At 37.3% G+C, this 72089-nt stretch overlaps 1 protein-coding gene across 1 annotated transcript; it reads right to left on the bottom strand.

The window, feature by feature from the left end:
• Positions 1 to 39110: 39110 nt before the first annotated feature.
• On the bottom strand, positions 39111 to 66366 carry LOC108288675 (hyaluronidase-4). Its single transcript, XM_017507658.2, has 5 exons — positions 65934 to 66366; positions 63763 to 63832; positions 47262 to 48266; positions 41785 to 41874; positions 39111 to 39827 (listed from the first exon to the last, which is right to left on the bottom strand). Exons 3-5 carry the CDS (start codon positions 48213 to 48215, stop codon positions 39429 to 39431), a joined length of 1443 nt encoding a protein of 480 aa, XP_017363147.1. The 5' UTR covers positions 48216 to 48266; positions 63763 to 63832; positions 65934 to 66366; the 3' UTR covers positions 39111 to 39428.
• Positions 66367 to 72089: the final 5723 nt, after the last annotated feature.

Here is a 72089-nt window from a genome sequence, read left to right as displayed (position 1 = left end):
TCTCTGCTTGGTATCAGGTCAATCCTTCATTTGTATAGGGTGTAACCAATTGGAGGCCTCTAAAGGGTACCTAGGGGTGTTACCAAATTATTTTAGTTTAATTAAAAACCTTGAAGATCATTGCAATCAGGCTCTTGAGCCACTTGCTCAAGCTTGCTCCTAGTCTGTGCAGGCTATGTTCACTTCAATAAATCTGTGCTGTTGTTGCTTGTTCTTTTGTTGCTTTGATTGTGCATTTTGCTCAATTCCTTGTTTAATACCCCAAGAACCTGGACAACTCACAGTCAAGATTTTCCATCTGGTAACAATAAGTGATTCTAGAACTACCTTTATGGCACAAAATTTTGCCAAATCACCAAGTGTTTTGGCTGGTTCACAGGCCACTCTTACACAACCTGGGTGGGGTAGCTTAGCTGTTCTCCTGATTAGGCTACTTAACACCAGAAATTTTATATAAATAGATCAAAAATCTGGATTAACTTGGTCAGGTAACAAAATCAAGCCTTTTAGTTACCAAAGCCAGATTGCAGGTCTCTTATGTCAAGTATTTCATAATTTTCTGCTTTTACAAACTGACAGAAGCACATGAAAATGAAGGTGTGGAGATGTGAATATGACCAATAACAAAAGTTGTGAAACACACTAGATGTGGAGAATTGCAGGTTCCACTTTTTGTTCATGAACAACACTGGTCATTTTATCTTGTGTGGTTGGTGAAAAATGCTGCCTCTGTGGATCAGTTGGGACAAATGTTGTCAGATTTATACCTTTGAATGAAAAAGATTAACATTCTAAGATAATGAGGCTCGACCATTTTATTAGACTGAACTATTCCCAGAGTTGAGAGATTGGTTTAATGGGATATGAAAAAATGTGCTTAGATTTGCACTGTTCTGCTTATTTATTCTCATTCTAATCTATATATTCTTCTTTTGAAGATCTATCACTCAGCTACTAAACTGATTCTTCTCTCCACAGCCACTAATTCAGATTTTATTATGAGAAACTTATGGTAAAGTTTCAGATGGGGGAAATGAAGTAATTCAGAACATGCTACCCCGAAATACAGTATGCTACTTTGGTGTGTTGATTATTTTTATTTTGCTTATTTATTTATTTATTTATTTAAGATGGAATCTCACTCTGTTTCCCAGGCTGGATTGCAGTGGCACAATCTCAGCTCATCACAACCTCTGCCTTCCAGGTTCAAGCAGTTCTCCTGCCTCAGCCCACGAGTAGCTGGGATTACAGGCATGCACCACTGTGCCCAGCTAATTTTTGTATTTTTAGAAGAGATGGGGCTTTGCCATGTTGGCCAGGCTGGTCTTGAACATCTGACATCAGGTGATCCACCCACCTTGGCCTCCCCAAATGCTGGGATTACATGCATGAGCAACTGCACTTGACCTGGCATGTTGATTATTTTGGGCTGAAGGTAATTGAGCAACAGCAGAAGCAGGAAGGGCTCTCTGTCTTATTTCTGCCTCAGGAAGACATAAAATTTTCCATGTGAAAGAGGCTTTCCCTGTTTTAGGAAGAGAACATTCTTATCACTGGACTGGGGGTCACACTGAAATGGATTGGTACAAACAAAACTACTAAAATAATCTTTATCTTCCATTAGGTTTTCTCATGTATTTTCTAGTCACTTTCCCACAAATTACTGCTCCTAGAAGCTTAAACCCTTTCTCCTTTGTCTTATCATTTCTCCACAATTTATCATTCTTTAAAACGTATGTAAGCTCTTGGCCCTCGATGTTTCTTTGTGTCTTCATTTTTCTTACAAAGCTTCTATGTGCAGTAAAAATGTTAAATATATATATGCTTTTCTCCTCTTAATCTGTCTTTTATCAGTTCAATTCATGGGCTCCAGCCCCAGATCTTAAGAGAATAAGTTTTTGTCCTTCACACCTGGCAAAAAGAAGGTACTCCGTAAATGTAAGCTGTTCCTGTTATTATTAGTAGTAATATTGTCCCTTGTGACCACCCACTCCTGTATGAATGGCAGTAAAAAGCATCAAAAAAGAGGGGCCAAGCCTAGGACCATTTAATAATTCACAAAACTGCTAACATTAAAACTTTCCTAAGAAGTTAAGAGACAAAAAGTAGTCAAAATATGTGCGCTATTAAGGAATTGTTCAGGTGGAAATTGAGTACTCAGCACATTAGTGGAGCCAGATCTGATGATGGTGCTGTGCCTCAGTGATGGTGAGTATCACTACACAGTGTGCTTCTGAGATGGAAGACATGAGTATCACTACACAGTGTGCTTCTGAGATGGAAGACATGAGTATAACTACACAGTGTGCTTCTGAGATGGAACATACTCAAGGAAGTCTTTATGGATCATGACTGTCAGCATATCAGACTGACTCAAGCCTTAGTGTACACTGCATTAATTTGACTACCTCTTTGCAACTTTGTGAGGGAGTCCATTAAAAATACAACCTATTCAAACTCAGACTTCAAGTTTCCTTCCCTCAACCCAGTTGAAATAATTTTCTGACTTATAAAGTGTGACTTATCTGGAAAGTTTTCAGTCTTTTAAATTGGATTTGTGGAATAACTATATAATATTTAAGTAAGTGACATTTAAAACAAATAGTGGCAAAATACGCTGTTAATGTAGAATCCAGATATTTTTGCAGTGTTTGGTAGTTATACATTAGTCTGAGAAACAGGCTGGTTGTACTTTCATTGCACAAAAGGAGAGGAAGAACAATTACCAAAAATCAAGGAAGAAATAGTTAACAAGATTATTTCTTAGTACCAAACTCAAACCAACTTACTTTAGCTATTAGCATGTTTGTTACGTCTACGAGCTATGAGCAACATTAATAACCAATATTGCTTTTATTGCTATTATTAAATAATACATCTAGCATATAACACATATCATAAATGTATGGCACATGCAATTTCAGCCTTTTGTTGACATTATAAAGATGTATTAATATTTGTAGTTCTCTCTTGCCCCTTACACCAGCCCATGATAACATAAGCACATTTACACTTATGAACGAGAAGACCAGGTAATTGTGTTTGCCTCCTCACAAAGAACACAGGAAAACAGGAGTGCTCTATGATCCTCACCTGAGACAAGAGAAACAGGAACTCAATTCTAAAGCTATAGGCGACTGATCATCTGGCTAGTTGATGACAAGTTGGGAGTGTCCCTGAGACTCACCCACTAGGAAAAGGCACAGGAAAAGAAGGAACTCTGAGGGAAATCAGCTAGAAACAATACCCAATAAGCCCAGGTGTAGTGGTGGCTCAAATCCCAGCACTTTGGGAAGCTGAGGCAGGAGGATCACTTCTGGTCAGTAGTAGCTCAAGACCAGCCTGGCCAACATGGTGAAACCCGCTCTTCATTACAAATGCAAAAATTATCCAGGCATGGTAGCATGTTCCTGTAATCACAGCTACTCAGGAAGCTGAGGCAGGAGAATCTCTTGAACCTGGGAGTTATAGGTTGCAGTAAGCCAAGATTGCACCACTGCACTCCAGCCCAGGCAACAGAGCAAGACTCTATCTCAAAAAAACAAATGGAATATTTATTAGGATTGGGGGCTGTTCCACTTCAGAATTTTTGAAGAGTTTGGACCAAACATGAGGTTGGGAGATGGAGACAAGTTCTTTATAAAATCTACTCTTTTGCTTAAAAACAAAAGAACCAGAGAAATAGCAATATAACTTCAGAGGGTTAAACAGAAACTTCAAAAGGCACATGCTCAGTTGTAAAGATAATTACAGAGCAGTGACTCTCCCAAGGTTGCATGTAATTAGTACTTTAGCTACTTAATGAATGTTTATGGTTGACAAAAAAATATTGTTGTTATGCAGTTGTGTGTGGTTTATTTGCTCTTAACATGCAACAGCTACAGTTTCAAAAATCTATGCTGCAAGTTACATTTATTGATGGCCTAAATTGTTTTAACCAAAGATGTGATATTTGTTATAATTTTAAATGTTAAAATAAAAACAGCAAGTCTTTCATTAAAATTTCGTTGAGACAGGTTAACATTAAAGCAATTTCTACCAAATTTCTAAAATCAGCCAATCAACAACTGATTTTGAAGTCATCTGCAGATTTTCCATAGAGTTAAGCAATTAATTATTGATTTAAACATTGCAGCAACACTCTGGGATAAGAATTATCATCCTCATTTGACAAATGAGAAAATAAGCATTAGAAAAAATTTAATAACTTGCCCACAAGTCCAAATCTAAAAAACTCAGTTCTAGCTAATTCTAAGGTTGTTCTTTATCCTGTCCTTTAGTGGACAAATTGCCATCTTATAAAGATAAAAATACGACACAAACACAGACATTTTCTACAGAAGGGAGAAAATATTTTAATTCTCTGGTACAGTGTGTAGATAATGGAAATCTTTCTGCCTGTATAATTAACCATCATATTTTGCTGACAGAGTCAACCTCACTTTTTTAAAAAAGGAATTTAAAGTTCACAATCTAAATATCTTCAAAGTTAAACATTTAGTTAGATCCCAGTATAGTACTCTTTTCTTGAAACCAGTGATCAAGATAACTTTTAAAAAATGGCTGCCTCATTTCTTAATTTTTTTTACTCAACGATTATTTTTTGTTCATTTACCCTAAGTAATTAGAGGTGTCAGCCTGGCAATTATGTTTCATGTTTTGACTTAATTTACTCAATTTTTGTCAGGAAAATGGAAGCACTATATTATTTACTAACTTCTCACATCATAGGATGGAAGAACTTAGAAGTCCTTTAAACTAAGAAACAAACATTTTATCTAAATTAAAGGCGATGTTGAATTATTTATGAGGTCTTTTATCACCTTGTTATAGTACCTTCTAACCTGGCCAACAGTGATTAACTGAAGGTCAGACTTGTTATACAACTTCCTCAGAAAAACACAGTGAAGAGTGGGTGACGTCTGCCTCCACTCATACTGACCTACAAATTGTTGTGATATAAAGCACAAATGAAGGGGCCAGGCGCTGTGGCTCATGCCTGTAATCCTAGCATTTTGGGAGGCCAAGGTGGGCATATCATGAGATCAGGAGTTCGAGACCAGCCTGGCCAACATGGTGAAACCCCGCTTCTACTAAAAATATAAAAAAATAGCTCGGCATGGCAGCGTGTGCCTGTAATCCCAGCTACCAAGAGACTGAGGCAGGAAAATCATTTGAACCCAGGAGGCAGAGGTTGCAGTGAGCAGAGATTGCATCATTGCATTCCAGCCTGGGCGACAAAGCAAGACTCTATCTCAAAAAAAAAAAAAAAAGCACAAATGAGGAATCAGAACAAAGGGCACTAGCCTGAGTCTAGCCTGAGTCCTAAATCTAAAGAGAGAGTTGAATAGTCACCAACATTTTTACTTTTCTTTCTTTCCTTCCCTCTCTTATTTTTCTCCGTCTCATTCTACGTGTATTGACACATTTAATCCTAATACTACTCCATGAGGTAGACACATGTATTAAACCCACTTAACAGATAACCACTCAACTTTTTACCCCAGACCATGCAAGTTTCAGTCTCATCCCTTGGATTCAGATTTCAGACCTGTATCTACTTCACTGGCAAAGCCCTAAAGGGCCTTAGTTCAGTGGTTCAGGTGGGAAAAATTAACCAGCGGGGTGAGGCCACGTGAGTTCTTCAGTTCAAGAGATATGTTCCATCAAAATGCTGGCTTGAGAGATGTTTCTGGCCATCTTCAAAGATATAAAATTTCAAAATCTGAGGGAGAGAAAATTCTAGAAAGTGCCACAAGGGGTGTAGCTGAAACCAAGGACCCAAACCATAGGTTTGGCTAAAACCAGTCTGTGCTCAGGACCTTCAGTTTCCTATGGTGTCGCCACCCACAGTCAAGGGTAGCCCTGGCTGCCCCTGAGCAATGAAAACAGTGTTACCAGAAGGAACGGAGGTTGTTACCCACCTCAACTCTGTCCGCTTCTATATTCTTAATGGCAACATTGGGTATCTCCATTATTTTTATCATTTTGCCATATGTCCCTTTAAATCTGCCTCTACCTCCATTGCCTCCCTTCCTCATCCAGCAAGAACACCGTGGACTTCCCATCGTCTTTGGTGCGCCTGCGCCACAGGGCTTGCTGGCTTCCAGGCTCCTGCAGCAACCTGCTGCTTCTCAGTGCTTGGACTGTTCTGATGCCTTCACTTCCCTGCTTTTTTACTTCTCTATAGTACATTTGCAAGTACTCTGCCTGCTGTGATTTTGATTTCTGGTTTCTGCTCTGTACTTAAGAATCTTGATGTTAGGAATCCTCTTGACTATAATCTCTACAAACCACATAAGGCTCCTCGCTGAATAGCCAAGGTGCATCCACCCATTAAATTAATTAATCAAATTAATTGTCGTCAATTAATTAAGTTATATCGAATTATTCAATCTTTTCTGGCCCAAAACCACAATTAAAATGTATTTCTCTCTTGCTCCAGTTCCTTAGCTAATTTACTTCTATGCAGATTTTCACACTGTAATAGTTTATATTACATATTTATACTTATATAATCATATAAATATATTGGTATTATATATTACTATAATCATGTTAGTGCATTTTAATTGACTCTGTCTATGTTTTCATTGATTGCCTAAGTGAGAATGTCAGACATCACAGAAGGATATTGAGGAAATGTTCTAGGATCATGAAGCATCTCAGATTATACCATAGGTGCCAACTACTCAATTTATTGATGCAACAATTTAACAAATGTTAATGGAGCATTAACTCCTTACCAAACCCTAGGTGTGAAGGATACTGTAATAAACCACACAGAGCTAGCCCTGTTCTCATGAAGCTTGCATTCTAGCAGGAAGAAACAGACAAACAAATAATAATTTCAGGTGACAGCTGATATTACGGAATTTTTTTTCATGTGCAAAGTGTAATAGATGATGCTGATTCTTAAAGAGAGTGCATCCAGTTAGCACTTCTTTCAGAAATTGAGTACTTACTTTCCCACAGTCAAGAAAACACCGTATTACAATACTTTGTAAAGTCTTTGCCAATCTGAGTAATGTAAAAATGGTATCTCATTGCCATTTTAGTCGTAATTTATTTTCAGAAAATTTGAGTCATACGTATTGTCTTTGCTGATTTTTGGTCATTTTGAATTGGTTGCTTAAGAGCTCTTTACATAATAGAAGAAATTAGGACTTTGTTAAATGTGTTTTTCCAGTTTGTATTTTGATTTGCTTATGAAATCATGTTCATGTAAAAGGCAACTTCCTTTATTTTTTACATATAATTTGTTTCTAAGTATTTGCAGAGTAATTTGGAGTTAGGTCAGTTTCCCCAAGAGCAGATCCTTCAATGAGATTTCATGTGCAAATGATTTATTTAAAAAGTTTTCTCAGGAAAAACCTAAAAGAATGAGAAAAGTAGGACAGAAAAGGAGATGAAGCCAAGAAAGTGTGTAATTTTATGTAACGGCCTCCAGAAGGCAGCTTTAACCTCATCATTCAGGGGATCCAGTTAAGGGCTGAAGAAGGCAAAACCACACTGAATGGGAGGGATGGAAGGAGAAGAGGAAGCATCCTGAATCTGGAGAAAAAGATTTACAGCAAACAATAAAAGGGGACGTAGGGGATCTGTGTGGCCACTAAAGTGTCCCTTAATGAGGGGTGGGTCAAGGGTCAATGTAAGGAAAGAATAGGGAAGTTCAAACCCCACATTTGATTTTCATGTGGAAATCTCTTCTTATTTGTTTGTGCTTAATTATTAAACCAGATAGCAGAAGGAATCCACCCAGTCAGGAAAACTTAGTTCATCCTAACCTAGTCACTCATGATTAGTCATGTATAATTGTTTCCTTCTCTCCCTCAACTCTTTCCAGATATTCATAGTCAGCCTTGAAAGTACCAAAGTAACTGAAAAGTCAGCTTTCTGCAAGTTGAAAACCAAATAAGTAACTATAGATGTAGATCTTGGGGTCCTGTGAAAGGAAGTAACGGATTGAAAAGGGGACGATTGGTTTTGGTTAAAGGAACACAGACTTTAGTCTTGCGCTGTTAATAATAAAGGATATCCTTGCCCTATTTCTGGTGTAACTAGAAAATAATCCCTGATACTGACTCTTTAGCATGTCAGAGTATTATCTTCTTGGACAATACATAGACTCCACTAAATACATTTTTAATTTTATTTTTCCTTATCTTCTTGTGAAGTAAAAATTTTATCTTGTAAGGTAAATGTCGACCTGAAAAATCAATTCAATACGTGTTTTCTAACACTTGAGGAGATAGTGTGCACAGGCTGTGGGTTTGTGGAATATTCTATGAAGGGTACATGGAACTTACCTGCTCTGATACTAGGGCAACTAGAAGCAGTAATTGCTATGGCACTGTGGCTTATATCAGCAGCATAAACATGTCAGGTGACCAATGTCCAATGACAGAGGGTCATTTAGTATGAAAGATAGCTTATTTCAGTGACTTTTCAGTTGTGCTTTTCTTAACTGAAGTTTATGTACGTTCATGTGACTTTCATCTGGCCTTCTTATGGAGAAGCTTTAAGAAATGACTTGGTAAATGCCACTATCTTTCTAAGATAGTGTAATCACATTGAAATTGTTATTCCCCTAGGTTTGAAAAACATAAGTCAAACATATGGTTGAACTATTTGCTCACATCGGTTGGAGTTTAACACCAAATGTTCCCTGACATCATATTTGTCGGACACTTTTAAAAGTCCATGCCAAGTCTATATTACTTTCTAATAAATCACAGCTTAGTAAATAATATACTTGTGCCTGGCACCAGAAAGCAAAATAATATTTTGCGTAGTTCACCAGTGCTTATCAATTCATTTGAATTCAACAAATATCTAGAGGACACTAGATAGGAACATATTGGCAGAAGAATGGCATAATTGATTATATAAAATTATATGTAAAAATGTTATTATAAAACATAGATATTGGTAGACTGATGTTCTAACTGTTGAGCATCAGAAGGTAATGTTCTAAGACTATATATTTCTATGTGTAATTGTCATGGGACTGTCCTGCTATCTGTTCTTTCAGGGATGTCAAGTATATAGAAAATCCAAAATGAACTATCATGTCATATTTGATTATTTAACTTTCATAATAAAAATACAGTCATGTAAAAGTTTAGATACAAACAACGCATGATCTACCATGGATTTTCCCTTCTACTTCCTATAAATCAGTTCCTAAACTTACATTTTAAAAAATTTAATCACCCTTTCACATCTGCACACACTTCTTTTATAGAACTTGTTGTAATAATCTACTTTGAATTACCTCTTTGTCCTCTTTACGTGATGGTAAAATCCTTAACAGAAGACATGAAATCTTATAATCTTTTTAACCTTCACAGTATCAAATATATTCCATATACACAATAAATTCTTCACAATGTTTATTGAATTAAACTGATTGGTCTTTTATTCATTAAACAAATATTTATTAGAGCATTGGTTAAGTGCAAGTCTTTGGGCAGTGGGAAGCAAACAAGATGAATGACATTCTTCACACACTTGAGTATTGTTGGGTTGTTAGAACACATATAAAAAACAACTATGAACAAGACAAAATTACAAAATTTGATTTTTAAATAAAACTATGAAATAAAAGTAAGCAATATACTAAATAAATTCCCAGAATGGAGAAATGGAATACATATCAAACAGTAAATAGAAGCTTCAAGGAAAAGGAAGTTGCAATTTTCATTTCAACAGAGTTGGAAGTGGTATGGGGATTAGGAAGGTGTGGTCCTGGGAAACATTTTATTGGAGTCCAGGAAAATAGTGTAGTATTTGAATAGTGAAAGATAAGGCTGGAAAGATAGCTGAAATCAAATTGTGGAGGTTTTGGACAACAAGATAAAGAGTTTTTACTTTAGCTGGCATTCAAGTGGCATTACAAACCAAAAAATCACACTGATCGAAATTAACCTTTAGGGAAACTAATTTGATACCAGTATGTAGTGTCTTTGGTACAATCAACAGCCAATCCACTCCAACAGTCTGGGGTTCTTATCCCTCAAAGAGAAAGTGGCAGGATTTTTTAAAAAGACAACTTCAGATAATTGAGTAGAAACTAATTTTTATTTCATATATTAAGAGACATTCACTGTTACTGACTGAAATGATAAGGTGAGTTTTGAATTATAAAAATCAAATGCTGATAAGACAATGATGAAAAATTGAAAGAAGCAAATAAATAATGGGATCTGAAGCAGAAAGGAGAAATAGAAAGCTACCTCACCTTTTTATAGAAAGAAGCCACATTGTACTTCTCAGAAGGTCGATCCCAATTTTATGAATAAAATGCTAATGACAAGAAACCCTAAATGATAAAAAAGAGACTCAGCCAAATAGTGAAAAATCTAGCTACAAAACAGTAAAAGTTGTAATCTATAATGACTCCAAGAAGCTACTAGATCTTACTATTGTGTTTTTTTTTCTGTAAGTTTCAAAACATTTTGCATTAAGTGCATTTTTTCACGTTATAATCTTTGTGATGTGGTTATCCATGGGTAACCAGCTAAAAGCAGGCTGTGAGGTAATTTATCATACTGAATACCTAAAGTCAATCTGAGTGTTATCATGATTCTGGGCTGAATTAATAAAGCCTATTTTTGGCAAACTTGGCTCTCAGCCTAACAATTCCTCTTGTGCTCTCCCCACTCCTTATGAAAACGTTTCTTTAGTCTGGCATTATATTTCCACTTGGATGGGCTTCAGGAGGGTCTACTCATACTCTTAAATTACATGAATAGATGTGCATTTTCCTAGGAAGAGTGTGTCATATTTTAGATATGTCTGCAGCAGAAGAATAGTTAAGAATTATTGATGTAAATCCCATCAAAAAGTGGGCGAAAAATATGAACAGACACTTTTCAAAAGAAGACATTTATGCAGCCAATAAACATGAAAAAATGCTCATCATCACTGGTTATTAGAGAAATGCAAATCAAAACCACATGGAGATACCATCTCACTCCAGTTAGAATGGCAATCATTAAAAAATCTGGAGACAAGAGATGCTGGAGAGGATGTGGAGAAATAGGAATGCTGTTACACGGTTAGTGGGAGTGTAAATTAGTTCAACCATTGTGGAAGACAGTGTGGGGATTCCTCAAGGGTATAGACATAGAAATACCATTTGACCCAGCAATCCCATTACTGGATATATACCCAAAGGATTATAAATCGATCTATTATAAAGACACATACACACGTATGTCCATTGTGGCACTATTTACAATAGCAAAGACTTGAAACCAACCCAAATGCCCATTGATGATAGACTGGATAAGGAAAATGTGGCACATATACACCATGGAATACTATGCAGCCATAAAAAAGGATGAGTTCAAATCCTTTGCAGGGACATAGTTGAATCTGGAAACCATCATTCTCAGCAAACTGACACAAGAACAGAAAACCAAACACTGCATGTTCTCACTCATACGTGGGTTTTGAACAATGAGAACACATGGACACAAGGAAGGGAACATCACACACTGGGGCCTGTTGGGGAGTGGGGGACTAGGGGAGGGATAGCAGGGGTTAGGGAGATTGGGGAGGGATAACATTCAGAGAAATACCTAATGTAGGTGATGGGTGGATAGAAGCAGCAAACCACCATGGCATGTATATACCTATGTAACAATCCTGCAAGATCTGCACATGTACCCCAGACCTTAAAGTAAAATAAATAAAATAAATAAATAATAAATTTTTTAAAAAAAGAATTCTTAATGTGGAATTAAGCTGGAAGACAGCGATATCTCACAGCCAACTCCAGTGTTAGATGACTTTAGAAAACTGATTTCCCTAATATTCTGGCATTGGTTTTGAACTTCATTCCTGAACAGACTTGTTTGTCTGAAAAATAAAATACCCCAAGCTGGGCATGGTGGTTCATGCCTGTAAATCCCAGCATTTTTTGAGGCTGAGGCAGGAGGATTTCTTTAGCCCAGGAATTTGAGGCCAGCCTAGGTAACATGGTGAGACCTCATTGCTACTAAAAGTAAATCAAATTAGCTGGGCATGGTGTTGTGCACCTGTAGTCCCAGCTACTGGGGAGGCTGAGGTGGGAGGATGGCTTGAACCCAAGAGGTTGAAGCTGCAGTGAGCCGCAATTGTGCCACTGCACTCCAGCCTGGGTGACAGAGGGAGATTCTGCCAAAACCAACCAAATAAACAAACAAACAGTTAATCTAGGAGTTAAGCCAGATCAAGTTTAGAAAAAATGCAATGCATGTGTTATATTGACTGAAATTGTATAAATGCACAGTGAAGCTGCTGCAATTTTCCTTACTGTAAATTCCTTCTACAGCCGAATTCTGACACTATGCTTTCAATAGTAGGCTAATAAAATGTTGCTTTTAGGGAGACATAGTCAGGAAAACAATCCCAAAATTGACGTTTTTTTAAGCCAACACTCTCTTTATTTCACAGGTGGTAACAGTGACAAAGGTAAAGATCTCAGTTCTCCTATTGGAAGTTGTATCTCGTGAGCAGTCCTGGTACCCTGATGCACAAATGTTTCCAGTTTGAGGAGAAATGGCTGCTCTGTCTGTGGGAATATTTTCTAGACAAGAGGTTCTCAAACTTTAAACTGTCTGCAGATTACCTGAGCTTTTGCAAAATGCAGATTCTGATTCAGAAAGTCTGGACTAGAGCCTAAGATTCTGTATTATTTCTCCTCCTTCTCCTTCTCCTTCTCCTTTTCTCCTTCTCCTTCTACTTCTTCTTCTTCTTTCTTCTTCTTCTTCTTCACCCTCTTCTTCCTCTTCTTTTTTTTTTTGAGACAGACTCTCACTCTGTTGCCCCAGGCTGGAGTACAGTGGCGTGATCTCGACTCACTGCAAATTATAGGCACAGGCCACCATGCCCAGCTAATTTTTGTATTATTAATAGAGACAAGGTTTCACCATGTTGGGCAGCTGCTCTTGAACTCCTGACCTCAAGTGATTCACCTGCCTCAGCCTACCAAAGTGCTGGGATTACAGGCATGAGCCATGGCACCAGGCCAAGAGTCTTTATTTCTAACAGGCTTTCAGTTGATGCTGATACAGTTGTCCCAAGACCACACTCTAAGTAACAAAATTCTAGATTAAACTTTCAGGATGCATTAAACTATTATTTGCTGTTGTTCTATACTCTCTTGTAATCTGTTTAAAGTCATATGGATTGTGCTGCAGTGTAGCCAGTAACTGACACTGTCCAGGAAAATGAAACTATAGACTATTTCTTAACCCTATAACCACTTGGGCAACACAACACAAACAAAAATATACCAGTGTCCTGGCCTCACGTCACATCCACTAAAGCAAGTATTTCTTGAAGTGATATTTAGATTTTTTTTGAGCAGCTATATTAAGATATAAATTGCATATCATACAATTCATTCATTGAAGTGTACAACTCAATGCTTTTCAGTATATTCACAAATTTTTGCAACAATCATTGTAATAGATTTTAGAATATTTTGACTACCTCAAAAAGAAATTCTGTATCTTTTAACTATCACATTCTTACCCCACATATCCCTCAACCCTAAACAATCAATAATCTGTCTCTAGAGATTTGCCCATTTTAGATACCTCCTAAAAAGACAATTGTACACTGTGTGGTCTTTCAATACTTGTTTCTTTCGCTTATTATAATGTCTTCAAGCTCCTTCCATGTTGTAGGAAAGGGGAGTTTAAATTTTTCTCCTGATGGCTTGTTAATTTGAATCTATAGCACATACTGATAATAGAGAGTGGAAAAGCATACAAATATGTTATGTGCCTATGCATGCACTGGTGTCATACAAAGTATAAAAACTCAAAGAAAGTCAGATGGTTGACACCTTCATATCACCTTGAGGTTATGGAAAGAATGGGGGTTCAGGAGCATGGTAAAATAGGTTTGGGATGAAAGGAAATGGAAAGACCTGGCTAGAAAAGGTGGTCTTGTTATTTAGATGAAACCTCATATGTAGGAGACGCTAGAGAAAAATAGAGGGTAGGCAATAGTAAATGTTTCTCCCAGACTTTTTTTTTTTTAAATGGAGATGGGATCTCACTATGTTTCCTACAGTGGTCTCAAACTCCTGGGCTCTACTGATTCTCCTGTGTCAGCCTCCCAAATAACTGGGACTACATGCGTAGGCCACAACATCTGGCTCCATCAGACTTTTACAGGAGTCAGACTGGCAAAGGACGGTAATAGAGCTTAAATGTTGCTCCTCTAAATCTCATGTTGAATTGTAATCTTAGTGCAGATGTTCATGCCATGCTTGTATAGCCTGCAAAACTGTGAGCCAGTTAAACCTCTTTTCTTTATAGATTACCAAGTCTCAGGTATTCCTTTATAGCAGTGCAAAAACAACTTATTATATGGTTTGGATCTGTCCCTACCCAAATCTCATGTTGAATTGTAATCCCAGATGTTGGAAGTGGGGCCTGGTGGTAGGTGATTGGGTTATGAGGGTGCATTCTTCCTTAACGGTTTAACACCATCCCTTGGTTACTGTTCTCATGATGGAGTTCTCATGAGTTCTGGTTGTTTAAAAGTGTGTGGTACTTCCTCATCTTTTTCTCCCTTCTGCTCTGGCCACGTGAGGGCCCCCTTTCACCTTTCACCTTTCACCATGATTGAAGTTTCCTCAGGCTTCTCCAGAAACCAGCATCATGCTTCCTGCACAGCCTGTAGAACTGTGAGCCAATTAAACTACTTTATAAGCTACCTAGTCTCAAGTTTTTATTTATAGCAGTGTGAGAAATGACTAACATAGAAAATTAGTACCAAGGAGTGGGCCATTGCTATAAAGATACCTGAAAATGTGGAAGTGACTTTAGAACTGGGTAATAGGCAGAGGCTGGAACAGTGTGGAGGGCTCAGAAGAAGACAGGAAAATGAGGGAATCTTTGAAACTTCCTAGATTTGTTGAATGGTTTTGACCAAAATGCTGATAGTGATGTGGACAGTGAAGTTTACGCTGAGGAGGTCTCAGATGGAAATGAGGAACTTATTGGAAACTGGAGCAAAGATTACTTTTGTTATGTGTTAGCAAAGAACCTGGTGGCATTGTGCCCCTGTTATAGGGATCTGTGAAACTTTGAACTTGACAGTGATGATTTAGGGAATCTGGCAGAAAAAATTTCTAAACAGCAAAGCATCCAAGTTGTGACCTGGCTGTTTCTAAAAACCTATGCTTCTATCTGTGAGCAAAGAAATAACCTGAAACTGGAACTTATATTTAAAAGAGAAGCAGAGTGTAAAAGTTTGGAAAATTTGCAGCCTGACATTGTGGTAGAAAAGAAAAGCTCATTTTCAGGGGAGAAAGTCAAGTATGCTGTAGAAATTTGCACAACTAAAAGGAGGACAAGTGCTAATTTCCAAGACAATGGGGAGAAGATGTAGAAGGCATCTCAGAGAATTTTGAGATAGCCACTCTCATCACATACCCAGAGGCCTCGGAAGGAAGAATGGTTTTGTGGGCCAAGCCTAAGGCCCTGCTACCGTATGTAGGCTCAGGACACCACTCCCTGCATCCTGGATGCTCCACTATCAGCCATGACTCAAAGGGGCTCAGGTACAGTTTGGGACACTGCTTCAGAGGGTGCAAGCCATAAACCTTGGCAGCTTCCACATGGTGTTAAGTCTATGGTACACAGAGTGCAAGATTTGAGGCTTGGGAGCTTCTGCCTAGATTTCAAAGAATGTATAAAAAAGCCTGAGTGTTCAAGCAGAAGCCTGATGCCGGGGTGGAGCCCTCATAGAGAACCTCTACTAGGATGTGTGGAGGGGAAATGAGGGGTTGGAGCTGTGAGAAGAGGGCCACCACATTCTCAAGACCCCAGAATGGTAGATCCACTGGCAGCTTGCACCCTGTGTCTGGCAAAGCCACAAGCACTAAACACTAACCTTTGAGAACAGCTATGGGGGCTACACCCTGAAAAGCCACTGGGGTAGAGCTGTCCAAGACCTTTGGAGCCCACCTCTTGCATCTGTGTGCCCTGAATGTGGGATGTTGAGTCAAAAGAAATTACTTTGAACCTTTTAGATTTAATGACTGCTGTGCTGAATTTTGTACTTGCCTGGGGCCTGTAGCCCCTTTCTTTTGGCCAATTTTGGAATGAGATTATTTATACCCCCATTGTATCTTGGGAGTAACTCACTTGACTTTTAGTTTACTGGTTCATCACCAGAAGAGACTAGCCTTGCCTCAGATGAGACTTTGAACTTTTGAGTTAATGCTGGAATGAGTTATGACTTTGGGGGATGTTGGGAAGACATGATTGGATTTTACAAAGTGAAAAGGACATAAGATTTGGAAACAACCGAGATGAAATGATATGGCTTGAATCTGTGTGTGAAATTGTAATCTCCAATGTTGGAGGTGGAACGCAAATCTCATGTAAAATTGTAATCCCCAATGTTGGAGGTAGAACCTGGTGGGAAGTGATTATATCATTGGGGTGCATTCTTCATGAATGCATTAGCACCATCCCTTTGGTGCTATTCTCATGATGGAGTTCTCAAGAGATCTGGTTGTTTAAAAGCATGTGGCACCTCCCTATCTTTCTCTTGCTCTGGCTATGTGAAGTGTGGGCTCCCTTTCACCTTTCACCATGATTGTAAGTTTCCCAGAGCCTCCCTAGAAGCCAAGCAGATGCCAGAATCATGTTTCCTGTACAGCCTGTAGAACTGTGAGTCAATTAAACCTATTTTTCTTTATAAATTACCCATTCTCAGGTATTTCTTTATAGCAATGCGAGAATGGATTAATACAGCCTAACACAGAAAATTGGTACTGAGGAGTGGGGAATTGCTATAAACATACCAAAAATATGGAAGCATCTTTGCAACTGGGAAATAAATAGTGGTTGGCCGAGTTTGAAGAGCTCAGAGAGGACAGGCAGATGATGCAAAGTTTGGAACTTCTTATAGACTGGTTAAATGGTTTTGACCAAAATGCTGATACTGACATGGACAGTGAAGTCCAGGCTGATAAGGTCTCAGATGAAAATGAGGAACTTATTGGGAACTGGAGCAAAGGTCAGTTGTGCCATGCCTTAGCAAAAAGCTTTGCTGCATTCTACTCATGCCTAGGGATTTGTAGAAGTTTGAACTTAAGAATAATGACTTATCTGGTGGAAGACATGTCTAAACAGAAAGCATTGAAGATACAAGGAAGATAATGGCTACTTCTAATAACATATGCTCAGATGCAGGAGCAAAGAAATGCCTTAAAGTTTGAATTTATATTTAAAGGGGAAGCAGAGTGTAAAAGTTCAGAAAATTTGCTAGCTGGCCATGTGGCAGATTAAAACAAGAAGAATTATCAGGAGAGGAAATCAAGAAAGCTTTGGAGCAATGAAGTTGCCAGAGATTTGCATGACTAAAAGAAGCCAAGTGTTAACAGACAAGACAATGAGGAAAAGACCTTAAAGGCATTTCAGAGACTTCCTAGGCAGCCCTTCTCATCTCACAGAGGCTTGGGAGGACTGAATGGTTTTGTGGGCTGGGCCTGGAGTACTACCACCCTGCACCACCCCAGCAGGCTGCTTCTTGCATCCAGGCTACTCCAGCAACCTTGGTTCAAAGGGCCCCAGGTACAGCATGTACCACGGCTCTGGAGGATGCAAGCTGTCAGCCTTGGCAGTTTCCACATGTGGTTAAGCCTGCAGAAACTCAGAATACAAGAGTGAAGAAGCATTGGCAGCCTCCACCTAGATTTCAGAGGATGTAAAAAAATAAATAAATAAATAAACCTTGGTTTCCAGGCAAAAGCCTGCTGCAGGGGCATAGCCTCCAAAGAAATACTCTACAAGGATGGTGCCAAGGGAAAAATGGTGTTCCAGCCCCCACACATAGTCCTCAGTGAGGCTTGGCTAGTGGAGCTGTGGGAGGTGGGCTGTCACCTTCCAGATCCATCAACAGCTTGCATCCTGAGCCTAGTAAAGCCAAGGGGTAGAGATGCTCAAGGCCTTGGGAGCCCACCTCTTGCACCACTATGCACTGGATGTGAGACATGGAGTCATAGGAGGCTATTTTTGGAGCTTTAAGATTTAATGATTGCTCTGCTGGGTTTCAGACTTGTGTGGAGCCTGTAGCTCCTTTCTTTTGGCCAATTTCTTCCTTTTAGGATGTTAATGTTTACCCAATGCCCATATCACCATTGTATCTTGAAAGTAAATAACTTGATTTTTTTTATTTACAGATTCATAGGTGGCAGGAACATGACTTGAGTCTTAGATAAGACTTTGGACTTGAGACTTTTGAGTTAATGCCGGGATGAGATAAGACTTTGGGGGACTATTGATAAGAAATGATTATATTTGAAATGTCATAAAGACATGAGATCTGAGTGCCCAGGGCAGAATAATATAGTTTGGATGTTGTCCTTCCTAAATCTCATGTTGAATTATAATCACCAATGTTGGAGGTGGGGCCCTGTGGATCATTGGGGCAGATTTCTCATTATTAGTTCAGCACCATCCAATTGGTTCTATCTTTGCAGTACTCAATGAGTTCTTGTGAGATCTGGATGTTTAAAAAAGTGTGGCATCTTCCCTCTTACTCTCTTGCTCCTTCTCTTGCCCCGTGATATACCTGCTACTGCTTTACCTTCTGTCATGAGTAAAAACTCCCTGAGGCCTCCCCAGAAGCCAAGCAGTTGCCAGTGCCATGTACAGCCTGCAACACTGTTAGCCAAATAAACCTCTTTTCTTTATAAATTTCCCAATCTCAGATATTCCTTTAAAGCAATGCAAAAACACCCTAGCACATGGAAGAAAATATGGAACCAGTTGAAAGAACAAATTGAAGTATATGATCTAAGATCTTGAATCTGTCTCTTAATTCTGAGAACAGTCCATTTTCTTAAACAGTTGTGTCTGATTTTAGATGATGATGTTATAGGTAGGTTTCTATTAAATTTAGGCCTCTATACTGTGAAGACAAACATTTATCAGGTTCAGAGACATTTTTATGGATGCAAAAGATAAACAAAGGTAAATGTCTGCAGTGATTTATAAGCTAGTTTTTGTTGTTGTTGTTGTTTAGTTGTTGTTGCTTTTTGAGCCTGAAGTATTTTTCGTTTAAGCTACTAATCTGGCAGAATTCTTTAAATTGTAGTTTGAATCAGGTGTATCAGTGAAATTCTTTAGTAGTCCATATTATATAGGCATGAAGGCTGTCTACATAGGTTACCAGTGATTTCTCCCAAAGTTCATATTAAGTTGCCCAGCTTTAGTTTGTAGGGCTTTAACAAAAACATATTTTTAAATTTCTAGTGATTTTAGATCAGAAAGGTGGGAGAAAAATTGGAAATGTAGGTCTGGAGCATCACAACCAAATATAGGAAAGAATTAAAAATCTAGAATTTCGACCAGACTGTAGGTAAACAGTAAAAATTTAGAAATGATAGACAGGGCTAGAATCTAATAACAGGTGTATGATAGTTTATGTATGTATGAATGTGTGTATTTATTTAATTTGAGATGGAGTTTTGCTCTTGTCTAGAATCTAACAACAGCTGTACAATAGTTTGTTTATTTATTTATTTAGAGACAGAGTTTAGCTCTTTACCCAGGCTTGAGTACAATGTCAAAATCTCAGCTCACGGCAACCTACCACTCCCCAGTTCAAGAGATTCCCCTGCCTCAGCCTCTCTAATGACTGGTATTACAGGTGCCAGCCACCATGCCCAGATAATTTTTGTAATTTTAGTAGAGACAGGGCTTCACCATGTTGGCTAGGCTGGTCTCAAACTCTTGACCTTAGGTGATCCACCCACCCTGGCCTTATAGTTTTATTTAAAAGATAATTTTTCTTACTCTAGTTTCCCATTTGTACAAAAGATAAATCATAGTAGAACCAATTTATTTGTAAAATAAATTTTAGTCTTATTATACTTGCCTTGATTATTTGCATATAGTAAGAATAAAATTGGATATATTGGCTCTGTGTAGGTTGGCTTTATTGAAACTTTCATAAAAATTCTAAGATTAGACTTTTAAAAGCCTCTGAAGTTTATGAAGCTAAGCCAAGAATTTACCATCAGACCATGCGTATAATACCTGTATCAGTTTAATGAATTCTGCTCTTCTTGAGGGCCCTAAAATATCTTGAGTTTTCTGAGCCTGTCAGAAAACATTCTTTCCTCAGCACAGGTCATGGGCCCTGTAAAGAAACCGTGAATACAAGGTACCCACCCACTAGTTTTCTCTAAGTATATTGGCTTTTTAAAGTCAACCTCAACCTCTGAAAGTGTTCTAGTCATATCTAAAAATATGACCCTCCAGTCAAAGCCTTGGTAAAATAACTAGAGTACCAAGTTGTCCTGTTACAAAATAAAACAGATTTTTATTGAACTTTAGCCAATAGCTATATTTCCACAAAATAAGAATACTCATGAATAGTTTCTGAGTTCTAGAAAAATCAGATAGAAAGTTAAGTGCTTTAATCTTTTTCATGAAAGTATACTTTACCCAGTTGCTGTAAGCTATAAATAGCTTAAGAGAAAAAAAGTTTCCTTGACCCTGGAAAACAAAACAAAAAGAATCAGCATGTTTTAAATAAAAAGAAAACATCAAAATTATTTTAGTCTATTTTCAGTTCATTTTCATGTACTTAATTCTTATTCTGCTAGATGTTGAGTTAGCAATCTTCATGAACCCATCAGTGTTTTTTAAATTTAAGGTTTGGAAGTTTTAAAGTAGTCCAATGGTATGATCGCCAATGTTATCAGAAACCTGTAATCAAAAATACTTGTCAGGATTCTTCTCATAAATTTCCTTGAAGAAAAAGCAAATATTAGACTGTATCTAATTATAAACCACTTTTTTAAGAGGAATCAAAGTAAAATAATTATTTCCTGTGGATTACAAAAGACCTAGTATAGCCATGGTTAAAGATACAATTGCCAAATAAATTTGGTTATTTTTCTGTAACCTACAGTAATTTAACATAGTAATTGTTATTATGACTAATAATATATACCAAGACATATCAGACTTTTAGATCTCTCATACAATTTTAGAGCACATATTAGTAACATCCACTCAAAAAAAGGTTAAACATCTCTTCTTATTTGACAGTGTCTCTCACATACAACAAGTAAATCTAATATGTCTCTCTTGGAGTTTCAGGGTGCATTACTCCATTCTCACACTGCTATAAAGAAATACCAGAGACTGAGTAATTATAAAGGAAAGCGGTTTAGTTGACTTACAGTTCCACATTTCTGGGCAGGCCTCAGGAAACTTATAACCATAGCAGAAGGAAAAGGAGAAGCAGGGACCTTCTTCCCAGTGTGGCCGGATGGAGTGAGTACAAGCAGAGGAAATGCCAGATGATTATAAAACCATCAGATCTCATGAGACTCCCTCATTATCACAACAACAGCATGCAGGAAGCTGCCTCTATGATCTAATTACCTCCACCCTGTCCCTAAGTTGAAACATGGAGATTGTGGGGATTACAATTCAAGGTGAGATTTAGGTGAAGACACAGAGCCAAATCATATCATGAGGTCTCTTCTTTTTGAAATGTTCAAAAGTTGGCTTGAGGTTAAAATGACTTAATTTAGAATTTGAAATTTGAATTTGAGAAGCTTGTCAAATATAAAAAGCTCAATAAGCTTGATGAAAAATAAGATTGTAGATCACTGTAAAATAAATCATTCATTTAGCTAAAGTAATAATTTAAAATTTTCAAAAGACAAAACAAAAAACTTTACCCATTGATAGATTTATTAGTCCATTCTGATGCTGCTAATAAAGACATAATCAATACAGGTAACTTATAAAGAAAAAAGGTTTAATTGATTTACAGTTCAGCATGGCTAGGAAGGCCTCTGGAAACTTACAATCATAGTGGAAAGGGAAGCAAACACGTTCTTTTTCACATGGTTGCAGGAAGGAAAAGTGCCAAGCAAATGAGAAAAAAACCCTTGCAAAGCCATTAGCTCTCATGAGAACTCACTCCCTATCATGAGAATAGCACTGACCTCATGATTCAACTACTTACCACCAGGTCACTCCCAAGACATGCAGGGATCATGGGAACTACAAGTCAAGTTGAGATTTGGGTGGGGACACAGCCAACCATATCAGGAGGAGACTCAGTTTTCCAACAAATCAAAAGAATAAAGACAACACGAGGCAAACTCTCTCCACTTATTGCAGTTTTTGTCTTTATAATCAAAAGGTTTGCAAAAGTATTGTACTATTTTTTAATTAATTTTACATGAAAATCTTATTTAAAAGAGAAAGCCAAATTTTACCTTTTCACTAGTACATTATTAATACTAAAGCTAATTTTAACAAAATCTTACAAACAAATGTATCCCATCTGAATCATCTTTGAATACATGATTTTATACACCTTTTATAATCTTTTACAATTTTTAATTCTTTTTCTTTTACCAATTTATATATATATATATATATTCAGTTTTTTTATTTCTTTGAGTTAAAACAACCCGTAAATAACCTCCAAATGAAAGAAAATGGCTTTTTAAAGAAAAGTCACATTTTTATATCTTTTTCATAACTTTTCTTATCAAAAACATTTTACATTTTTGAATATTTTGTATACAGAACTGTTTTTTCTATAGCTAGCAATTTGAATTACTTATATTAACTTTAATGTTAACTCTTAGGCTAATTTTTAGTGAAAAACCAAGGATGTAAGTAATTTTAATTTTTAAGTATCAAGTGCACAGCTTAGAACAGAGAACAGAGCTTGAAAGACAATGCCTGTAGGATCCAATTCCTCTGAATGTGGCCAGAAGGCACAGCTGGATCAAGAAATATGGGGCCATATTAGGGTTGGCTGTGCCCTGCAGCTAGTGACCCAGGCACTGTAGACACACATGAATTTCTAGGTCTAACTATGGTCTCCTGTTTATACCCCAGAATCTAAAGGCTCAAAATCAAAGACATAAGCTCATAGACAAATTAAGCAAGTATCAAAAATATCTCACAAACAAGTTTTACAACGTTAAAAATCCAGCAGCGACATAATACATTAGTCTGACCAGTAGATCCAGGCAATAATGTCTAAAATTTTTTAAACATTATTATCTATCTTACCAATAATTTAAATACTAGCTTTATATATGAAAGATTACTAAAGCTACATAAACTTGCAAAGCATTTGGGTTTATTTGCTTAATTTACAAGTACTGATTTGTCTATATCGATTTGGTACCACATATAGAAAGACAAATATATAAAGACAGATACATACGCATGTATATATAGAAATAAAGACAGGCAAATGTAAAAACGTTACAGCTTTAATTTTAAATTTTTCGCCATGAAACAAGTAAAACAGAGTAGGTTAAAAGGACCATGAATTTGAACTGTACCTTTGTAAATGGAACCAGTTAAAGTTGACCCATCCTACAGAAATGAAGCCCTTACCAAGTTCTGGACAAAAAAAGAGTGGTACATTTATATCTCAAAGCACACAGAGAGAATTTAAGTTGTTTTTAAGAGGGAATTCGGATGTGTTGGAGACCATTGAAAATGGATGTCAAGGAAGCAAAAATCATAGAAATTTATTACATAATTTTACAAGGAAAATAGATAAACCTACATAAAATTTAGAAACCTTTTCAAAATAACCAGCTGAGTGGCAAGAAAGTCATATTTTGGAGACCAATCTAGTTATATAGGTGAATTTTAAATTTAGCTTCCATTTATTAACTGAATCATTGAGCTCAAGAAGTCCATTAACAAATAAGGCCAACAAAGCATTTGAAATGTTTAGGGCCTAACACTTACAAATGTGAAAAGCAGGTGCAGCTGGAAGGCAGAACACCCAGATCTCCAGAAATCAAGAATTTCATGTTTACACTGAATCCTGGGTCCTCACAAGGAGAAAACACCACGGGACTGGACTGTGTAATGCTTCCCACAGTGCACCTCACTGCAAGACAACCTCATACCAATCAGCACGCATCAACTTATCCCTCATGGGAGTCATAGCTTGATAGCAAGTGTTTCTATAGTCTTCAAGTGTACAAACCTCACTTTCCCATCTAAATGCATAAAGAAATGAGTAGCCAGCTATAGTAATAACCACTCACAACAACCACTGTCAGCCACCTCCAAAACTACAGCCTTGCCAGTGACTTGTCAGTCATCACATACCCAAAATTCAAGTGCTCTCACAATACATATTAGGCCCTGCTATGGGCTCGAAAGCCAAAGAGATGCTCAATGTGAGAGAAAGCAGAGATTTTAGACCTGAGAGAAACCTGCCCATAATGCTTGGAACTCCATGAGGGAGATAGAAGACCCTGAAAAGAGGATGTGTGGTGGCTTTTACTGTGTTCCTCAAGGGTCTCAGGGTCACTCGATGTAACACAAATTTATGTAATATAAATGGTGACAAAAAGGAAGGAATAGAAATAAATGGGAGAGCAAGTCTTAGAAGAGCCAATTTGAGAAGATGTTAAGCTTTCCAGAAGGCCAATGAAGCTTTACATTTTTCTCAGTAAAAATTATGTCCACAAGAAAAGAAATGAACAGGGATAAATCTATAATTGAAAAGAGGTTTAATTGACTGAAAAAAAAAGTTCTCAAGGGAGAAATGTGATCCAAAAGAGAAAGAGTAGAAGGGCAAATCTATCTATCTATCTATCTATCTATCTATCTATCTATCTATCTATCTATCTATCTATCTATCTGTCTGTCTGTCTGTCTGTCTATCTGTCTGTCTCTCTGTCTGTCTATCATCTTTCTCATGAATATCAGCTTTTAATCGAGCTGAATTTTGACCACAGAGTTCTTAAAAAAATCTTTTCAAATAACTTTTCAGATTTTGGCCAGGAAAAAACAGCCAATATTACTAGCTTTTGAACCTTTTTCTTTTTAAAGCAAAAGTACCTTTCCAAGTGACTCACCAAAATAAATAAGCCTTATTCAAGGTTTTGACTTAACCAAGTAAGCAGAAGGCATCTCCAAAGAGGTGCAAAGCAATCTTTATAAGATGCAGAACCACCCCAAAGAAAGCTAAACAACCAAGGATGTGTGAGGTGTGTCCAAGGAGGTGCAAAGCCATTCCCAAAGGATCCAGAACCACCTCCAAAGACAGCTCAAATAAAGAAATGTTTTGCTAGCCATAAAGTGGGTACAACCCACATTTTTATCTAGCCATATATTCCAGGGTCCCAGTTTTTCATCTGCTACAAAAGCCTGAAAGCCTCATGTGCCTCATAGAGACAGAAGACGGGAAATCAAAAACTATTAATGAAAGAGAAAATAATTAATAACAAATGGCTACCCCAAAAGTCAAGCATAACACAAACCAATTTTTAAATAAATGTTTCTTCTCCCAAATTAAAGGACTTACATTTCCAAGTGACAGGTTTTCTGACTGGCAATCAAACCTAGGACATTGTGGAAAAAGCATGGCGTTTTAGCTACAAGAATACAAGATGGAATGGCCTTCACCGCAAACTTTCAGGGAATTCAGGAGGGCAGTTTGAGTGTACAAAGGATTTTTACTTTGTTTTGAATTCGATTTCTGCTTTCTCTTTTTTCTTAACCTTGCCAAGGAAATTTCTTAGGCTACATTCCGTTTGTATCTTTTCATAGGTAACAATAGGATAACTGTTTAAGACAAGAGTTCTCTAAAAAGTTTCTTTTAAATATAGACAATTTGCTTATGTTATAAGTGAGCTAGTTCTCATATTCCTTTCCGTAAATCCCACCTGTTAACCCAATTTTGGGAGGGAAAAAGACACAAACACTCTTACTACCTTTATTTGATCTAGCACCATTGGCAGCTATCTGGGAGAACTTACTTGGTTAAAAAAAGAAATTCTTACCTTTCTCTTCCGACTTTTTGTCAATTGTTCCAAGATCCCTTCCATAGCCTTCAGAATGAACAGAGTGATTTGTTATTCCATGTACAGTACCAAACTGTAGGGATGAAAAGTAAAACTTCCCCTTTGCCCTCTGAAAGTTTACTGAAAATTACAAAATTACCTGACAAAAGGCAGGAGGGGAAAATGCATACGCAAGCATGGGGCGGGGTGGGGGGGTCAGAGTGATTACTCTAACCCCCAAATGGGGTGTGGAAGTTTATTACCGTTTTTCATAGGGATAAAAGAAATGGAACATGTAGACATTTCTTTTGAGGGGTAGTACATGATAATTAGGTAGAATGAATGAACCAGGGAAACAAATTAATTTCTTTTTTTTTTTTTTTTTTTACAAATTAATTTCTAAATGATTGTCTTTGGAATTTGAATGAGCCCAAGAGGCAGAAATTATCTTGCGAAAAAGTCCATTCAATTGCAGTTGCATTCCTCAGTATTCTATTCTGCAATGGATAATGAGATTTCAGGAAGGAGATAGAAGTTAATTGTATTTCTTCTGGTAATAAGCTTTCTTGGTTAAATAAAGAAATTCCAATCAAGAATTCTTCCCTGTACTTAGTGTTGGAGGAGGAACAAGACAATGTTAGAAGGATCTTAATTCTGAGGCATATTTCTGAGGCCTTTTAATTTACAAAGCATTAAACATGCCCAAGCACCATATTTTCAGGAATCGTTTTCTGCACCCCAATGGTAGCATGTATCTATGCGTCATTCCTTTTTGTGGCAAACAATATTCCATTGTATGAATATATTACATTTTCTTTATCCATTCATCCGTTGATGAGCATTTGGATTGTTCTCACCTTTTCATTATTATTTATAATAATGAAACTATAAACATTTATGTACAAATTTCTATATGGACATATATTTTCATTTACCTTGGGTATATACCTATGGGTAGAAATACTAGTGATGCAGTATTTTGCTCCTTAGTTCAGCTAAAATCCAGGCTCTTGACTCACGACCAGGAAAAATTAGGCACACGAACACATTGAAGGATGAGGAGAGCAGATTTACTAAGCAAAAAAACAAAGCCCACAGCAAAGAAAGACGGGGTCCTGTCAACAGGCTCCCTACTCACAGGGACCACCACATACAAGCTGAAGAGGCTATGCTCCTCCCCTGCAAGGTGCAAATCTCTGGTGGCTCCACCCCATTTTCCCAGCATGCATGCAGGCCCCCAGTCTGTTGTGGGTATGCCCAGGCAAGACCCTGTGTAGGTTCCCCTTACTGCCCCTTGCATATATTACTAGGTTATATGGCAACTCTATGTTTAAATATTAAAGGAACTACCAGGAATTTCAATAAAGCAGCTGTGCCATTTTCCAACCAGGAATGTATGAAGATTCTCATTTCTCCATATTTTTATCAACACTTTTTATTTGACTTTTGAATTGTAGCCAATCTAGTGGATGTGAAATGGTGTGTCATTGTATAATAGAAGGCTTTTTAAATTAGCACATAATAGAGGTACGTATTTTCAGAGTACATATGATATTTTGCTGTATATAATGTGTTAAAATCAAATCAAGGTAATTGGGGTATCCATTATCTTAAACATTTATTTTTTTATGCTGGAAACATCCAAATTCTTCTCTTCTAGCTACTTTGAAATATACAATAGGTTATTGTTAACTAAAGTCTTTCTTTTTATTTCCCTGAGAACAAATGACATTTAGCATTTTTATGTATTATTGGTCATTTATTTTCTTTGGAAAAATGTTGATTCAATTCTGTGGCCCATTTATGTTTTATTTAATTATTGAGTTTTAACTATTCTTTATATTCTAGGCACAACTCTCTTGTTAGACATAAGATTTGCAAAATTTTCCCCCATTCTGTGGGTTGCCTTTTCCCTTTCTTCATAGAGTCCTTTGAAGCACAAACGTTTTTAATTGATGAAGTTCAATTTATCTATATGTTGTTATTCTTCATGGTTTTGGTGTTAAATTTATGAATTCATTGCCAAATACAAAGTCATGGATATTTATCCCGATGTTTTATTCTAAGAGTTTTATAAATTTCGCTCTAACATTCAAGGGCAAAACATTTTGATCTGATTTGAGTAAAATTTTATATATGATGTGAGATAGGGGTCAAATTCCTTCCTGTATGTGACTATCCAGTTCTCCCAGGACCATTCGTTGGAAAGACTATCCTTTCCTTCTCTTAGTGGTCTTGATGCTTATCAAAAATCAGTTAACCAAGGACACCTGGGTTTATTTCTGAACTCCCAATAAAAGCTTCATAATTCTATTCCATTGATTTATATATTTGTCCTTAGGCTAGTACCTCACTTACTTAGTTAAATGTTCTTAATAGTAAGTTTTAAAATTGAGAAGCCTGAGACCTTAAACTTTATTCTTCTTTGTCAAGATTGTTTCAGCTATTTTGAGTTCCTTGAAATTCCATCTGAATCTTAGAGTCAGTTTGCCAATTTCTACAAATAATCCAGGGAGAATTCTGAATAACAATTATGTTAAATCTCTAGGTCAGTTTGAAAAGTATTGTGATCTTAGCAATACTAAACCTTTAGAACCGTGAATAGATGTTTCTTAATTTATCTTCTTTAATATTTTCAACAATGTTTATAGTTTTCAGGTATAATTTTTGCATTAGTTTTGTTAAGTTTATTTCTATTTTATTCTATTTGATGCTGTTATAAATAAAATTGACTGTTTAATATCATTTCAGATGGTTCAGAATTGTTCTTTACATATAACTTTTATCCTGCAACCTTGCTATAATTGTTTATTAATTCTAATAGCTTCTAAATTCCTTAGGATTTTCTGTATATAAAATCATTTTGTCTGCAAATAGGGACAGTTTTATCTCTTCCTTTTTAATGTGAATGCATTTTACTTAATTTTTCTTGCCCAATTGACCTGGCTAGAACTTCCAGTATCATGTTAAATACAAGGGGCAAAAGCAGGTATTTTTGTGTTTTTTTTCCCCCTACTCTTAAGGCAATGGCATCCACCCTTTCACCACTAAACATGATGCTAGCTGTCGGGTTTTGTTGGTGCCTTTTATCAGATTGAGGGAGTTCTATCCTTTTTCTTGTTTTTGATCATTCTTGTCATGAAATGGAGTTGGATTTTATTAAATGCCTTTTCTGCATCTAATGAAATTATCATATAGTTTTTGTACTTCGTTCTATTGATAAGGTGTACTACATTAAGAATTGATTTTTGAATTACAAGCCACTTGCATTCCTGTGATAAACTCCACTTGATCACATTGTATAATTGTTTTATGGTCTAGAATATGGTCTGTTTTTGAGAATGTTTTATGTGCACTTGAGACAAATGCATATCCTTTTTTATTTGGGTGGAATTTTCTATAGATGGCGCTTATATAAAACTTGTTTATAATGTTGAAGTATTTTATTTTCTTATCTTTTGCCTAGCCATTCTACTCATTATTGAAGTCTCCAATTATGATTGTTGAATGTATGTTTCTCCCTTCATTTCTGTCAGCATTGCATCACATATCCTGGTTATCTGATGTTAGGTGTACATATGTTTATAATTGTTATATCTTTCTGATAGATTGACTGTTTTTGAGGACTTTGGCCTAAGAGGGTATATCAAAATTTATAGTATTATCCTCCCTAGAGTTGTCTTATTCTATTTTTTTTATTATTTAGTTCCTTAAAGGGAAGTAAACATCTATTTTCATTCAAACATGCAGTCTCCTTTGAAGCTGAAGCCATTATAAAGAAAAATCAGCATTTATTCCTTGTAATGGCTTCAGTTTCAAAGGAGATTGAAATAATTTATTATTCTTATTATTTATCTTATAAAGTTTTCTTTTTGGAACCAAAACACTGATTTTGGTTCAGTATTTTAAAATACTGAATAAGACAGCACTTTGATCTTGAATATAGAAAACAAATATATATAAATTTGTTTTATAGATTTTATATCTATAAAAGATCTTGAATATATAAAATAAAAAAGACAACACTTTGATCTTGAATATAGAAAACAATTAAGTCAGTTATTTTGGTATATTGATTACAATCTTTTTAATAATAAATGAGTCCGGTTTTCCTGTGTAAATCAGTCATACATTAATATCTTATTATGGGGTAAAATAAACTGAAAATGCTAGTTAGCAATCATAACATTAGGAAAAAATAGAAGCAGAAAATCTCTGCCGATGTGGTACCATTAGATAAAGTTTTATATCTTAAAAAAACACATATTGTTGATCAGAACTATCTCTTACATCAAGAAACAAAGTAAATGCTTGATTAAGTGTTCAACTCAATTATCCAGATTTTCTATCTCCACATATTTTAATAATAAATATCACATTTATAAATAATTTTGGAAAGTACATATTCTGAGTAATAAGAAGTTCTCATTTTACTATTTAAAGTTACTGTCAATAAAATCAGAGAATTGATGTGGTCAATACTAGAAGATTAAATTTGTCTTCCAAGAAAAGGAGACACACACACATTCACACAGCCTAGACACAAGACTTAATTATTTTTTTAAGTCTATGTGAAGTTTGAAACACATATAATCTTGAAAATAACAGTGAGTCTTCAACTATGTAAAATTAGCCTATTACATATAAAAAATTGGTATGAAGGATGACTCTCTTCTTTTTAACACCTTTTATAGTGAATGGCAAAATAATTACAGACAGATCACTTAAAAGAATACTGATTTTCTCTACTGTCATATATTTTAAAGGTGGGTCATGAATTATGTTAGCAAAATAGCAGGATAAAAAGTTTCAGGCTCCACTTCCCCCAACAGAAAGCTCAACTAGTAACTATCTGTAGACCAGAACATCTTGTTGAAAGCCAAATATTAGTAAATAAGCCTGAGACACCCATGAGGTTTACAGAACTGAATAAAAACCAAATTAGAAAGGTAAAAAGAAGACTGAGTGTGGTGGCTTACACTGTAATCCCAGCATGCTTGGAGGCCAAGGCAGGAGGATTGCTTGATCCCAGAAGTTTGAGATCAGACTGAGCATTCATATATTTTTATGGTTAGTATGGTCATGTATGCTATAGCTTTGGCCACTCAGGAGGCTAAGGCAGAGGATTACTTGAGCCTAGAAATTTGAGGTTACAGTGAGTTATGATCATGACACTGTACTTCAGCCTGGGTGACAGAATGAGACCAGTTTCAAAAGAAAAGGAAAAAGAAGGGTAAGAAGACAATAAAAGAATAATCTCACTTCTACTGTGCCCCCTCCCTCATTTTCAAGTAAATACAATATAAAAGGGAGAGAAAAATCTAGGCCCACAGTTTCTACAAGGGGAAAAAGAACCAAAGGCAGTCATCCAGTTTTCCTAGCATTCCAAAATGCTAACCAGGAAGCCCACTCCATGGGAAACACTGGAGTTAACTGCACAACTAGATTGCCAGGATTCAGATACAAATAAAGAAAGGAGTTGGAGCTCACAGTAAGTAGCATAACAATCTTAGAAGTACCTTTGTGTTGTGGCCAGCTGTGTTGCCCAATCATAGATATCAGCCAACTGTATAGCCCTCCTACAGAATTGAGCTTGCTACTTTGAGATGCACAGTGGGAAGGTCTATCTCATTTGAATCCCGAAACTTCTAGTTTCCATGCCCAGTCTTAGAGCCCACCCCAATGACCCTGCCCAGGCAGGAAGACACCCACCTCTGTGCATTCTCTAGAAGTGTAGGGGCTAGATCTACTTGACTAAAGAGGTCAGTGGTAGCTCAACTCAGCTTAGAGCCTATCCCATGGTTCCACCTAGGTAAAAAGGTGGATCCTCAATCTTGCACTTCTAAGGAGCACATCCTGTGGTCCAGCTTGTCCCAAGAAGTAACTCTGCCTAAATCTCAAGCCCAGCCTGAAGTACTGCCAAAGTGTAGATTCCAAATCACAGGATTTCTCAGCTAAGAAATATATATGACTAGCCTGATCAGAGACCACTGAAGTATCCAGCCAGCAGCTCCACCTGGTAGCAGAACACAGTCAGTGATCTTGTCAGACAGTGAAGAGCCCCACCTGACATCAGAGCAAAGACAGTGGTACAGAAAATTAAAGGACTCACAAAAAGTTCTGACTAACCAAGGTTGACACCAGTTGGCCCTTCCAGAACTACAGGCTAGACTACTAGTGAAGATCTAGCCCTGAAAACACACACACACACACACACACACACACACACACACACACACACACCTGTAAAGGCTGGTAGAGGTGTCCATTTCCTCAAATGTGCAGTCAACAATGTAAGGAAGCAAGTATTACAAAGAATTGGAAAATCATGACATCTGTAAAAGAAACTAATAGAGTTCCAATAATAAACCCCAAAAAAATATACGTATATGAAATGACTGACAAAGAATAATTTTCTTTAAAAAGTTCAGTGAACTACAAAAATTTTGAATATAATTAATGAATGAAGTAAGAAGTTTGACAAAGAAATAGAATCAATTGAAAAATAAAAACTCTAGAAATCAAGAATTAAGTGATTGAGCTAAAAAAGTCAACAGAAAGCTTCAATAGCAGACTTGATCAAGCAGAGGAAAAAAGTAAGCTAGAAAACAGAACATTGGAAATTCAGTCAGAGGAGCAAAAAGATTTAAAAACAATTTTAAATAAAGAAAGCTTAGGGTAATTATGAAAAACCATTAGGAGACCAAACTTTTGCATTTTAAGAGTTTCAAATGGAGAAGAAAGAAAAGAAGGACCAGGAAGCATGTTTAAAAAAATAATGGCTGAAAACATTCCTAATCTGAGGATAGATGCCAACATCCAGGTAAAGGATGTCTGCAGTTAAATTCAACCTAAAGAAGAGTTCACTAATGCACATAATAACCAAATTACCAAAGATAAAAAAAAGAAAGCATCTGAGTGCAACAAGAAATAAGAAATACATTACATTCCAAGCAGAGCCAATATTACTGCCAGTGGATTTCTCTGTAGAAACCCTGCAGGCCTGTAGACAGTGTAGTGATATATTCAAAGTGCTGAAGGAAAATTACTCAACCAAGAATACTTTACCTAGCAAATCTGTTTTCAGAAATGGGAGAGAAATAAAAACTTTCCCTGACAAACAAAAGCTAAGAGAGTTTATCACCACTGTGCCTGCCTTACAGAAATTACTAAAGGGAGTTCATTAAGCTGAAATAAAAGGTTTCTGATTAATAATAAACAAATGAAAGCACAAAACCAATAGCTTAAGTAATACAGTATCATATTTCGAATACTCTAGGACGATGTAAATAAATTTTTTTCTACAATGAAGATTAAAAGACAAAACTATTACTAACAGTGATAGCTAAACAAAGTTTCAAGGCATGAACATTATAAAATGATGTAAATGCTGACATCAAAATCATAGAAAGTGGGCAGGAAGAGTAGAAGTATAGAGTTAAGTAATCGAATTTGAGTTGTTATCAGTTTGAAGTAGACTATTATAAGTATGTTTCATGTAAGCCTTATTAAAACCAAAAAAAAATTTTCCCTTTCTTTAAAATTTATTTACTTATTATACTTTAAGTTCTGGGGTGCATGCTCAGAACATGCAGGATTATTACATAGGTATACATGTGCCATGGTGGTTTGCTGCATCCATCACCCAGTCATCTACATTAGGCATTTCTCCTAATGCTATCCCTCCCCAATCTCCACACCCCCTGCTATCCCTCCCCTAGCCCCTCAGCCCCTGACAGGCCCCAGTGTGTGATGTTTCCCTCCCTGGGTCCATCTGTTCTTTCAATACCCACTTATGAATGAGAACATGCAGTGTTTTGTTTTCTGTTCTTGTAACAGTTTGCTGAGAATGATAGTTTCCAGCTTCATCCATGTCCTTGCAAAGGACATGAACTCATCCTTTTTAATGGTTGAATAGTATTCCATGGTGTATATGTGCCACTATTTATCCAGTCTATTTTTGATGGGCATTTGGGTTGGTTCCAAGTCTTTACTATTGTGAACAGTGCCACAATAAGCATATGTGTGCATGTGTCTTTATAATAGAATGATTTATAATCCTTTGGTTTACACTCAGTAATGGGATTGCTGGGTCAAATGGTATTTCTAGTTCTAGATACTTGAGGAATTGCCACACTGTCTTCCACAATGGTTGAACTAATTTACACTCCCACCAACAGTGTAACAGCATTCCTGGTTCTCCACATCCTCTCCAGCATCTGTTGTCTCCAGATTTTTTAATGACTGCTATTGTAACTGGTGTGAGATGGTATCTCAATGTGGTTTTGATTTGCATTTCTCTAATGACCAGTGATGATAAGCTTTTTGTTATATATGTTTGTTGGCTGCATAAATGTCTTCGTTTGAGAAGTGTCTGTTCATATCCTTTGGCCACTTTTTTGATGGAATTGTTTTTTTCTTGTAAATTTGTTTAAGCTATTTGTAGATTCTGAGTATTAGCCCTTTGTCAGATGGGTAGATTGCAAAAATTTTTTCCCATTCTGTTGGTTCCTGGTTCCTCATGATAGTTTCTTTTGCTGTGCATAAAGAAGCTCTTTAGTTTAATTAGATTCCATTTGTCTATTATGGCTTTTGCTGCCATTGCTTTTGGTGTTTTAGTCATGAAGTCCTTGCCTATGCCTATGTCCTGAATGGTATTGCCTGGGTTTTCTTCTAGAGTTTTTGTGGTGTTAGCTCCTATGATTAGTAAAAGCACAGAACAAAAATAAAAATGATTCAAAGCATACTACCACAGAACACCATCAAACCACAGAGGAAAACAGCAAAAGAAGAAAGTATGTACAAAACAGCCAGAAAACAATTAACAAACTGGCAGTAGTAAGTTCTTGCCTGTCAGTAATTATCTTGAATGTAAATAGATTAAATTCTCTAATCAAAATATAAAGTGAATGTGGCTTTTAAAAATAACCCAATTATATGCTATTTACAAGAGACTCACCTTACATTTAAGGACACATAGAGACTGAAAGTGAAGGTATGGAAAAAGACATTGCATGCAAATAGAAACCAAAAAAGAGCAGGGGACCTATACTTACATCAGACAAAATAGACTTTAAGTCAAAAAGCATAAAAACAGACAAAAAGGACATTATATAATGATGTTGATAGAGTATGGTACTGGTACCAAAGCAGAGATATAGACCAATGGAACAGAACAGAGGCCTCAGAGGCAACACAACATATCTACAACCATCTGATCTTTGACAAACCTGACAAAAACAAGCAATGGGGAAAGGATTCCCTGTTTAATAAATGGTGTTGGGAAAACTGGCTAGCCATGTGCAGAAAGCAGAAACTGGACCCCTTCCTGACACCTTACACTAAAATTAACTCCAGATGGATTAAAGACTTAAACATAAGACCTAACGCCATAAAAACCCTAGAAGAAAATCTAGGCAAAACCATTCAGGACATAGGCATAGGCAAGGACTTCATGACCAAAACACCAAAAGCATTGGCAACAAAAGCCAAAATAGACAAATGGGACCTAATCAAACTCCACAGCTTCTGCAGGGCAAAGGAAACAGTCATTAGAGTGAATCGGCAACCAACAGAATGGGAAAAAATTTTTGCAATTTACCCATCTGACAAAGGGCTGATATCCAGAATTTACAAAGCACTAAAACAGATTTACAAGAAAAAAACAAGCCCATTCAAAAGTGGGCAAAGGATATGAACAGATACTTTACAAAAGAAGACATACATGAGGCCAACAAACATATGAAAAAATGCTCATCATCACTGGTCTTTAGAGAAATGCAAATCAAAACTACATTGAGATACCATCTCATGCCAGTTAGAATGGCAATCATTAAAAAATCTAGAGACAACAGATGTTGGAGAGGATGTGGAGAAATAGGAACACTTTTACACTGTTGGTGGGAGTGTAAATTAGTTCAACCATTGTGGAAGACAGTGTGGGGATTCCTCAAGGACCTAGAAATAGAAATTCCATTTGACCCAGCAATCCCATTACTGGGCATATATCCAAAGGATTATAAATCGTTCTATTATAAGGACACATGGACACGAATGTTCATTGCAGCACTGTTTACAATAGCAAAGACCTGGAACCAACCCAAATGCCCATCAATGATAGACTGAACAGGGAAAATGTGGCACATATACATCATGGAAAATTATGCAGCCATCAAAAACGATGAGTTTGTGTCCTTTGTAGGGACATGGATGAACCTGGAAACCATCATTCTCAGCAAACTGACGCAAGAGTAGAAGATCAAACACTGCATGTTCTCACTCATAGGCGGGTGTCGAACAATGAGAACACATGGACACAGGGAGGGGAGCAGTACACACTGGGGTCTGTTAGGGGAAAATGGGGGAGGGACAGTGGGGGGTAGGGAGCTGGGGAGAGATAGCATGGGGAGAAATGCCAGATGTAAGTGATGGGGAGGAAGGCAGCAAATCACACTGCCACGTGTGTACCTATGCAACAATCTTGCATGTTCTTCACATGTACCCCAAAACCTAAAATGCAATAAAATAAATTTTAAAAAAAGAACTAAAGTACCCCTAGATCAGCAGAATCTTATGACCATCCTTTCCCAAAGACACCAAAATCACAAGTAAAAAAATAAAGAAAATTGATGAATTTGTCATCAATATTTAAAACGTTTGTGCCCCAAAGTACACCATCAAGAAAGGGAAAAGGTAACACATAGAATGGAAGACAATTTTTCCAAATAATGTATATGATAAGGGACTTTTGTTTAGAATATATGAAGAATACTTTCAACTCGATAATTTAAAAAAAATTAAAAATGGGTAAAGAATATTAATAGAATTTTCTCCACAGAAAATATACACAAATAGCCAAAAAACATATTGTATTAATTTGCTAGGGTTACTAGAATAAACTAACACAGAGTAGGAGGCTTAAGCATCAGAAATTTTCTCCCAGTTCTCAGGGTTAGAAGTCTAAAATGATGGCCATTGTTTTTTTTCTGAGGGTCTCACCCCTTGGCTTGTAGGATGGCCATCGTCTCACTGTGTCTTCACATGGCCTTCCTTCTGTGAGGGTCTACGTCCTAATCATCTCTTTGTATAAAGACACCAGTCATATTGGATGGCCTAATTTAACCTTAACCATCTCTTTAAAGACCTTATCTCAGCTGAGTGTTGTGGCTCTTGCCTGTAATCCCAGCACTTTGGGAGTCTGAAGCAGGCGAATCATGAGGTCAAGAGAGCAAAACCATCCTAGTCAACATGGTGAAACCCCATCTCTACTAAAAATACAAAAATTAGCTGGGCGTGGTAGTGCACACCTGTAGTCCCACAGTGAGTGGAGATCACGCCACTGCATTCCAGTCTGGTGACAGAGCCAGAGTTCTTCTTTAAAAAAAGATCTTATCTCCAAATACAGTCACATTTTAATGTGCTAGGGGTGAGGATGTCAATGTATGAATTTTAATGGGATGCAATTCAGCCCATAGTGCACATGAAAAGATGATCAACTTTATTAGGTATTGGGGAAATGAAAATCAAAACCAAATTAGATACCACTTCATACTTATGAAGGTTATTATGATAAAACATATGAGAACAAGTATTGATGAAAATGTAAAGAAATTCAAAACTTCATACCTGAGAAATATGAAATAGTGAAGCTACTTTGAAAAAAAAAAGTCTTGGAGTATCTTAAACAGTTAAACATAGAGTTACCATATGACCTAGCAATTGCACTTAGGCATATACTCAATGGAATAAGAATATATGTCTACACAAAGACTTGTACCCAAATGTTTGTAGCAGTATTATTAATAATGGCCAAAAAGTGAAAATAACACAATAAAAAGAAATGAAGTGCCGATAGTACAAGATGAACAAAATTTGAAAATATGCTCAGTGAAGACGTCAGTCACAGAAGACTATGTATTGTATGATTCTATTTGGATGAGATATCAAGAATAGGCAAATGCATAGACACAAGAAAGTAGTCTAGGGGTTCCTTAGAATCGTTGAAGGAAAAGGTTAAAAAAAAATGAGTGGTGATTGCTAATAGCTGCAGGGTTTTGTGGGAAGGGATGATGAAAATGTTGTAAATTGTATTGTGTTTGTTGCTGCACAACTCTATGTATATGCAAAGCCATTGAATTTAATGTTTTAAGTTGATAAATTGTACATGTGAATTACATCTCAATAAAGCTCTTATAATTTTTAAAAAATCATCTCTGAAAGAAAGAAACCCAAATTTTGGCAGTTAGCATTCCCACAGACTAAAATCAACAAAATATAAACTCATAATCAAATATTGCCAAACATGAATGTAAATAAGCTACCATGACTGAGTCCAGCAGAAAAAAAATGAAAAGAAGACTCAGATACAGTATTTTCTAATATTTAAGAAATACAGAATATTAAATATCTAAGTAAAATGTATTAAAAGATTAATCACAGGAACCTATCAAGTAAGAAACAGATTTGAAAACACTGACTTTTAAAATGAAAACACAGTTATTGAAATTAAAACTTAATGTGAGTCACACAGAAGATTAGATTAGATATGGCCAAAAAGATCATTATAAAGTGAAAAAGAAGTCTGAAAAAAAATGCCCTCGCTGCAACCTAGAAAGATAAGGAATTATGAAAGAGAGATTAAAAGAGAATTAGGAAGAGATAATGTTTGATGAGATGGTGGCCAAGAAATTTTCGGAATTTATGAAAGTCATTGATCTGCCCCTGAGAATGCTCTATGTGCCAAGCAGGATAAGAAGGAACAAATGTCCACTTAGACACTGAACCAAAACTATAGAACTCCAAAAATAGACATAACACATTAAAACGAAATAGAAAAAGATTATTTACCAAGGAAGGCAATTAGACAGAAAACAGTATTCTCAACAAAAACAACAGAAAAACACAATTGCTGTCTCCTTTTCCTTGCAAAGGGAGTTGTAATTTACTTTTGAGTATCAGTAAATTTTGTTCTTGAATGAGAGAGGAAATATCAGAGTACACTGCTTAGCTCAGCAGTGAATAATATTTATACAGTTAAAAAAAAATTCTGAAACTGTCTTATTCTGTTACCCAGCCTCACAGCAGCCTCAATCTCCTGGGCTCAAGCAGTCTTCACACCTTAGCCTCCTGAGTAGCTAGGTCTACAGGGGCACATCATTGTACCAGCTAACATTTTTTTATTTTAGTAAAGGCACAGTCTTGCTTTCTTGTCCAGGCTGGTCTCGAACTCCTTCTGTTAAATCAGATGATACGTCCCTAAATAAATTGCCAACTTGAAGAAAGAGTCTTTGAGATCAATAATTTAATGTATACTTTTATGTATGTTCATTCATGTAAAAACTAAATTATACTAACTTTAATTTAAATGTAACTTAAATATTCCAATAAGGAGGAAGTGTACATTGACTTTACTCCAGATCTGGTTTCCTAGCCAAATTGGAGGCAAATAAAATAATATGCTTCTGTTTATGTTGTGACATACATAATGTCTACTTATAATATCTCTCAATAGAATTCATAGGAGAAAAAAATTGTCATAAGTTACATCTTTCTTTAAGTGACTTGGCTAAAGGCCACATAATTCCCTTTAAACTCAATTATCTCACAACTGAATGCTTTGATAACTTGCGAAAAGCAGCAGACACAGTGTTAGTGAGCCAGGAGAAGGGGAAACCCCAGAGCAGCCATCAGCCATCTTCATTTCTCTGCAATCAGCTCCTTCATATCCCTGATAACAATGACAGGAAAACTTATCCGCCATCACTGCCAGGTCTGTATCAGATGCTTTTCCTTTCACAGTAAATTCCCCGTCCTCAGAGGCCTCTATGTGGTAACTTGCAGGGTTCAAGTGAAGGTAACTGGGTGCGTTCCACATCTTCCTTATGCACCTCCCATTGTTCCTGCAGAGGTGAAGACTGCATACCTCAGCAGCTCCAGTCACATTGACTATGTAGCTCCCTAAATCAGAACTCACAAACTGCTTCACCTTTGTACAATTGGCCTAGAAATGTAGAAAGAAATCAATTTGAGTGTTTCTCCCTGGTACTGATAGAATTAGAGCTTCTAGGCCCACAAGGTAGTTCTTTGGTCTTGATTAAAACTTAATGCCTTGGTTCCAGTTGTTGAACTTGTAGGCTCCTGGGCACTCTAACAAGGGCCCCAAAACAGAAAAGGGAGAGGTCTGAGGGGCAGGAGATAGAGACTATGTTAGAGTCAGGCTAAGCATCTGAACTTGCAAATGGCCCCCAGAATCAGCACATGAGACCTTGCCTTTCTCCAGTTTACACTCTTTTTCCTTCCTTCTTACTCCCAAGTTAATGGGTATAAAAGAAAAAGGAACAAACCCAAATTAGGAATCTTGCTGAACTGCTGCCCTCAGGCTACCATTCAGGTATGTGGGGCCTTCCATGGTTGTGTTAGAACCTGAATCATAGTCCATCATTTACTGTCAAATCATCATATTCCACCATTCTACCACGTATTATAGCCTTCTGGATTTTCCGGTTAATTTCCATCAACTGCCCTGGGTCCTATACTTCTAATATAATTCAAACACAGGAAAGCCTGCATGGCTGACTAGGTAACTTTCGTGTATGTGCTTCCTATTATGTTTTCTAAACAGAGGCCACCTGGGTTGTGCACCCACCTTCCTTTTCTATGTATCAGGCACTGATTCGGAATATTTATTCTAGAGCTGATGAAGCTCTTCTCATGAGCTGCCTAGGGCCTGGGGTGAAAATATCACACCTGGAAAGTCAGGAATTAATTCTCTCAGTTTCTAACTATTTCTCATACATGGGCATAAGCATAAACAGTTTCATGAACACTATCTCAGTAGCAACAAATTGAGCCTGTGAAATTCTAAGGATAATATCATGTTGTCATGGACTTGTGAAAACTTCAATTTAACAAGTGTTGAGTGTATTCAAGGTAAAATGTGTTACACTATAGAAATATAAACAAACAGCATCTGGAAATATGGAACAGATTATGATTAATGGGGATTGGGGAAGGCTAGGAATCTTTCCTGGAGTAAGAAATAAGAATATATGTCTTTTTTTTTTTTTTGACAGAGTCTCACTCTGTCAAACAGGCTGAAGTGCAACAGCACCATCTCAGCTCACTGCAATCTCTGCCTCCCAGCTTCAAGCCATTCTCCTGCCTCAGCCTCCTGAATAGCTGGGATTATAGGCATATGCCACCACACCTGGTTAATTTTTATATTTTTGGTAGAGATTGGCTTTCACCAAGTAAGGCTGGTCTCGAACTCCAGGCCTCAAGTGATCCCACCTCCCAAAGTGCGCGGATTACAGGTGTGAGCCACTGCGCTCAGCCATAAATCTTATTATAAATGCTGTTAATTTTCAGCTGATTTCTCTACAGACAAAAAATAACTTCAATGTGGAGTATTAAAAAGTTACCACCTGTTTCTACCTCTTAGAATAGTATATAACACATTTTCTATAGTTGTTAAATGCAAAGGGTCCATCATCAAACTGTGGCTAACGCCAGCTCTACCACTATCTTAAATAGCTGTTAACCTAGTTAGGTTTCCTCTCTAGTTTCACCATCTGTAAATGAGGATGACAGTCACTACCTCATATGACCAGTAAGTCAGCAAATCCAATTCAAAATATCTCTTAGTACAACCTTAGCACATCATAAATATTCATCAAATGTCAGTGTTATGATTACTATCTTTATAAAAGTTAACAATATTGTTTAGCCTTTTCTATGTATCAGGCACTGATTTGGAATATTTATTCTAAAGCTGGTTTGCTATGGGAGTCATGAGAACTTTATTAGATACAGTAAGCTCTCCAAGAAAACAGAGAAATAAACCACCTTACCATGTGTGTACCTATGCAACAATCCTGCATGATCTGCACATGTTCCCCAGAACCTAAAGTACAACAACAACAACAAAAATTTAATATACCTTCAAGATACTGACTTACCTTGGATGAAGTTAAATTCATGTCTCCCCAGATAACAAAGCCTGCAGCTCCCAAGGCAGCACTTTCTCCTATGGTGCTGACTAGATCTTGCTAGATTGAAGAGAGTAGAGTTCATTATTAATTTGAATGTAAAACAGCCCACCAGGGATTAGGATTAGAGTCTGAGTTCAGTATAACAGGGCTGGTACTGAGCTCATATACTCTATAGAGACTATTTTCTGCTTTCTTAGAATGACTCAAATGCTGAATAAACCAATGCTCAAAAATCACACTCTGTAATCATAAACAAAAACATAAAAGTATTTTTCAAGAAAAACATTTTGCCATGCAGGATATTATTTTGAAGACAATGAGCCTGTACATGGTTGTCAGAAATTATTTAACTGAAATAGATTGGCACACATACCCACATACCAGGTCACGTATATGTGCCCTGAAAACAGAATCCAAAAGTTTTCCTTTTCCAAATGGAATCCTCTTAACCAGTTTCCTTTTCCATTTTGCAACATGCCCCAGTGACATTTCACCCCCACAGTGACTTGGATGAGTTTATATCATTTCAATTCCAAGGCCAGGCAAAGAAGCAACGTTAAGGGCTTGCAGGCTCTTTTATACTTGCCCCTGAAATTATCTGTGTTTAATTTCCAAGTATCTGACCAAATGGGCTTTATTTATGACTCATCCAATCATGATAAAGTTACTGGAATTTTCCGCAATATGGTTAAGACAGACAAAGGTAGGGTTTTAGCAGAGGGAATTTTGATTTTATAATATTAAAGGGTTTTTTTTTTAGTGTTTAAAGATTAACTTGGATCTAGGCCATTTTATAACTAAGATTTGAATGTATGTAGTTGGTTTCCCACTTTATTAAATTATAATACATTTCCCCACTCTTTAAGATACTAAGCATTCACCTTTTACTCTAAGGATGAATTTCTTGATTAAATGCTAGGAAATGTAATTAGGTGATTTGGTGGAAAATAAAAACGGAACTGTAAATGCTATTTTGCCATTGGACACTTAATATTAATACTTGAGAGATAAATCTCTTTATCTGACACTTTGATTTTCTAACACTCAAAGGTTTTAAAGTTTTTTTTTTTGTTTGTTTCTGGGCAGTTGTCTTGTGACTTTCAAAAAGGAAAGAGATTTTGGTTTAAACTAATTTCCCTTTCAGATTAACATCCATTTTCATTCCTTATGATTATAATATCTGCTGAACAAGTCATAGCTGACATGACAGGAAGGAGAGGAGGTTTTGAGAGGCTCAAGTGAGATAGTATCAATTAAAGGATTTTGAAAATTGTCAATGGTATGATGAACAGGGCCCAGAGGAGGAGCCGCCCCACAGTACCCAGGCTGCAGACTCTGCTGAGTCTGTGTCCGACCCCTCTTTGGACAAAGACATAAGGGAGCAGAATTCCTCACTCCCCTCACTTTGAAACTTCTCTGGAAACAGTGTCATGGTAGTCACATGGTGTGATCAGGGCAGAAATCCTCAACCTCTCCATTGTCATCAAAGGAGGATAAGGTCATAACATTTACATTTTATATCTATAGGTTATTAATCTATAGTAAGTATGTAAGTGGCAGATATTTGTGGTAAAAGCCACAAACACCTTCTGAGGTTGCTGTCAGTTTCTTCCAAATTAGTTTTCAAATTAGTTTGTCACCAAATTAGTTCACTGTCACCTCACAGAGAGCAGAGTACTGAATGAACCACAAAGCAGATATGTTTTGGGGATCAGAAAAGCAAGGGCACTACCCAGCAAGGGAAGTCACAGATAAAGTGTCTCTGGGAACAGATTGGGACCAGCTGAAAGCTTGGGCATGAGGGTGATGTCACATTAAGGAGAAAGAAAGGAACAAAGTAGATGTACTAAAAATGAGCCTCCCAGGTCCCAGTGTGGCACAGGGTGCTTTGCATCTACACATGATCCTTGGACCTGAATCAGGGTTTCATTAGCAGAGGATAGCATACTCAAGGGATTCACTCCACACTTGAGTCAGTCCCTGACATTTACCAGAGTGCATGTAAGCAAGGTGCCCACTGTGGGGAGCTGGAGCATTACTAATGAGCTGCCTTTGTGCCTTACCAGAGACAGCATGAATTAATGACAGAGATAAACATCTTTAAATCTATAGGCAAGGAAACTCCTTTAGTTAATTTTTAAAAGCACAGCTCACAGATGGAACAGGAGGCCCTTATCTTAAGTGAAATCACTCAGAAACAGAAAGTCAAATATCACATGTGTTTACTGAGAAGTAGGAGCTAAACGATGGGTAACTACAGACATACAGAGTGCAATAATAGACATTGGAGACCCTGAAAGGTGTACAGGTGGGAGAGGGGTGAGGGATAAGTAATGCTCTGTTGGGTAAAATGTACACTTTTCAGGGGATTGGGTACACTAGATGCCCAGGCTTCACCACTACTCAATATTTCCATGTAACAAAACTGTGCTTGTACTCCCTAAATGTATAAAAATGAAAAACTAATAATAAATAATAAATGTTTTAAAAACAGATCATCAGGTTATATCTAAGTTGCATTCATATGTAAATAATATAGGCAATCTTCTGTGTGAAATGAGGTTTGACCGCCTTTATATTCCCCAAGCTATAGCTACTGCCTGAGATTCCATTCTTTAAAATCCCATGTTTAGGTTTAAGGCATTGATGGCTGTTAAAAAAAGTAATAGCCATACCCCATAGGTTCCTGTAGAGCTTCACATTTTCATATGTGTTTCTCGTGATTTTCATAATACTTCTGCTAGGTGAGTAGGACAGATAATATTGTCCCATTTTGCACATGAAGACACTAAGACACTAGGTCCATGGAGGTTAAGAGATTTGTTACTTACCAGTGAATCTTTTTTGTAATCTTAACTGTATGTGTGTGTGCATTCTAAAATTCAGACATTATTGGGAAAATCAGAAATTGAAGCCATTAATGGTCACTTAGAGTTTGGTACAAATGAATATCAGGTTTTTAATAATTTATGGGCAGGGCAGGGCACAGTGGCTCACACCTATAATTCCAGCACTTTGAGAGGCAGAGGCGGGTAGATTACTTGAGGCCAGGAGTTCGAGATCAACCTGGCCAACAAGGTGAAACCCCATCTCTACTAAAAATACAAAACTTAGCCCTGCATGGTAGCGCATGCATGTAATCCCAGCTACTCGGAAAGCTGAGGCAGGAAAACTGCTTGAACCCAGGAGATGGAGGTTGCAGTGAGCTGAGATCGCACCACTGCACTCCAGCCTGGGTGACAGAGGGAAACTCCATCTAAAAAATAAATAAATATAAAAAAATTTATAGGCCAATTTTTAAAGTCCATAGGGTACAATGATGGATACCCTTATAGTTTAAAATACTTGGAAATAGCTTGTCACTCAGAAAAAGAGTATGCAGAATGAGGTGAAACCCAAATTGTTGCTCCTTTTTCCAGAGAGGAAAGAGAGCATTTCCAGGGCTACAGCTACCAGAAAAAGAAGCTTATCCCAGGTTCACAGAATATGCAGAATGTTCTGGTAGTCTAAATTCATCTTTGATATGAACATTTTCTCCTTCATAGTTTATTGTTTCTTCCAAAAGTCAATTTATTTTCACTAAAGAATCAGTTTAGTCAAATATAGAAAAGAAGTTTTATTTTAAAAGCTAGTATTTAAATTTCTACTCAATTCCAGAGTCAAGATTATTTTGTAAATACTTAGGTAACTTTTCAAAACCTTCCAGATAGTAGTGACTTTCTATTATTATTCATTCAATTATTTTCCACTGATTTTTCTGGGTGGTATGAATAGCAGTTCACAGTAAAGACATTTTTTCCTTCCTCGCTCACCTCATGAATGATGTCAGAGGCATGGCATTTACCATATTTTATACATATGCATCATTTCTCCCTCTGAAAAATACACTCCATTTATGTTCCAAAGATACATGGTCACTTTAGAGCCCTCACCTGGGTGTTTTCTATGCCTCCTCTTTAAGATGCCTAGAACTCAGAACATCTTTAACAGATATTGGTGCGTTGAAATTTGTAATGGTGCAGAAAGGAAAAATGCTTCCGTTAAAATATATTAAGACACTAGTATCCAGCAATACCTTAAAACATCACTGCATCACACCCGTGAAGGCCCCCACAAGTCCCAAGTCATCTCAATGTAGAAAGGTCACACAAAATTATCAATCCAAAGATTAGGCTGGGCACGGTGGCTCACACCTATAATCCCAGCACTTTGGGAGGCCAAGGCGGGTGGATCACCTGAAGTCAGGAGTTCAAGACCAGCCTGTCTAACATCGTGAGACCCTATCTCTACTAAAAGTACAAAAATTTAGCTGGGCATTGTGGTGGCTGCCTATAATCCCAGCTACTTGGGAGGCTGAGGCGGGAGAATCACTTGAACCCCAGAGGCAGAGGTTGCAGTGAGCTGAGATTGCATCATTGCACTCCAGCCTGGGTGACAAGAACAAAAAACTCTGTCTTGAAAAACGAAAAACAAAGATTAGAATACCCACTACTTTCCCTAGAATTTTTCATTTAAGTGGCTAGACTAGCAAAGAGAGAAGATGAGAGGGAAAAATCTGGGTGAAAGTTCACTTATTTTGATAGTTACCTGCACGATCTGTATGAGGTGTTTGGGAGCATATGTGACTTGAGTGAAAATGAACAGACAAAATAAAACTTCTGCCTGCAAGTGTGAACCTGGGTTTCAAAACTGTCTCCTGGTGATTGCAGTGTTGAATTTAGAAACTCACATAACTCTTACCATCACTTTTCATTAGTTGTAGTCATAGAGGCAAGAATACCCCAGATGGCTAAATCTATAGACTCACCTACTTTTAGAAGATTCGCCACCTCTCTTACCCTTTTAAAACTTTAAATTTTTTTTGATTATGGCAAAAAGCACATAACATAAAATGTACCATTTTAGTTCAGTAGTGTTAAGTATATTCGGATTGCTATACCTCTCTTATATCTTTTATCAAAGCTGGTATTATTTATTAAAAAGAAAAAACTGATCTTTTTAATCTCTTGGGTTTTGAGATGGTGAAGCCAGAATCAGAAATATCGTCAATTCTGCTTCCACGTGTATGAGCAAACACTCCATTTCAAAATATCCTTTTTGATTTTCTAACCCGCTCACTGCCAGTCATTTCAATAACCATCCAAAATGGACAATTGTAAGTGAGTAGAGTTAAAGTTGGTGTGTAGGAAATGTAGTAGTCGCTGGCATCTACTTTCACCCTTTCTCACCTTACTTTATTCCTTAAGAGAATAAAATAAATAAGATAATCAAAATTCAGTTTGCATAAATGAAGAGTCTAAACGCATGGCTAGTCAAGGAAGAATTATGCTCCTATACAACAGACCATTAATTGAAATCAATTCTTAGAAGAGCACAATTAACAAAGAACTGTCCTTTTAGAGATAAGGAGGAAATCCCCCACCGTTGGACAAGAAGCTTCTTACCTTAGAAAGAAAAAATAGAGGCTCATCTCTGTACCCTAGCCTTGTGTAGACAAATACAGGCAGAGCATAATCATAAGATGTCATGGTGGAGATTCTCATGGATTCATACACCCGAAACTGGGAGAAGCGCAAAATGTTTTCACTGTCTCCAAGGGATTTCCTGATACCGATAGAAGGATATAAAGCAGCACTGCTGTTCCAGAGCCAAGAGAGCTCATTGTTCCTCAAGACTTCCTCCTCTGGGCATGATCCAGTATAGTTTGGGGCATAAACGTTATAATTGTGGCAATCAGGATATAAATAATAACCCCAAAGGCCTTTGGGTCGGCTCTTAATTCCCAGTTTGATGGTTTCTTTCATGAAAGCTTTTGCACTTTCTTCAAAGGTCACTTTAGCTAAATATTCAATATCAGTAGCTGATACGTTCTTTCCCATGTCAGAAATAAGCTTTCTTGACTTCTGTCTGTAGACGTCTTTTGCATTCCAGTTCCGGGCCCACTGTGGTCGCCAGTATTCCCAATCTATAACAGCAAGTCCACTGAAATCTTCAGCAGGGATGTAATAATTAATATCTTGGCCAACTTTTTCCAGATGTACTTGTAAACTTATGTTCTGTGGGAGACCCCCATTAATGGGGACCCCTTGTGATGTATACCATGGATAGTATCCCAATCTGTTGACATAAAATATAGTGACATTTTGTCCCCTGGCCTTGGCCAGTGGACTTCCAATCACCTGAAACATTTTCAAATTCAGTCTTAAATTATATTTTATCAAACACTGATCTGTTGGAGCATTCCAAGCAGCTATAAAAGGTTTCCTTTGATAAATTGGAAGTCGAGCAGGTTTTAGACAAGAGATAGACTTTAGAATAAAAAATATAAGGAGCCATGAAGTGAGATGTACTGGTTGAACAACACAAAGCCTTAATGGTGCTTCAGATAATACTTTCATGGTAAGATAAAAATCTTATGCTGTCTTCTGCTCTAATGCACTCTAGAAGACCTGTGGAGAGATTTAATTTTCTGTTAGTAATACTTTTCAGGAAAAAGATGCAAATAATAAATCGATATTATTATTATTAACATATTGTCTATTCTTAAAGTGTATCACTTAAAGGCCTTAAAGAGGCTTATAAATAAATTGAGATATAGAAGCAAATGTAGACATAGAACCTAGCTTCTATTCAGGGCAGGAAATGCAATTCAACAAACATTCATAGAGCACCAGACCCTACATCCAGAAAACAAAATGAATAAGATGTGGCCCTTGCCTTTGAGGAGTTCATGATCTAATAAAGATGTGAAACAATATTCACTATCATTTTGGAAAACTCATCAAATCCTAGGCATTGTGCTTAAGTGCTTTGTAAATATTTACTTTTTTAAAAAAAGAAAAACTTGTAATAACTGTGTAAGGCTTATAATTACATTTCCATTTTACAAATGGAAAAACTGAGGCTTAGAGAGATGAAGAGGCTTGCCTGATGTCACATTATATGAACTGCAAGGTGATGTAAAATTTAAATAATAAAAATGCATAACAAGTACTACATGAAAATTTATTGGAGCAATTGCTTCTTCCGGGAGTAAGCAGTAGGTAGGAATGGAAAGGAATGTGACTGAGTTGCAAGAAATTAAAACCAGCCCAACTGCCCCAAAGAATAGATGTTTTGGGTTTCTTTCGAATAAACTTAGCAATTGACTCTCCCAGTGTAGAACTTAAGAAAGTTAAATTTGTCTTATCTGGGTTCCTTTCTTGAGAAATCAACCATCGAGCTTCCCAGAAAATTTCAAGGAAATGAAACTTACCAGATCATCACATCTAGAGAGTGAGACACCAGATGCCTCACTTGTCATGACTATCTAACTGACCACCTGCCTGTTAACCAACTCCTCTTTCTTACCCCTCTTTCATTCCTGTTTTCCCACACATTAGTTACATTTCTTCCCTACTTTATAAACCCCAAATTTTAATTGCTTGGGGAGATGGATTTGAGACTGATCCTTCTTTCTCCTTGGCTGCAGCACCCAAATATGACCTTCTTCCGCTGCAATACTCCTTGTCACAGTTGTTGGCTTTCTGTGCAGCAGACAGCAGGACATAGACCAAACCCTTGGTGTAACAGAACGTCTCAGGGAAGAGACTGGAGTTGAAAGAGAAAATAGGTAGGTGTTTGGACAGCAGGAGATGGAAGAGGATAGTGACTCCTTTGTCAAGTTGTTTTTTAGTCATCTCTTTGTAAACCTACTACAAAATTATTTTTGAAAAATCTCATCAAAGAGTTTGATGGCATAAAACATTTTCAGTTTCCTGGGTTATTAAGATGAAAATGGATTGTGGTTATGCCTGAAGCCTAGTGAGATTAAGGTGTCCAGTAGACATTTGTCCTTTGGCTGTGTGCTCAGGATACAGACCCCTTTCCTCTGTAGTTAATTCTGCACCACATGTATCTTGGAAGGCAAAGCCCATATTTCATTAAATAAGCCAAAATGTCCCAGCCTTCCTTGAAGGTGTGGTGCTGGCCTATGACTGTGGTCAGCCCAATAAGATTCATCCTAATCTAGACTTTGAATTGGGATACTGATATTCAAAGAGGCTGAGATAACATTGTCAGTGGTGACAGAAATTCCAATGTCAAGGAGCAGCCAGCTGGGGCATCCAGAACCTGATGCCCATAATGTTACTGTTAAGTGGGGATATTATCCTCATAGGACACCGCCTTTCTGCTCAAGTAAGCAAGGTTTGTTTTGGTCGCTTACAACCAGGAACTCTGATTGGTAGAGAAGTGATATGGTTTGTTTGTCTGTGTCCCCACCCAAATCTCATCTTGAATTGTAGCTCCCATAATCTACCTGTCATGGAAGGACATGGTGGGCGGTAATTGATCATGGGGATGGGTTTTCCCATGCCGTTCTTGTGATGGTGAGTAAGTCTCATGAGATCTGATGGTTTTATAAAGGGGAGTTCCCCTGCGCATGCTCTCTTGCCTGTGGCCACGTAAGCAAAGGCCATGCCTTTGCTCCTCCTTCGCCTTTCGCCATGATTGTGAGAACTCCCCAACTCTTTTTCTTTAGAAATTACTCAGTCTCGGGTATGTTTTTATTAGCAGCGTGAGAACGGACCAATTTAAGGAGCCTCTGTGACTTCTATTTCCTCCAATAAAGCCTGTTACTTGTCGTATGTAATTATCATGTTTAACCACCAGGTGTCACCAGCCAAACCTCATAGCGTTTCTCAGGCCTCAGGCACTGCTGTAAACAAAAATTTAAGTAATTCACAAAGCTTCCTCCAAAGACATTTAAGAAGTCTTAAGTAAATGGATAAACACCAGTTTTGTTTTTTGCTTTTTGTTTTAAGATTTAACTTCACTCTTGTTGCCCAGGCTGGAGTGCAATGGTGCAATCTCAGCCCACTGCAACTTCCACTTCCCAGGTTCAAGCAATTCTCCTACCTCAGCCTCCCCAGTAGCTGGAATTACAGGCATGCGCCACCACACCCAGCTAATTTTTTGTATTTTTAGTAGAGACGTGGTTTCGCCACGTTGGTCAGGCTGGTCTCAAACTCCTGACCTCAGGTGATCTACCAGCCTTGGCCTCCCAAAGTGCTGGGATTACAGGCGTGAGCCACCGTACCCGGCCAGAACACCAGTTTTTAAGAGCTATAGAAGTAGATATTTTCATTCATTGAATAAATGCTCTTCCATGCACAAAGCTAAGATTACCCCACTTAGTAGCACAAAATACATCATATTGCAGCTCTAAACTGTGGTTTGAAAAAAATAGTATTTTCAAGGGAATCTAATTTTCTGAGTAAGAAAAACTGTGATACTCAAAACTTCCCCTTCTCTTTGATTTTTTATCATATTTTTTGCCTCCAGGTAAGAAAAATAGATTTGCATATGTATTCATTAATAGATGGGGAAGAAGCATTTCTTTAAATTTAAAATTCAGTTCTATTGGAAAGGACTATATTTGTATATCAAAAAAAGAAAAAATCTACTCTGCCAGACACTTCCTGCTTTGGTTTCATTCAAAACATAGTTTTCCACTGACTATTGCTTCCCCTTTGGTCTGCTCCCTCATCACCACCATAAATGAACATCCTGGTTCATTTATCACAAAGTTACCAAGTGATTCTCTTCTCCTATCCTGGAATGTTATTATTCTTTTTATTCTGGTGAACTGGAGGTGCACCTTACATGGCAGATGGCAGATTAGCTCCTGATAAAATGTGTGGGTGCACAACCAAAACAGGAAAAATAAATAAGTAAAATCCTGTGCCTGTGTCTTCTGCTTGCTGTATGTTGGGTTTCTGCTTCCTATGCAGCCAGGTAAGAGTGCTGGTGTGCCCTCCTCCTTAAATGTGGCTTGCTGGGAGAAGATCCCCTCACGTGATCCCTCCCAGACACTGTTTTTCCTTCCTTGTCCCACCATGCAATCTCTCTCTGTTTCTCCTGTTCTTCCTTCACCAAGGAATCTCCCCAAGCCTGCCCTTCCAAAAGCACCCTCTGCTTCAGAGCTCCCCTCGACCCCATTCGTTCACCCCACCTATGCCATCAAAACCCCCACCACTGAGCTCTGCCTTATCTTAACTAGCTCTTGCAGCATCACCACCTGTGCAATTATCCACAGTTAACCATGAGTCACCAGTGATAGCAAACTTCCTTTTCTTTCTCCCTTCCCACTTCCATAATCTGCCTTGGAAAACGTGCTCCTGTAAACAAACCTATAAATGACAGAATGCTTAGAAAGAGTTAGCAAGATATTGGAGGTGGACGTGAGTGAGGAATTTAACCTGGCCTTGTCCCTTACATTTTATTGTCCGGTTTTCTCTTCTTAGAAGTAAGGTCTGTTCTGGGAACATATATGAAGGACCAATTCCGTTTCTTCAACAAGGAAATTTCTCTGAAGACATTTTAAAGGCCCCTGCGCAAATGATTTTCAACAAAATGACATACTCATTAAAGCCATAGGTAAAGGGAAGTAGCTTTCTCCTGACTCCTCCCCTGGTGGAAAGAAGTGAGGAAGGTTCAGCTGCTACCACGTTCACTTTGGCTGCATAGTTCGAGTCTTCTTGCGCTGGCTAGAGACAAATGTGACAAAAGCAGCGGACAGACAGGGCCTATTTGAAGTCGACTCAAGGACCTCACCTTATCATTGCCCCTTCTTCCTGACAGTGAAGGAGACACCGAAGAAGGTGGTAGGAGGGGTGTTCTTTTGGGGGAGACAGGAACACTACATACAGCTGCAAGAGTCTGCAAAAAAAACCCTCTATCCCCTAACCCCTACTTATTCCTATCTACCCTCTCACTCCTTCCCCAAGGAAGCTTACTTGCTTTTGATAAATTAAAAGAAAAAAAAAAAAAAATAACAGAGCAACCCCTGGCATTCAGAAACTGGTAGTACTCAGAGCTAGGCTGCAAAATGCTTCTCTTAAACAATATCACAGAATACCAGTCTGGACAAGTTTATTCTCAGACCACAATAAAATGAGACAAAGCAAGGCCACTTTTAAATTCTGTCGAAGATCAGAAAAGAAGGTCACTGTGCAACCCACAAAATACCAAACATCCCTCTCTCTCTTGCTGAATGAATAACTGCTATTCTTTACCCAATCACAGAAACGCCTCTGCTTTCTGACAGCATCTAATTCAGAGCAAATCTTTGCTTTCTTAGACTCTCCCCCAAATCACCCAGTCAAAACCCAAATCATATGATAGGATCCTCCTAACACCCTCTTACTGAGACACCGCATGGCTTCCCAGGGTGTGTACCCTCCCTTCCCATAGTAAGTAATGAAGCCAGCTAATTTAACTGCAGATGTGCTTCTGGTGGTCTCTGGGGCACTGACCTCTGTTTGAAGGCAGAGGCACTTAGTATCCATTCATATAAGAATTCAGAAAATTTTTATTGAGCATCTTCTGTGTACCAGGCTCCCACCTAAGTACTAACAATTTAATAGTGAACAAAATAAACAAAAGCCTCTGCCCTCACAGAGTTTAAATTTTTGTAGGGGAGGCAGATACTAAACAAGATGAGTAAATAAAATACTCAGCGTTTTGCATAGCGATAATAACAAGAAAAATGAATAAGGCAGAGATTTGTTTCCAGATGGGAAAGCCTCACTGACCCCAAGGATAAGAGGAGGATGTCTGGAGAAGTGTGAGGGAAAGCAGGTGCAAAGGCCCTGTGGCAGAGCATGCCTGCTGTCTCTGAAGACCTTTGAAGAGGTCAGTGACTAGGTAAAGGAGGCAGAGAGGGAAGAGTGAGGGTCTTGTGGAGGCTTATAGGTACTCAGACTTTCACTCTAAATGAAATGGGAACGATGTGGAGGGCTTTGAAAGAAGAATGACATTATCTCCCTTGGGCTTAACTGGATTCCTCTGGCTGCTGTGTTGAGGCAAGCCTGAAAGGGAAAAGACACAAGAGAGAAGCAGAAAGACTGTGAGAAGCTCTTGCAATAATCCAAGACAGAAATTAGAGGAGTTCAAACCAGTTATTTATAACACCATAATATTTTAAATAATCACCACAAAGGAAAAGGATATTATAAGTCAGTAAATTAATCCCAGTGATTTGTTTTCATTTTGATGGCAACTCTAAATGTCTGCTCTCAAACACCCAGTGCACCACAGCATGGCAATCCAGACTGATCTTTATGATCAGAGCGAATGTTCTGGAAAAGTTTTTCAAAGCACAAACTTCCTTCTTAATATTCATGTATTAGTGAAACAAATTGATTTTCCAAATCTACAAGTCCTCTATTTCTTTTTTCCATGATATTGGGGTTCTGTTTTAAAAAACTTTAAGATGTCAAGTGTCTGCTCCTAAAATTGTAAGTTTAAACGGTTATCCTGAAGATCATGGTCCCTAAGAAATTTAATAAATGCACTGTTTTATTTCCAAGCCCTTAAGGAAAGTGCTGACCAACGTGATATTTTGTTGCCAATGATGAAAAATACATATACTCAAATACGTTTATCAGCCTGGGAGACAGAGCAAAACCATCAAGTTCAAAGCTATGTGCTTACTTTTGCAGAACTAATTGCTAACCTATTTTCTAATAAAAGCTTCTTAGAGCAATGGCCAATAATAGGCATCTATTTTTTTCTCTGATGAACTTTTTCTTTTTTGAAACATCAGTGTTCTGCAAGCTGGCTCTTAAATGTTCCAGCAGAAAAAACAAAATACTTCAATGTTAGAGCTTTCTCAAGTAAGTATTTTGCATACATTTTTCTTAAAAATGCGTTGCCTATGGGTTTACAATATAATCTGCTTTATAACAGTCCTTCTTTAAGGCCCATAATTCATCATTAAATACTGAATTTTATGACAACCCTACTTTATGTTATTCTCAAAGAACACTAGCGTCCCTCCATCTGAACCAATTTTAGAACTAACCTATCTTGATTGTATAAAATTGTTTCCTTTCCAGTCTTCTTAAATATAGGCTTAAGTTTTGTAAATATATGAAAATGACTGTTTTAGCATCACTTTTGCTAATGAGAAATTCACTGTATTATTCAATCTGAAAGACCTCATTTTTTATGAAGCAAGCAAATGTTGCAGTTTTAAGAAATGCAACCTGAAAGAGATTACGGTTGTCTTTGTATAAAAGTATACACTTAGTCTTTGTCTAAAAGTATTACTTCTCTTTTAGGACTTGAAATTTATTACAGCCAAGATCAACAGATTTCTTGGAAAAGCACACAAAGTCTTAGGATCACATTTTGAATAAAATGTTCCCTCTGTCAACCTGTTTTTAACTAAGTTCCTTAAGATAACATTCACTTGGTTTATGTCTTCAGGTTTTTAATTAAAGTTGCTGAACTACAAAGCCATCCAGTGATCTGTGAAATGTTACTTAAGTCTTTCCAATGTCCATAGTCAAAATTAAAACACTTCCCTCCCCCTAAAAATTACCCAAGCCATTGATTAAGAGTGCTGGGATATCAAGGTTATGGTTATCAGACAGAAACTAGGGATGGAGAACTGAGGCCCCAACCTCAGGCCTGAGGACCAGAATAGTATTTAAACAAGAAAGAAGCCAGTTCCCCAGATCCGAACTCTGAATGTTAGAGTACAGAGCTGGAGATGAAAGGCAAACATCTGAGAGGTCAAAAGCTGAAGTCAAATCACATTGTCCTGTGCCTGGTAAACATGGCTTCATTTCAAATTTTGCCTCAGTCCCGACAGGAGCAGCTTGGAAACTAAAGTTCCCCTGACTTTGCAAATGGCAACCCATTGTCTCTCTGTACAAGCATATATATTTAAGCAGGATAAGAAATTTGAGCAAGGTGAAATGTGCAGGGATTGACTCTAACCTGTTTGCAATGAAGGAAGTGTACATTCCTAGTAGAAACAGAAAACTGAAAACTTCTTTCTGAATTATCAATGAGTAAAAACTTTCACCAAGAAATTCTGCTTGTATGTAATTTATTGTACCATTTCTTATCATTAGAAAGACAAAATGAATGTCTTCCTAATTCTTACAATTAGGATGATAAAATAAATGTCTACCATAAGGTAAAGGCCACATAAGGCATGGCCTTGTGTACAGTTGAATACTATGTACCTATAACAAATAAGGTTTCTTCTACATGTTGATATGGACATTCACCAGATATTAAAATATTCTTTAAAATACATATTTGTTTTACGTGTGTCTGTACATAAGCTACAAATTTTAATAAAGTGTGTATAGATTGCTGCCATTTTTCAAATAAAGGTATACATATATATATATATATACATACACATACAAATTATAAGTGTACACAATATAATAATTTGTGTACTGAGGAATATCTCTGGAGGTGTATTAGTCCGTTCTCACACTGCTGTAAAGAAATACCTGAGACTGGGTAATTTATAAAGGAAACAGGTTTAATTGACTCATGGCAGGGGAAGACTCAGGAAACTTACAATCATATCAGAAGGCAAAGGGGAAGCAAGTGCCTTCTTCACAAAGTGGTGGGAAAAGAAGTGCTATGAAGGAGGCACTTCCAAATACTTGTAAAACCACTGGATCTTGTGAGAGTCCATGCACTATAAGGAGAACAGCATGGGGGAAAAAGCTCGCATAATCCAATCACTCCCCTCTTTCCACACATGGGGATTACAGGTCCCTCCCTCAACATGTGGGATAATAATTTGAGATGAGATTTGGGTGGAGATACAGAGCCAAACCGTATCAGGAGGGATACTCAAGAAAGGGTTACATTGCTTGCTTCCAGGGAGGAGAACAGGGTGGCTAAGTGAGAGAAGTGGGCAGGGGCAAAATTTATTTAAGAAGGAAGTTCTGTTGGGATTTTGTACTATGTTGGTGTAACAGCCAATTCAAAACCATTAATCTGATTTTAAAAATTCAAAGTTCTTTGGATACATAAGAGAAGATGCAAATCGATTGACTATAGTATAAGGAATCAATTTTTGCTAAAGAAAGTTACATCTCACTTAGATTTTGTTATGAAGATCATTTTTATACTTTTATTTGAGAAAGTATATGCTTATCTGCAATCTGACAAAAACATCCCTTTTCATGAAATAAGAATGATGTATTTTATTGAAAGAAACACTGTCAGCCAGAGCTTTAAGTTAAGGATCTATTCTGACATTTGATTATTAAAAGCTAATTATAGATTGGTTATTATCTATGGTAAAGGAAAACCAACAGTGGTTAATCCTAATTAAGTAGGGACACTGATGATAAACTTAAAGAAACTGATTCATATTATTATTCTCAATAAAATATAATGCACAATACCAGTGAATTATTTAATAAAATTGGAAAAATATACTTTAGAGTAATAGGCCTCCTCTGATTGTAACCATGGCAAAACTCTACTTACAACAGATAAAAGTATGTGCAGGCCTTCTCGGATTGTAAACATGGCAAAACTCTAGTTATAACAGATACAAGTATGTGGATAAATTGGATATGAAAAGATGATTGTTCTTTCTTATTTCTTTAACTATTTATTAGTTTTGGTGATTTATCTAGGCTAATTTTAAATAACTCAGGAAGCTAGATTGCTTGTTACTTCTCCAGCTTCAGAAAACTTTTTACCTTGAATTTTCTCGAAGACTTCAATTCCATTTTATTTTATCACCCATACCTTTTTGATGAAGACGAACTTCCGATCTTCTTTTTCATTCTTCAATATCTATGGCATTATTTCTATTTCTTTTTATTCTTCCCCACACTTTTCTAATTCCTTCCTCAAATCTGATTGCTTTCTTTGAAATATGTCCAACTACTCTAGTATATTTACATCACAAAATATCTCAGTGAAAGGTAAAAGAAGCCAGTAAAGGATGCAGGTTAAAATCTTATACTCTGGAGCCAGTTATCATAACCAGCGCACTAGACAATGTTTCATTGTTTTGCCTATTCAGCTTTTATGTCTACTGTTTTAATTTGCCTTTCCAGCATATCACAATACTGTCTTTTTTGGTGGAGGAGTGCAACAATAAATAGTAATAGCACTTTCTATGTCTAAACACAGTATTGTCTAGACATAGAAAGACATTGTCTTTCTATGTCTAAACACAGTATTGATGTCTATTCTCTGCTTATAAACTGAAGTCTTGGCTTTTGAAAATTATATTTATGAACTAGAACTTAAATTCTAATTTATAAATAAGGGACAGGCTCTTACACACGACTCTTTCCCCATGCCTCTCTGCACCCTTGCCTCTCTCTGGTTGACATTTTCACATAAGACAGAACTTCTAACCTAGATGGCATTCCCACTATATGGCTCAATAGACATCTTACGTCCACTATGTGATGACTACTGCACATTTGATTAGGTCATGCCTGAGTCTGCAATGCCTTCTGGCATTGCAGCTAATGTTTTCTACCTAAAATATTTCTGTCAATCTTCATTAAACTTGACTATGAGATTTCATGCCCACCAAATTAAGCAATCTGAGAAGATTTTGGCTTATAAAGGAAGAGCTGCTTGAATTGTGTCTGTATATAATTTTCTTCACTTTTTGTTTTAGCTATTACATGATTAGCTACATAGACATTTCTTTTTCTTGTTCTGTTTCTTTTTCTTTCTTTTTTGAGATAGGGCCTCATTCTGTCACCCGGGTTGGAGTGCAGTAGCACAATATCAGCTCACTATAGCCTCAACCTCCTGGGCTCAAGCAATTCTCCCACCTCAGCCTTCCAAATAGCTAGGACTACAGGCGTGTGCCACCATGCCAAGCTAATTTTTGTGTTTTTGTAGAGACAGGATTTCACCATGTTGCCCAGGCTGGTGTTGAACTCCTGACCTCAAATTATCGCCTGCTTCAGCCTCCCAAAGTGCTGGGATTGCAGAAGGTGAGTCACCACACCCGATCTACATAGACATTTCATGTCTGTATTTAAGAGACTAGTTTTCCACTTCAGGTACACCCTCTGGTTAAATGATGAATTTCCTGATGTTGTAACTGAATGTGCCAATCAGCCTGATCATTACCAGGTTTTAATAACAAATAGTATATGTTATCATGTGACCAAGTGAATTATGTTTTGTTTCTATTGAAAAAAAAAAAAAGGTGGCTGGCAAGACGGCCCAATAGGAACAGCTCTGATCTGTAGTTGCCAGTGAGATCAATGCAGAAGGCACACAATTTCTGTATTTCCAACTGAGGTACCTGGCTCATCTCACTGGGACTGTTTAGACAGTGGGTATAGCCCACATAGGGCAAGCAGAAGCAGGGTGGGGCATTGCCTCACCTGGGACACACAGGGGTTGGGGAACTATCTCCCTTAGCCATGAGAAGCCGTGAGGGACTGTGCTGTGAGGGGATGTGTCATAAGGGATGATGCACTCTGGTCCAGATACTAGCTTTTCCCATGGTCTTCACAACCTGCAGACCAGGAGATTCCCTTGGGTGCCTATACCACCAGGGTCCTGAGTTTCAAGCACAAAACTGGGCAGCCATTTGGACTGACACTGATCTAGCTGCAGGAATTTTTCTTTTCTTTCTTTTTTTTCATACCCCAGTGGCACCTGGAACACCAGCAAGACAGAATCATTCACTCCCCTGGAAAGGGGGCTAAAGCCAGGGAGCCAGGTTGTCTAGCTAAGTGGATCCTACGTCCACAGAGCCCAGCAAGTGAAGATCCACTGGCTTGAAATTCTCACTGCCAGCACAGCAGTTTGACATTGACCTGGGATGCTTGAACTTGGTAGGGGGAGGGGTGCCCACCATTACAGAGGCTTGAGTAGGTGGTTTTCCCCTCAAAGTGTAAACACAGCTGCCAGGAAGTGTGAACTTGGCTGCTATAGCCAGCCTGCCTCTCTAGATTCCTCCTCTCTGGACAGGGCATCTCTGAAAGAAAGGCAGCAGCCCCAGTCAGGGGCTTATAGATAAAACTCCCATCTCCCTGGGACAGAGCACTTGGGGGCAAGGGGCAGCTGTGGGCACAGCTTCAGCAGACTTAAACATTCCTGCCTGACAGCTCTGAAGAGAGCAGCAGGTCTCCCAGCACAGCACTTCAGCTCTGTTCAGAAGAGAGTGGGGAACCAATGTTCAACATTTTTAAAGAGAGGAATTTTCAACCCAGAAGTTCATATCCAGTCAAATTAAGCTTCATAAGTGAAGGAGAAATAAAATCCTTTACAGACAAGCAAATGCTGAGGGATTTTCTCACCAAGCCTGCCTTACAAGAGCCCCTGAAGCAATAAATATGGAAAGGAAAAACTGGTACCAGCCACTGCAAAAACATGCCAAAATGTAATGACCATCGACACTATGAAGAAACTGCATCAACTAATATGCAAAATAATCAGCTGGCATCATAATAACCAGATCAGATTCACACATAACAATATTAACCTTAAATGTAAATGGGCTAAATTCTCCAACAACTAAAAAACACAGACTGGCAAATTGGATAAAGAGTGAAGGCTCATCAGTGTGCTATATTCAGGAGACCCATCTCACATGCAAAGACACACATAGACTCAAAATAAAGGGATGGAAGAAGATTTACCAAGCAAATGGAAAGCAATAAAAGCAGGGGTTGCATTCCTAGTCTCTGATAAAACAGACTTTAAACCAACAAAGATCAAGAGACAAGGAAGGGCATTACGTAATGGTAAAGGAATCAATGCAACAAGAAGAGCTAAGAATTCTAAATATATATGCACCCGATACTGGAGCACCCAGATTCATAAAGCAAGTTCTTAGAGTCCTACAAAGATACTTAGACTCCCATAGAATAACAGTGGGGCACTTTAACACCCCACTGTCAATATTAGACAGATCAATGAGATGGAAAATTAACAAGGATATTCAGGTCTTGAACTCAGCTCTGGACCAAGTAGATCTAAAAGACATCTACAGAACTCTCCACTCCAAATCAACAGAATATACATTCTTCTCAGCACAAAATACTATAGCACGAAAATACTACAAAAATGTAGTATTTAACTAATCATGAATTTGCCTACATTTTTAAAAAGATCATTAGATAATTTGTTCTCTACTTTGGTTAAATTCATGTGATATGAGAACTGTGTTGCACTTGGATGTTAGAAAGTAAGTTGAGCTCCTGCATTAATTCATAGCAACATTATTAACCACAAAAGTGAAGAAATACTTTTTCATACAAATATTTTTAATTCTTTAAAAAGAAGTTTGTCTAAGACTGCTAATTGCATGCAGTCCAATTACACAAACCTTATAACTTCAAAATGTTTTGCAATAGATTTTGATTTCCAGATGTAATCTTGAGAGAATTTCCTAATACAATAAGGAAATTTGGAAATGTCCAATCATAGATTCAGAGTTAGACTAAGGATGCAATAAGGTTGTTCTGGAACTCTCATGACAAAGGAAGAGGAATTCCAGCCTAGGACTGTAGCTAGTTCTTGAACCAACCAACCAATTTGATATAATATTATCAAAGAAATGTTATTCCTTAAAGAATGAGATTTAGATTTTTCACATATACACGATAAGAGAGAACATGGGATTCATGCATTTCAGCATATTATGAACATTAGGCCCATGCTTAGCACTTAGGTAAACAGACTTCTGTCTGTGAACAAGAAAACTACAGGTTGTTCTTTTTAGAAACTCACGGTATCTGTAATTCTGTTATAAGTAGAATGGTGCACTGGCTCACACCTGTAATCCCAGCACTTTGGGAGGCCAAGGCAGAGGGCCACTTGAGTCCAAGAGTTTGAGACCAGCTTGAGCAACATGGCAAAACCCCGTCTTTGCAAAAAATTCAAAAAGTTAACCAGGCTGGTGGTGCATGCCTGTGGTTCCACATACTCAGGAGGCCGAAGTGGGAGGATCACCTGAGCCCAGGAATTCAAGGCTGTAGTAAGCAGTGATCGTGCCACTGCACTCTAGCCCGAGTGACAGTGAGACCCTATCTCAACAACAACAACAAAAATCTAAGTGTTATTATTTCAACAAGAGATCTCCTTTCCATCATCAAACTGAATTCCAATTTACAAGCCAGGCTGAAATAAATCATGTGACTAAGCTTTCTTAGATATCACTACAATTGTATTATATTTATAAGTACAATAAGTATCTCAAGTAACAATGATTCTAATATGTATCACATTGATTGAAGGAATTCCCAAAGCTTTGAAACAAACAGGTCAATTGGGTGTCACTCTAATTCTACCTGATTGGTATGTAACAGGGTTGCATGCTACTATGTAAGAGAAAACATATGAGAAATACAGAAAGGAAAGTTTTGTATAAACAGGTGAAATAGAGAATCAAGTTGTTTGTTTGCGTGTTTGTTTGTTTGTTTGTTTGTGATAGCATGTGGCTCCATAGCCCAGACTGGAGTGCAATGGCACAATCTTGGCTCATTGCAATCTCCACTTCCTGGGTTCCAGCAATTCTCCTGCCTCAGCCTCCTGAGTAGCTGGAACTATAGGCACGCTCCACCATACCCTGCAGAGAACCAAATATTATGAAGATGATTCAAGTCAGCATGTCTATGAAGGAAGAAAAGTTTTTTCTTATAAGGTTTATCTTTTGTTTTGTTTATATACATTGTTTTAAAAAAGAAAACCTGGGCCGATTGCAGAGGCTCACACCTGTAATCCCAGCACTTTGGGAGGCCAAAGTGGGCGAATCACTTGAGGTCAGGAGTTCGAGACCAGCCTGGTCAACATGGTAAAACCCTGTGTCTACCAGAAAATACAAAAATTAGCCGGGCATGGTGGCGCATGCCTGTAATGTCAGCTACTCTGGAGGCTGAGGCAGGAGAATCACTTGAACCCAGGAGACAGAGGTTGCAATGAGCTGGGATCATTGCAGTGAGCTGAGATCATTGCAGTGAGCTGAAATCATGCCACCTCACTCCAGTTTGGGTGACACAGATACCCTGTCTCAAAGAAAGAGAGAGAGAGAGAGAGAGAGAGATTGTAGATTAATCAGGTACTCGGGATCTAGAGACAACCAGTTTTATTAGCTCATTATTTTTCAAATTTTCACTTTATATACATACATATAGTCACATACATAGTCACTAAAGTAAACAGCATTTTCTCCATCATTATTGAATTTCTCAACTTTAAGATTTCTCTTCAATAGGTTGAATGATTCAAGACTTACCTTTCTTATACTGTTTTGGTACTTGTTTTTTCTTTTCCAGAAAATCTAAATCTATATATCCATATGTGCATATATGTATATGTATATTTATTAATCCTCTTCCCAGTTACTAAGATTTTTCTTTTTTGAAATAACAGATGATTATTATCTCTAAATATTCAGTCTACTCTAACAATATTTGGAAAGAAAATGTAAAACCCAGTTTTACAATCAAAAATTATCCGCTTTCTGAGCCCTTTTAAATGTTCTGTGCTTCCTAAAATCTGCAATACTTATTCCAACAAATGATCCTCTTATATTGCCCATCATGACAAGTACAACTATAAAATGAGGTATGAAAAACATACTTCATTAAAGATTGTATGAAAGTAAAATATGTCAAAAAATACACTTATGCTCTAATGGAAAGCATTCATGTTTATAAAGTTCACTTGAGGAATGTTTCACATCTATTGGTTCAAAAAATATTGAAGCTATGGCTGTCTCATAAAGTCGTGTTCCTATGGCTTGTTTGTAGTTAATTTACTGACCTGCTTCATGGAATACATTTTGGTGCTATCACAAGTTAAGGTTAGTAATGCAATCACAGAAACTATGCACACAAGAAAAATGAAGAAAGCCTTGAGTAGTCATTAAAGTGGGAATTATTTTCAAATGTAGATTTATTATAAATAAAAAGTTAACTGAAATTTAACTCATAACTATCAGTGACAAATGTGTTTTTTAGGCCGCTTGGTTCATTAAAAAACTCACATTTCAAAAGGTACTGCATTTGAAAATTAAAGTTAGACTAGAAAAGAAATTGAGTATACCAATAAATTAATATTAGCTTTTTTCTAACTCCTCAAATTTCTAAAAACAGTTTTTAAAATTTTTACAAACAGGAAAACAAAAGTTTATTTTACCTTTGCTTTTGTTTGCTGCTGGTTCTTTAGTCACCTTGTGCAAATCAGAGGTTGAATGGCAAAGGATGCCCTGTCCATGATTCAGGCAAACATGTTATTACAGGGGTGACTCAGTCCTCCAAGTTAAACTGGAGGCTTGCATTAAGTCTCTTTATAACCAAAGTCAGTTATCTTAAAAGCATCTTGGTATGCATGACCATTGCTTTCTGAAAATACCCAGTTTAAATTCACTAACTTAAAGATGAAAGAAAAAAAAAACTTTGATTGACTCTTTATTTGGAAAATAGGGAAGTAAAGAAAACTGTATATGTAAGATATCCAGAATAAAGAGAAAAAAGGGGGTCAAGTGCTTTGTGTACTCAAATGTGTATTGTTTAAAAAAACTAGACCCTAATGTGCTATTCTTGATGATAATGGAATTGTTGACTCTTAGTAGAGTATTAGGTACCATCCTGAGTAAATACAACATGAATTTACTAGAACTAAGGGCTCAAGATGATGAGCTGAACACATGTACTTATTTGCTGTGTCACTTTCAGCACATATTTTAGAAAAGAAGATACAATATAAAGCTGAAAATGAAAAGAGGTAATATGACTCAAAGACTAAAAACAACTAAAAGTTTATCTCAGAATTTTTTTTTAAGTAGAAAGACAAAAACAAAGAAAAATCATTGTAGAAAATTACTATAGGAGATCATGGCAGACAGGAGACAGGACTAGACTGCAGCTCTCACATGGACAGACTGAGCAGTGTGTGGAGATTCACATTGTGAACTTTTGCTCCATAACTACTGCAGAAATTAACCAGGAAAGCTGAGAGACACCACAGACCTTCTGAAGGAAGCGGATTGCTCCTGCAGGACCCAGGAGACACCCCAAATACAGCCCAAGCTGTGGAAGTGGGAAATGGGGATTGTCTGCCCCTGAACACACACCCTCAATGGGGAACCTGAAGGTCTAGATCATGGGAGAAGATTCTGACCTTACATGGAGCTGAGTCAATATACAGAGCTAAGTGAAACACAGGGGTAGAGGAAGCAGCAGGAAAAGCCCTGTGGGCTCTCTGAGTTTCCTAGGAAGCTATTTCTGCCTTGTCTCACAGGGGTCCTTGGGGAGGGCTACCAGAGGTATTGGAAAAAGACCACAGGGAGAAGGAAACCTCCAGCTGAACTTTCTAACAATTCCAATGGAACATGAAGTCTCCCGGCCCGACCTCAGGAAGGGCATGAATCTGGTGTGCAGACTCCACAGACACGGAGACACAAAAGCCCAGTTTGCTTTCGCAGCTGGGAGGCTGGTAGCCTACAGCAAGCTCTCAGCCCTGCTTGCCCATTGCTTGGAAACAGACTTGGTGCTTGGGGCACTTGGGGGACATGGTGGGAGTGAGACTGGCCTTTTCTGTTGCATGGGAGCTGGGTGAGTCCTATGATTGTGGGCTTTCCCCACTCCCCTGGCAACCTGCATGACACAGCAGAGACAAACCTAATCTTCCTGGAAATATAACTCCATTGGCCCAGGAACCACACCCCTATCCCCCATAGCAGCTGCCGCAAGACCTATAGAAGGAGAGTCAGCTCAGACATGCCTAGCCCTGCGCCCACCTGATGGTCCTTCCCTACCCACCCTGGCAGCTGAAGACAAAGAGCATAAACTCTTGGGAGTTCTAAGGCCCTGTCCACTCCCCGATCCCCCATACTAATATAGCTGATGCTCTCTTCAAAGTGCCACCTCAGGAGCCCAATACAAAAATAGTGCATTAAGCAACCAAAACTAAGGACCCTCACAGAGTCCATTTCACCCCCCTGCCACTTTTACCAGAGCAGGTGCTGGTATCCATGGCTGAGAGACCTGAAGATGGTTTACATCACAGGACTCTGTCAGACAACCTCAGTACCAGCCCAAAGCCTGGTAGACCTCCTAGGTGGCTAGATCCAGGAAACAGATAACAATCACAACAGCTCAGCTCTCTGGAAACCACATTTATAGGAAATGGGGCAGAATACTACAGCAAGAAAACATCCCGTGGGACAAAAAAGTTTGAATAGCAGCCTTGAGCCCTATACCATCCCTCTGACATAGGCTACCCAAGTGAGAAGGAACCAGAAAAACAATTCCAGTAATATGACAAAACAACTTTTAAACACTCCCCAAAAAATCACACTAGCTCACCAGTAATGGCTCCAAACCAAGAAGAAATTTCTGATTTTCCTGAAAAAGAATTCAAAAAATCAGTTATTAAGCTAATCAAGGAGGCATCAGAGAAAAGTGAAATTCAATCTAAGGAAATTTTTTAAAATGATACAAGAAATGAGGGAAGGAATCATCAGTGAAATAGTATAAATAGCCTGGCATCGTGGCTCACACCTGTAATCCCAGCATTTTGGGAGGTTGAGGCAGGCAGATCACTTGAGATCAGGAGTTCAAAATTAGCCTAGCCAATATGGCAAAACCCTGTCTCTACTAAAAATACAAAAATTAGCCGGGCATGGTGGCACACTTCTGTAGTCCCAGCTACTCAGGAGGTTAAGGCAGAATAATCACTTGAATCCATGAGGCAGAGGTTGCAGTGAGTCAAGATCATGCAACTGCACTCCAGCCTTGGTGACAGAGTGAGACTGAAAGAAAGAAAGAGAGAGAGAGCGAGAAAGAAAGAAAGAAAGAAAGAGAGAGAGAGAGAGAGAGAGAAAGAAAGAAAGAAAGAAAGAAAGAAAGAAAGAAAGAAAAAAGAAAGAAAGAAAGAAAGAAAGAAAGAAAGAAAAAGAAAGAAAGAAAGAAAGAAAGAAAGAAAGAAAGAAAAGAAAGAAAGAAAGCAAGAAAGCGAAAGAAAGAAAGAAACGGGAAGGGAAGGGAAGGAAGGAGGGAAGGAGGGAAGGAATGAAGGAAGAAAGGAAGGAGGGAAGGAAGGAAGGAAGGAAAAGAAACAGCATAACTAAAATAAAAAGCTATCAAAACTTCAGGAAATAATGGATGCGCTTATGGAAATCCAAACTGCTCTGGAAAGTCATAGCAATAGAGTCAAACAAACAGAAGAAACAACTTCAGAGCTCTAAGACAAGGTTTTCAAATTAACCTAATTCAACAAAGACAAAGAAAAAAGAATAAGAAAAAAATAAGCAAAGTCTCCAAGAAGTTTGAGACGATGTTAAACGACCAAATCTAAGAATAATCAGTATTCCTGAGGACAAAGAGAAATCTAAAAGTTTGAAAAACATATTTGGGGGAATAATCAAAGAAAACTTCCCCAGACTTGCTAGAGACCTGGACATCCGAATATAACAAGCTCAAGGAACACCTGTGAAATTAATCACAAAAAGATCATCATCTAGGCAAAATATCATCAGGTTATCTAAAGTTAAGATGAAGGAAAAAATATTAAGAGCTGTGAGACAAAAGCACCAGGTAACCTATAAAGGGAAACCTACAGATTAACAGCAGATTTATCAGCAGAAACCTTCCAGAAACCTTCTCAGCAGAAGAGATTGTTGCCCTATCTTCAGCCTCCTTAAACAAAACAATTATCAGTCAAGAATTTTGTATCCCACAAAACTAAGTTTCATAAATGAAGGAAAGATAGTTTTTTTCGGACAAACAAATGCTGAGAGAATTCACCATGACCAACCCAGCACTACATGAACTGTTAAAAGGAGCTCTAAATCTTTTTTTTTTTCTTTTGAGATGGAATCTTGCTGTGTTGCCCAGGCTGGAGTGCAATCTTGGCTCACTGTAACCTTGGCCTCCAGGATTCAAGCGATTGTCCTGCCTCAGCCCGCTGAAGAGCTAGGATTACAGCTACCTGCCACCACGCCTGGCCAATTTTTTTATTATTAGTAGAGATGGGTTTTGCCATGTTGGCCAGGCTGGTCTCAAACTCCTGATCTCAAGTGATCTACCCGCCTCAGCCTCCCAAAGTGCTGGGATTACAGGCCACACCTGGCCAAGAGCCCTAAATTTTGAAACAATTCCTGGAAACACATCAAAACAGAACTTCTTTAAAGAACTTCTTTAAATCTCAGGGGACCTATAATAATACAATGAATAGACTAGCATCTTACGTCTCCATACTAATGTTGAATGTAAGTGACCTAAATCCTCCACTTAAAAGATACAGAATTGCAGAATGGATAAGATTACACCAACCAATGATCTGCTTCCTTCAAGAAACTCACCTAACACATAAGGAATCACATAAACTTAAGGTAAAGGGGTGAAAAAAGACATTCCATGCAAATAGACACCAAAAGTGAGCAGGAGTAACTATCCTTATATCAGACAAAACAAATTTTAAAGCAAAAGCAGTTTTAAAAGACAAAGAAGGACATTATACAGTGAAAAAAGGCCTCCAACAGGAAAATATGACAATCCTGAAAATATATGCACCTAACACTAGACCTCCAAATTTATAAAACAATTACTACTAAACCTACTAGATAGGTAGCAACACAATAATAATAATGGGGGACTTCAATACTCCACTGACAGCACTAGATAGGTCATCAAGAAGAAAGGCAACAAAGAAACAGTGGATTTAAACTATACCTTGGAACAAATACACTTAAAAGATATTTACAAAACATTCACAGAACATATATTACAACAATGACAGAATATATGTTCTATTCATCAGCACATGGAATTTTCTCCAAGACAAACTATATGATAGGCCATGAAACAAGTCTCAATAAATTTAAGAAACACAACAGAAGAAAAGAATTAACCAAGATCAGAGAAGAACTAAATGAAAATGAAACAAAAAAATACAAAAGATAAATGAAATAAAAAGCTGCTTCTTTGAGAAGATAAATAAAATTGACAGACCATTAGTAAGATTATCACCAAAAAGAGAACCCAAATAAGCTCAATTAGAAACAAAATGGGAGATACTGCAACTGACACCACAGAAATGCAAAAGATCATTTCAAGGCTACTATGAACACATTTACATGCATAAACTAGAATACCTACAGGATATGGACAAATTCCTGGAAAAATAGTCACCCTCCTAGCTTAAATCGGAAGAATTAGATGCCCTCAACAGACCAATAACAAGCAGAGAGATTGAAATGGTAACAAAAAATTACCAACAAAAAAGTTCAGGACCAGACAGATTCATAGCTGAATTCTATCATTCAAAGAATTGGTTCCAATCCGATTGACACTATTCCACAAGATAGAGAAAGAGGGAATCCTTCCTAAATCATTCTGTGTAGCCAGTATCACCGTAATACCAAAATCAGGAAAGGACATAACCAAAAAAGCAAACTACAGACCAATATTCCTAATCAACATAGATGCAAAAATCCTTAACAAAATGCTAGTTAACTGAACCAAATGACATATCAAAAAGATAATTTACCATGATCAAGTAGGTTTCATACCAGGGATGCAGGGACAGTTTAACATAGGCAAGTCAATAAATGTGATGCGCCACACAAACAGAATTAAAAACAAAAATTGCATGATCATCTCAATAGATGCAGAAAAGGCATTTGACAAAATCTATCATCCCTTTATGATTAAAACTCTCAGCAAAATTAGCCTACAAGGGACATACTTCAATGTAATAAAAGCTATCTAGGACAAACCCATAGCAAACATAATATCGAATGGGGAAAAGTTGAAAGCATTTCCTCTTAGAACTAAAACAAGACAAAGATGCCCAGTCTTACCACTTCTCTTCAACATAGTACTGGAAGTCCTAGCCAGAAGAATCAGACAGGAAAAAGAAATAACATCCAAATCGGTAAAGAGGAAGTCAATGTTTTCTGATGAGGTGACTGTAACATAGAAAACCCTAAAGGATCCTCCAAAAAGCTCCTAGAGCTGTTAAAAGAATTCAACAAAGTTTCTGGATACAAAATTAATGTACACAAATCAGTAGTTCTCCTATATACCAACAGCGACCAAGCTGAGAATCAAATAAAAAACTCAACCCCTTTTAAGATAGCTGCAAAAAAATTAAAATGCTTAGAAATATACCTAACTAAAGAGATGAAAGACCTCTAAAAGGAAAATTACAAAACACTGCTGAAAGAAATTATAGACAACACAAACAAATGAAAACACATCTCATGCTCATGGATGGGTAGAACCAATATTATGAAAATGAACATACTGCCAAAAGCAATCTACAAATTCAGTGCAATTCCCATCAAAATACCACCATCACTCTTCACAGAACTAGAAAAAACAATACTAAAATTCATATGGAACCAAAGAAGAGCCCACATAGCCAAAGCAAGACTAAACAAAAGAACAAATTGGGAGCATCACATTACCTGATTTCAAACTATACTCTAAGGCCATAGTCACCAAAACAGTATAATACTGATATAAAAGTAGGCATGTAGGCCAATGGAAAATAATAGAGAACTCAGAAATAAGCCCAAATATTTACAGCCAGCTTATCTTTGAAAAAGCAAACAAAAACATGAAGTGGGGAAAGGACATCCTTTTCAACAAATGATCCTGGTATTATTGGCAAGCCACATGTAAGAAAACAAAACTGTATCCTCATCTCTCACATTATACAAAAATCAACTGAAGATGGATCAAGGACTTAAATCTAAGATGTGAAACTATAAAATTCCAGAAGATAACATTGGAAAAATTCTTCTGGAGATTGGATTAGGCAAGGACTTCAAGATCAAGAACCCAAAAGCAAATGCAATAAAAACAAAAATAAATAGGTGGAGCTTAATTAAACTAAAGAGCTTTTGCTTGGCAAAAGGAATTGTCAGCAGAGTAAACAGACAGCCCACAGAGTGGGAGACAACCCTCACAATCCATACCTCTGACAAAGGACTAATATCCAGAATCCATGACAAACAAAAACTTAGAAATGTGAGAGGAAAGCAACATAGGGGTACAGATGTAGAGGAGCCAAGATCTATCTAATAGTAATTTTATGGCTAAACAGTGAAAATGATCAAACTATTTGAAAAAAATCAACAGCAAATTATATTGAGCCAAAAATGAGAATCTAAATTAGAAGGTAAAGTCAGAAGACTTTGTAAAGAACGTCTCCAATATAAAAATAGTCATGACATAAATCTGCTAAAGACCGGAAAAACTGATTATAACATACTGCTTCTGAAATGAAGACATACGTCCCTTCTGATTCAAAAAATGATGTGGTCGTATAAGACTGGGAAAAATAAGTGTCCCATGAAAAAGTTTATGTCTAGGTGAAGAGTGTTGTGCCGTTTTTTTTAAAACAATAATGGGAGGTAGGAAACAATACTGCCCTAAAGAGTAGACAAAATTGTCATTTTTCAAGTAATTCAGGACAGAAATAAGCCCTCTTTGGGTTTCTAACAGGTACTATCCATCAGAAGGTAGATTTTATTTGCTAAAATGATTTGTGGTATTTATAAGATATTTTGCTTACAGGTGTACCTTTTACTAATTTCTCTTGGAAAATTGTCATAGGCATAGGAAGAGTTTAAATTTTGATTTCTTATTTTAGAAAAAAAGTTTATCTTAGCATAAGACATAATTGATTATACTCATTTTTATGAGACAGTTGACAAAGTATTATAGTCTGGAAGTCCAAAATTACACAAGTTAAAATAAATTACAAAAAAACCTGAATGCTTTTCATGATCTGTTTTTAACTTGAAAAGAGTTTTTTTTTTTTTACAAATTAAAACTTTGAAGATTCCGTTACTACACGTGTGGCAGTTTCTTTGGTTTTAGTTTATTTTACTTGCTTTTAAAATTAAGTGAAATAAAATTCAATAATCTTCTTATTTAGAAAAAGTTAAATGATTATCTGTGGTTAATAGAATTGCAGCATTTCCTAATTTTTTCTATGTATTTATGTATATTTTCTCTTTTTCTTTCATCTACCTTGAATCTTATTATGTCCTGATTATTTTGAAGGCACTGTAAGGTTAAACAATGGCCTGATATGTATCCTATCTATCTTTGAGGTATTCATTGCTTGTTGGACAAAATTGGCTGTGCCTCTTATTCTCTTCTTCTTTTCTCCATCTTCAAGATGGTAATAATATTATTAATATTGTTTCCTTTATTGGAGTTCATTGAATATCAAAACCATGACATAATAATTGTTGAAAAATTATCATCACTATAAGGACAAAAGGAGCCATTTCTTTTCACTTATTGAATCTTAATACCAACTTTACTCATTGTAAAAACATGTCATGCTTGGACACAAGAATCTACTAACTCAAAGTACAGCCTTGCTGCAGCAGGACACGAATAAAATAGGAAAACTTATCAAATAGCCCACAATTTAGTTTACTATATATCACTGCCCCTTTTAACTTTTACTTCTCCCCAAAAATGAATGAATGAATAATG

Source organism: Cebus imitator, unplaced genomic scaffold, assembly GCF_001604975.1.
Source record: "Cebus imitator isolate Cc_AM_T3 unplaced genomic scaffold, Cebus_imitator-1.0 Scaffold381, whole genome shotgun sequence".
Classification (NCBI taxonomy): domain Eukaryota; kingdom Metazoa; phylum Chordata; class Mammalia; order Primates; family Cebidae; genus Cebus; species Cebus imitator.
The sequence above is the reverse complement of the archived record's forward strand: the minus strand, read 5'-3'. Positions and strand labels throughout refer to the sequence as shown.

Coding starts and splice junctions, on each gene's coding strand:
- LOC108288675 (XM_017507658.2), bottom strand. CDS start 48,215: ATGAAAGTATTATCTGAAGCACCATTAAGGCTTTGTGTTGTTCAACCA. Junction 41,875..47,261: donor CTCTATTTTTTCTTTCTAAG/GTAAGAAGCTTC, acceptor TCTTCAATCTAG/CAAGATCTAGTCAGCACCAT. Junction 39,828..41,784: donor TGAATTTAACTTCATCCAAG/GTAAGTCAGTAT, acceptor CTACATTTCTAG/GCCAATTGTACAAAGGTGAA.